The following is a 56,180-nucleotide window of genomic DNA, read 5'->3' on the forward strand; positions in this document are numbered from 1 at the left end:
TACTGCACCCTGCGGGGGGTCAGCGAGACAGAGTAACTCCCCCTCTACACTGTCCCTATTAATACTGCATCCTGCGGGGGGTCAGAGAGACAGAGTAACTCCCCCTCTCGCCATTAATATTCCACCCTGCGGGGGGGTCAGAGAGAGAGAGAGTAACTCCCCCTCTACACTGTCCCTATCAAACACTCCAACCTGCGGGGGTCAGATAGAGAGTAACTCCCCCTCTACACTGTCCCCATCAAACACTCCACCCTGCGGGGCTCAGAGAGAGAGAGTAACTCCCCCTCTACACTCTCCCCATCAAACACTCCACCCTGCGGGCGGCTCAGAGAGAGAGAGAGAGTAACTCCCCCTCTACACTGTCCCCATCAAACACTCCACCCTGCGGGGGTCAGATAGAGAGTAACTCCCCCTCTACACTGTCCCCATCAAACACTCCACCCTGCGGGGCTCAGAGAGAGAGAGTAACTCCCCCTCTACACTGTCCCCATCAAACACTCCACCCTGCGGGGCTCAGAGAGAGAGAGTAACTCCCCCTCTACACTGTCCCCATCAAACACTCCACCCTGCGGGGCTCAGAGATAGAGAGTAACTCCCCCTCTACACTGTCCCCATCAAACACTCCACCCTGCGGGGGGTCAGAGAGAGAGAGTAACTCCCCCTCTACACTCTCCCCATCAAACACTCCACCCTGCGGGGGGGTCAGGGAGAGAGAGTAACTCCCCCTCTACACTGTCCCCATCAAACACTCCACCCTGCGGGGGGGTCAGGGAGAGAGAGTAACTCCCCCTCTCCCCATCAAACACTCCACCCTGCGGGGGGTCTGAGAGAGAGAGTAACTCCCCCTCTGCACTGTCCGCATCAAATACTCCACCCTGCGGGGGGTCAGAGAGAGAGAGTAACTCCCCCTCTACACTGTCCCCATCAAACACTCCACCCTGCGGGGCTCAGAGAGAGAGAGTAACTCCCCCTCTACACTCTCCCCATCAAACACTCCACCCTGCGGGCGGCTCAGAGAGAGAGAGAGAGTAACTCCCCCTCTACACTGTCCCCATCAAACACTCCACCCTGCGGGGGTCAGATAGAGAGTAACTCCCCCTCTACACTGTCCCCATCAAACACTCCACCCTGCGGGGCTCAGAGAGAGAGAGTAACTCCCCCTCTACACTGTCCCCATCAAACACTCCACCCTGCGGGGCTCAGAGAGAGAGAGTAACTCCCCCTCTACACTGTCCCCATCAAACACTCCACCCTGCGGGGCTCAGAGATAGAGAGTAACTCCCCCTCTACACTGTCCCCATCAAACACTCCACCCTGCGGGGGGTCAGAGAGAGAGAGTAACTCCCCCTCTACACTCTCCCCATCAAACACTCCACCCTGCGGGGGGGTCAGGGAGAGAGAGTAACTCCCCCTCTACACTGTCCCCATCAAACACTCCACCCTGCGGGGGGGTCAGGGAGAGAGAGTAACTCCCCCTCTCCCCATCAAACACTCCACCCTGCGGGGGGTCGGAGAGAGAGAGTAACTCCCCCTCTGCACTGTCCGCATCAAATACTCCACCCTGCGGGGGGTCAGGGAGAGAGAGTAACTCCCCCTCTACACTGTCCCCATCAAACACTCCACCCTGCGGGGGGGTCAGGGAGAGAGAGTAACTCCCCCTCTCCCCATCAAACACTCCACCCTGCGGGGGGTCAGAGAGAGAGTAACTCCCGCACTACACTCTCCCCATCAAACACTCCAGCCTGCGGGGGGTCAGAGAGAGAGAGTAACTCCCCCTCTACACTGTCCCCATCAAACACTCCACCCTGCGGGGGGTCAGAGAGAGAGAGAGAGAGAGAGAGAGTAACGCCCTCCCCCTCCGCATTAATACTGCACCCTGCGGGGGGTCAGAGAGAGAGAGTAACTACACCTCTCCCCATTAATACTGCACTCTGCGGGGAGTCAGAGAGAGAGAGAGAGAGAGTAACTCCCCCTCTCCCCATTAATACTCCACCCTGCGGGGGTCAGAGAGAGAGAGAGTAACTCCCCCTCTCCCCATTAATACTGCACCCTGCGGGGGGACAGAGAGAGAGAGTAACTCCCCCTCTCCCCATTAATACTCCATCCTGCGGGGGGTCAGAGAGTGAGAGAGAGTAACTCCCCCTCTCCCCATTAATACTGCACCCTGCGGGGGGACAGAGAGAGAGAGTAACTCCCCCTCTCCCCATCAAACACTCCACCCTGCGGGGGGTCAGAGAGAGAGAGTAACTCCCCCTCTCCCCATTAATACTGCATCCTGCGGGGGGTCAGAGAGAGAGAGTAACTCCCCCTCTACACTGTCCCCATGAAACACTCCACCCTGCGGTGTGGTCAGGGAGAGAGAGAGTAACTCCCCCTCTACACTGTCCCCATCAAACATTCCACCCTGCGGGGGAGTCGGAGCGAGAGAGTAACTCCCCCTCTCCCCATTAATACTCCACCCTGCGGGGGGTCAGAGAGAGAGAGAGTAACTCCCCATCTCCCCATTAATACTGCACCCTGTGGGGGGTCAGAGAGAGAGAGAGTAACTCCCCCTCTCCCCATTAATACTCCACCCTGCGGGGGGTCAGAGAGAGAGTTACTCCCCCTCTACACTGTCCCCATCAAACACCCCACCCTGCAGGGGTCAGAGAGAGAGAGAGTAACTCCCCCTCTACACTGTCCCCATCAAACACCCCACCCTGCAGGGGTCAGAGAGAGAGTAACTCCCCCTCTACACTGTCCACATCAAACACTCCACCCTGCGGGGGGTCATAGAGAGAGAGTAACTCCCCCTCTACACTGTCCCCATCAAACACTCCACCCTGCGGGGGGTCTGAGAGAGAGAGTAACTCCCCCTCTCCCCATTAATACTCCACCCAGCGGGGGGTCAGAGAGAGAGAGTAACTCCCCCTCTCCCCAATTAATGCTGCATTCTGCGGGGGGTCAGAGAGAGAGAGAGTAACCCCACCTCTCCCCATTAATACTCCACCCTGCGGGGGGTCAGAGAGAGAGTAACTCCCCCTCTACACTGGCCCCATCAAACACTCCACCCTGCGGGGGGTCAGAGAGAGAGAGTAACTCCCCCTCTACACTGTTCCCATCAAACACTCCACCCTGCGGGGGGTCAGAGAGAGAGAGTAACGATCCCTCTACACTGTCCCCATCAAACACTCCACCCTGTGGGGTTCAGAGAGAGAGAGTAACTCCCCCTCTACACTGTCCCCATCAAACACCCCACCTTTGGGGGGGTTTAGGGAGAGAGAGTAACTCCCCCTCTCCTGATCAAACACTCCACCCTGCAGGGGGGTCAGGGAGGGAGAGTAACTCCCCCTCTGCGCTGTCCCCATCAAACACTCCACCCTGCAGGGGGTCAGAAAGAGAGAGTAACTCCCCCTCTACACTGTCCCCATTAATACTGCACCCTGCGGGGGGTCAGAGAGAGAGAGTAACTCCCCCTCTCCCCATTAATACTCCACCCTGCGGGGGGATCAGAGAGAGAGAGAGAGAGAGTAACTCCCCCTCCCCCCATTAATACTCCACCCTGTGGGGGGGTCAGAGAGAGAGAAGTAACTCCCCCTCTCCCCATTAACACTGCATCCTGCGGGGGGTCAGAGAGAGAGAGTAACTCCCCCTCTACACTGTCCCCATCAAACACTGCGCCCTGCAGGGGGTCAGAGAGAGAGTAACTCCCCCACTACACTGTCCCCATCAAACACTTCACCCTGCGGGGGGTCAGAGAGAGAGAGAGAGTAACTCCCCCTCTCCCCATTAATACTCCACCCTGTGGGGGGTCAGAGAGAGAGAGGTAACTCCCCCTCTCCCCATTAATACTGCACCCTGCAGGGGGTCAGAGAGAGACAGTAACTCCCCCTCTACACTGTCCCCATCAAACACTCCACCCTGCGGGGGGTCAGAGAGAGAGTAACTCCCCCTCTGCACTGTCCGCATCAAACACTCCACCCTGCGGGGAGGTCAGAGAGGGAGAGTAACTCCCCCTCTACACTGTCCCCATTAATACTGCACCCTGCGGGGGGTCAGAGCGAGAGAGGAACTCCCCCTCTCCCCATTAATACTCCACCCTGCGGGGGGTCAGAGAGAGAGAGAGAGAGAGAGAGTAACTCCCCCTCTACACTGTCCCCATCAAACACTCCACCCTGCGGGGGGTCAGAGAGAGAGAGAGAGAGAGAGAGTAACGCCCTCCCCCTCCGCATTAATACTGCACCCTGCGGGGGGTCAGAGAGAGAGAGTAACTACACCTCTCCCCATTAATACTGCACTCTGCGGGGAGTCAGAGAGAGAGAGAGAGAGAGTAACTCCCCCTCTCCCCATTAATACTCCACCCTGCGGGGGTCAGAGAGAGAGAGAGTAACTCCCCCTCTCCCCATTAATACTGCACCCTGCGGGGGGACAGAGAGAGAGAGTAACTCCCCCTCTCCCCATTAATACTCCATCCTGCGGGGGGTCAGAGAGTGAGAGAGAGTAACTCCCCCTCTCCCCATTAATACTGCACCCTGCGGGGGGACAGAGAGAGAGAGTAACTCCCCCTCTCCCCATCAAACACTCCACCCTGCGGGGGGTCAGAGAGAGAGAGTAACTCCCCCTCTGCGCTTTCCCCAATAATACTGCACCCTGCGGGGGGTCAGAGAGAGAGAGTAACTCCCCCTCTCCCCATTAATACTCCACCCTGCGGGGGGTCAGAGAGAGAGAGTAACTCCCCCTCTGCGCTGTCCCCATTAATACTGCACCCTGCGGGGGGTCAGAGAGAGAGAGTAACTCCCCCTCTCCCCATTAATACTCCACCCTGCGGGGGGTCAGAGAGAGAGAGAGAGAGAGTAACTCCCCCTCTCCCCATTAATACTCCACCCTGCGGGGGTCAGAGAGAGAGAGAGAGTAACTCCCCCTCTCCCCATTAATACTGCACCCTGCGGGGGGACAGAGAGAGAGAGTAACTCCCCCTCTCCCCATTAATACTCCATCCTGCGGGGGGTCAGAGAGTGAGAGAGAGTAACTCCCCCTCTCCCCATTAATACTCCACCCTGCGGGGGGTCAGAGAGAGAGAGTAACTCCCCCTCTGCGCTGTCCCCATTAATACTGCACCCTGCGGGGGGTCAGAGAGAGAGAGTAACTCCCCCTCTCCCCATTAATACTCCACCCTGCGGGGGGTCAGAGAGAGAGAGAGAGAGAGTAACTCCCCCTCTCCCCATTAATACTCCACCCTGTGGGAGGTCAGAGAGAGAGAGGTAACTCCCCCTCTCCCCATTAATACTGCATCCTGCGGGGGGTCAGAGAGAGAGAGTAACTCCCCCTCTACACTGTCCCCAATGATACTGCACCCTGCGGGGGGTCAGAGAGAGAGAGTAACTCCCCCTCTACACTGTCCCCATCAAACACTCCACCCTGCGGGGCTCAGAGAGAGAGTAACTCCCCCTCTACACTGCCCCAATCAAACACTCCACCCTGCGGGGGGTCGGAGAGAGAGAGTAACTCCCCCTCTGCACTGTCCGCATCAAATACTCCACCCTGCGGGGAGGTCAGAGAGAGAGAGTAACTCCCCCTCTACACTGTCCCCATTAATACTGCACCCTGCGGGGGGTCAGAGCGAGAGAGTAACTCCCCCTCTCCCCATTAATACTCCACCCTGCGGGGGGTCAGAGAGAGAGAGAGAGAGAGAGAGTAACTCCCCCTCTCCGCATTAATACTCCACCCTGCTGGGGTCAGAGATAGAGAGAGTAACTCCCCCTCTCCCCATTAATACTGCACCCTGCGGGGCGTCAGAGAGACAGAGTAACTCCCCCTCTACACTGTCCCTATTAATACTGCACCCTGCGGCGGGTCAGAGAGAGAGAGAGTAACTCCCCCTCTACACTGTCCCCATCAAACACTCCACCCTGCGGGCGGTCAGAGAGAGAGAGTAACTCCCCCTCTACACTGTCCCCATCAAACACTCCACCCTGCGGGCGGCTCAGAGAGAGAGTAACTCCCCCTCTACACCGTCCCCATCAAACACTCCACCCTGCGGGGGGTCAGAGAGAGAGTAACTCCCCCTCTACTCTGTCTCCATCAAACACTCCACCCTGTGGGAGGTCAGAGAGAGAGAGTAACTCCCCCTCTACACCGTCCCCATCAAACACTCCACCCTGCGGGGGGTCAGAGAGAGAGTAACTCCCCCTCTACACTGTCCCCATCAAGCACTCCACCCTGCAGGGGGTCAGAGAGAGAGTAACTCCCCCTCTACACTGTCCCCATCAAACACTCCACCCTACAGGGGGTCAGAGAGAGAGTTACTCCCCCTCTACACTGTCCCCATCAAATACTCCACCCTACGGGCGTCAGAGAGAGAGAGTAACTCCCCCTCTACACTCTCCCCATCAAACACTGCACCCTGCGGGGGGTCAGAGAGAGAGAGTATCTCTCCCTCTACACCCTCCCCATCAAACACTCCACCTTGCGGGGGTCAGAGAGAGAGAGGGTAACTCCCCCTCTGCACTGTCCCCTTCGAACACTCCACCCTATGGGGGTTCACAGAGAGAGTAACTCCCCCTCTACACTGTCCCCATCAAACACTGCACCCTGCGGGGTTCAGAGAGAGAGAGTATCTCTCCCTCTACACCCTCCCCATCAAACACTCTACCCTGCAGGTGGTCAGAGAGAGAGCAACTCCCCCTCTACACTGTCCCCATCAAACACTCCCAGGACAGGTACAGCACGGCATTCGGTACAGTGTAAAGCTCCCTCTACAATGTCCCACCAAACACTCGCAGGACATGTACAGCACGGGGTTAAATACCGAGTAATGCTCCCTCTAGACTGTCCCCATCAAACACTCACAGGACAGGTACAGCACGGGGTTAAATACAGAGTAAAGCTCCCTCGACACTGTCCCCATCAAACACTCCCAGGAGTGGGAGAGCACAGCGTTAGATACAGAGTTATGCTCGCTCTACACTGTCTCCATCAAACACTCCCAGGACAGGTACAGCACGGGGTTAGATACAGGGTAAAGCTCCCTCTACACTGTCCCCATCAAAGACTCCCAGGACAGGTACAGCACGGGGTTAGATACAGAGTGATGCTCCCTCTACACTGTCTTCAAACACTCGCAGGGCAGGTACAGCACGGTGTTAAATACAGAGTAAAGCTCCCTCTACACTGTCCCCATCAAACACTCCCAGGACAGGTACAGCACGGAGTTAGATACAGAGTAAAGCTCCCTCTACACTGTCCCCATCAAACACTCCCTGGACAGGTACAGCTCAGCGTTAGATACAGAGTAATGCTCGCTCTACACTGTCCCCATCAAACACTCCCAGGACAGGTACAGCGTGGGGTTAGTAACAGTAAGGTATGGTAAAGTTCTCTCTCCACTGCATGCCGCTGACTGGTAAATACTGCAATTGTCCCTTGTTTCTCCTGTGTCTGAGAGTTAAGCCGGAATATCCCAGTGTTGCAATGTACGTATCCAGAAGTTTCGATACCTGATGTTTTGTGTTGTAATTTTAGCAGACTCTCGATGACCTGTTCCTTGCCCTGTATGAGATGGGATTTGAGGAGAGGCATGTTCAAGCAGCACTTCAGGCTGGAATCTTCAATGTCCAGGATGCGACTGAGTGGTGAGTTACCGCGTTTGGAATCTGTATTGAGACTTTTGTCATATCTTACGGTAATGGCACCAACAACAATAACAATCAATTGCATTTGTGTAGCCCCACAGCCTTCTGACATCTCCGCACCGATCTAAGATAAAAGCAAAAAAACTGCGGATGCTGGAAATCGAAAACAAAAACAAAAATACCTGGAAAAACTCTTGAAGAGTCATGCGGACTCGAAACGTTAACTGTGCTCCCTTCCGCGGATGCTGCCAGACCTGCTGAGTTTTTCCAGGTATTTTTGTTTTTGTGTCCGCACTGATCTAATTCTGGCTGCTTAACCATCTCTAATTGTAACCACTCTACCATTGGTGGGCTTGCCTCCAGCTGCGTGGGCCTGAAGCTCTGGAATTCCCTCCCTGCTTCACTTCCACTCTCCTACTGCTCTCTCCTCATTTGAAAGAATCTTTGACCGAGCTTTGGCCGCCTGTCCCAGTATCTCCTCGTGGCTCAGTTTCAAATTCTGTCCACTAATCTCTCCTGTGAAGCACCTGGGAACATTTTACTGTGTTGAAGGTGCAACCCAAATGTACGTTGTGTGTACACACTGTGGGAAGACAAGACTGAACTGGTACAATGTCCTCACCCTCCATAGTCAGATGGCCTATGGACACTGAGTGTCTGGGCTCCTGTTACCAACTCGATATAATAAGCACTAGAATATAAAAGCAGGGATGTGCTGCTGAGGCTTTATAAGGCTCTGGTCAGACCACATTTAGAATATTGTGAGCAATTATGGGCCCCGTATCTCAGGAAGGATGTGCTGGCCCTGGAGAGGGTCCAGAGGAGGTTCACGAGAACGATCCCAGGAATGAAAGGTTAATATGAGGAACATTTGAGGACTCTGGGTCTATACTCGATGGAGTTTAGAAGGATGAGGGGGAATCTGATTGAAACTTACAGAATACTGAAAGGCCTGGATAGAGTGGATGTGGGGAAGATGTTTCCATTAGTAGGAGAGACTAGGACCTGAGGGCACAGCCTCAGAGTAAAGGGAAGACCTTTTAGAACAGAGATGAGGAGAAACTTCTTTAGCCAGAGAGTGGTGAATCTATGGAATTCATTGCCACAGAAGGCTGTGGAGGCCAGGTCATTGAGTGTATTTAAGACGGAGATAGATAGGTTCTTGATTGGTAAGGGGATCAAAGGTTATGGGGAGAAGGCGGGAGAATGGGATTGAGAAACTTATCAGCCATGATTGAATGGCGGGGCAGACTCGATGGGCCGAATGGCCTAATTTCTGCTCCTATGTCTTATGGTCTTATAACTCCCTTAGGCCTGTAAGCCCATTCTTGTTATGCGGTACATAGTGCCATTGTCACTAGATTGGTATTCCAGAGACCCAACGTAACCCAAGGAAATGAAAGGGAGGGAAGAACTTGTGAAAATGCTGGCATAGTGGTATTGCCGCTGGACTGGTAATCTGGTAATCCAGAGAGCCAGGGTAATGCTCTGGGGAGCCAGGTTCGAATCCCACCACAGCAGATGGTGGAATTTGAATTCAATAAAAATCAGGAATTAAAAGTCTAACGATGACCATGAAATCATTGCCGATTGTTGTAAAAACCCATCTGGTTCACTAATGCCCTTTAGGGAAGGAAATCTGCCATCCTTACCTGGTCTGGCCTACATGTGACTCCAGACCCACAGCAATGCGGTTGACTCTTAAATGCCCTCTGAACAAGGGCAATTAGGGATGGGCAATAAATGCTGGCCTAGCCAGTGACACCCACACCCCATGACCGAATAAATTAAATAAAAAAAGAATTCTGGATCATTGGAGAGAAAGCCCGGCTTTTTGGAAATGTATTTGTGATGTTGAACAATTGACCCCTCAGTCCCATCTCTCGATGGAGGAGATGCTGATGTCAGAGGTGCTGTCTCTTGGACGAGACATTAAATCGAGAGCCTGTCTGCCCTGTCAGGTGGATATAAAAGATCCCATGGTAAGTTGTTGAAGAGCAGGGGAGTTTATTCCTCGATAAACATCACTAAAACACATTATCTGATGCTTATATTGCTATTAGTGGGATCTTACTGTGTGCAAATTGACTGCCACAATTTCCTCCATTTCCCAAGTAATTCATTGGCTGTAAAGCCCTTTGGGATGTCCTGAGGTTGAGAACGAGCTGTAGAAATAGAATCTTCTAGCTGTATTATCCTATGTGTGGCTTCTAACTATTGTGGGATTGCTGATCGTGGGGGGGCTGCTGGGGTGTTACACTCGGGGATTATAAAATGATTAATAATTTGTTCCAGAGGCTTTTAGCACAAGTGATCCTGTTTTATTACCAGTCTATTATGTTCCACAGGTTGCTCCAAGGGGGAGATCATGCCAAGCGAGGGCAGGAATCGAGAGGCTCAGTCGCTGGGGCAATGTCAGCATTTAACCCGCCATTTGCACAGGGACTGGCTCCAAAACTGCCCTATAGTGTAGGCAGCCAGAGACACAGCCCGGCTGAGACAGGCAGTCCACCACAAGGTAAAGATCACAAAGACTTTTATTTTTCTCCACTCCGCCCCCTACTTGTGCCTTCTCTCTGGCCAGTTGCTGCTTTGGGTTGCTGTGCTGAATCCACTTGTTGCTTGTTACAAATTGTGATCTGTCCCAGGTGCTTACCTGAGATCGGTGGTGTCGCTTATGCTCTTGTGTAGTCAGTTTGCCTGCTTCTTTTGACAGCTCCCACTGCCCTGTATCAGCTGATGTGTAACAATTTGAGGGGGAGATGGTGGTGTAGTGGTAACGTCACTGGACCAGTGATCCAGAGGCAAGGGCTAATGCTCTGGGGAAATGGATTCAAATCCCACTTGTGGAATTTAAAATTCAGTGAATAAACTTGGAATATAAAGCTGGTGTCAGTAATGGTGACCATGAAACTATCATCGATTGTTGTAAAAACCCATCTGGTTCACTGATGCCCCTTTAGGGAAGGAAATCTGCCGTCCTTACCTGGTCTGGTCTACATGTGACTCCAGGCCCACAGCAATGTGGTTGACTCTTAACTGCTGTCGGCAATGGCCTAGCAAGCCACTCAGTTCAAGGGCAATTAGGGGTGGGCAACAAATGCTGGCCCTACCAGCAATGCCCACATCCCAAGAAAGAATTTTTAAAAATGGTTTGTAATAATGCAGCTCAGATCCCTGCGTTTTAAGACAGTTGTATACTCCTTTGAGTTATCACCGGGCAGGTGCTTGTGTAGTTTGGTTTGTGAGCTGCTTTATTACGCGTATTGGATACTCAGTGTGATAAAAGTTACAGGCAGTTCACTCCAGACAAATACAGGCTGTTCCATATTATCATTAGAACAGCAAGTGGCTATTCAACCTCTCGAGCCTGTTCCACCTGATCACAGCTGATCTGTACCTTAACTCCGTTTACCCATCTTGCTTCGCGAAACCCTATAGAAGACAAAAGTTTTCAAATTTCCAATTGACCTTCCAGCCTCATCCTTTTGGGGGAGAATGTTCCAGATTTCCACTCTTCCTTGTGTGATGAAGTGTTTCCTAATGTCATCCCTGTGTGACCTGCCTCCAATTTTCAGATTCTTTCCCCTTGTTCTGGACTCTCCCACCGTCCTCCCCACCAACACTGCCCCCCAGCCACCTGCCTCTGCCAGAGGAAATAGGGTTGACAGAGAGAAACTACCAAAACCTTAATAATTTTAAATGTCAATTAGATTTCCCTGTAATCTTCTAGAATTGAGGAAATACTACCTGTTGTATTTGCCTTACAAACCACCTGGAGACTCGGGTACAGGCTATAATCGTTAATTAATTCTTCAAGCGTACACAGGGAGAGACGGCCTTGGGCAGTCCAAGACCACACTCTACAGGTTACAGCGGAATCACCTTTGTTATGCACAGTTAGTCGCTTGTACATATTCTAATCTTGCCAACTCACAATCACGTGCTCAGCAGATGCCTCAGGTTTTGGTCACTTATTTCCCGTGTGTACAGACGCTAGACATTGTTCTCATCCTTGCAAGACCACCGTATCTTGCTGATTATGCAGGAATCTGGACTCCCTTGATTCCAATGCCCCACTCCCTGGACCTTGTTCTATCTTTTATCAGCTTGCCTATCTCATTTCTTATCCTGCCTGAAACACATCTGATACTCCCCAGTTCTGCTTTTCTGCTTTACAGTTCTATTTTTACTGAAAAAAACTTCTCACAAAATAAAATTATAACCTTTTCAGTTTACACCCTTTTGGCTCTTGGCCTTGCCCAAGGTAGCAAACTCAGTGGTGTTGCCCCCCTTCCTTATGCTCCGCCACCCATTGATACTGGCCAGGTATCAAGCTTAGGGTTATAAGGGTATCAGGCTACACCATCTATGCAGATTGGCCCTTTAATACGGGCGCTTGCCTCTCTTGTTTAGCCCCATACTGAAATCCCATACTCATTGCCATCTCTTGTGTGTCCTTCTGGTGCAGTGGACCAGCTATGCTAAGTGCAGAACCAATACCAACTGGACGATAACCAAAACATGGGAGATGATTCTAATCCATGGGTGTATCTGTGCATTCAGACCCCAATTCACAAGTGTTCCCACCACGTGGGTATCGTCTATCTGTTTAATCTCGTCTGTCAGCATTTTAACCTGTTGTTGCAACGTGTAATAGCTTCTATGCACCCACTGGGTCTCATTGTGGATATCTGCACTGTGTTCAGGTAACAGTGGAATTACATAGGAGAACTGGCTCAAATATTGTGTCAGGCCTGCATGTTAACTGTTTCCCCCTTGTAGATTTCCACCAGTTCTACCCTCCCCGCCTGCAGCCCGGTACCTGTGGGTGTGTGGACACACCACAGGGCTGGTTATAGGACAAGATTGATTGTTGCCATCTTGGTATTCTCGTTGTGAGGTAGTGTTGCAATACCTCCCTGTACCCAGGTATGCAATCTTGGTTCCATCGTAGCCCATATAGCTTCCATTGTGTTAAACCCACACCTCGCTTCTTTTGTCCCCTATATCGGATGTGGACACACTGCTGAAGAGACCTCTACACTGCATCTCTCTAAAGTGGTGCTCACTATATTACCCTCTATCTCTACTACATATGGCAATATACTATGATACTTTACATCATACTGCCTCCCTTTTTTTATTTATTCAAGGCTATGGGTGTCGCTGGCTGGGCCAGCATTTATTGCCCATCCCGAAGTGTCCTTGAGAAGGTGGTGGTGAGCTGCCTTCTTGAACCGCTGCAGTCCATGTGGTGTAGGTACACCCACAGTGCTGTTAGGAAGAGAGTTCCAGGATTTTGACCTAGCGACAGTGAAGGAACAGCGATATATTTCCAAGTCAGGATGGTGAGTGACTTGGAGGGAACTTGCAGGTGGTGGTGTTCCCATCTATCTGCTGCCCTTGTCCCCCTAGATGGTAGCGGGCGTGGGTTTGGAAAGTGCTGTCGAAGAAGCCTTGGGGAGCTACCCCAATATTCCCTACTCTATATAGTGTCTTAGTGGATGTTGATTCTGGTATAACTGGAATTGCCAAAACAATGCCAATTAACATATTTTTAATATCAGTTCTATATACACGTGTTAGACCTCTGAACTGGCAACCGGTCAAACCATAATTCATGTGTCGTGACCGTCTCAACAAGTGTGCATTTGTTATCCACAGGAGCACCTCACCCCCATGAATTTGTCCCAGGTTTTCCCGTGTCTGCTCGAACATCCATGATCCATAGGTCCTGCAGACATCATTCCTGATCTCATCATCTGAGAGGTTTCTCTCTACATTAATCAGTTTGTTCATGGTCCAAGCACGGCTCTCTAGTACAGTGGTCAAGCTCTGAGTTATCCTGTGTTAGGGCTTGGTCCGTACTGAGTTGCCCGTCCTGGACCTTTTCCAGAATTTTCTTAAGCTGAGAGCTTAAAGCCCAGATCTTTTGGTCCACTGTTGCCAAATCAGTTGAATTTACTACAGAGGTCCCCACGTTAAATGCTGCGGTGACGTCATTAACCAGACTACGTTTTAGCCGACCTTTTCCCTTAACAGGGGCTGCAGCCAGGGGCAGCCTGTGCTGTCACTCGTTTTATCAGAGCTGCACAGAGTGCTCGGGTATGATCCGAACACCATTGTAGCCAGTCGATATCAGAGATGTTTAGGACTCCGGGTACCAGCTCATGGTGTACATTATCAGACAGAGTTTCGTCCGCTTTTCTCAACATCAGTCCATTCCCTGGTCCAGGGCTCAATGCTGGACAAGGGGGTTCACTTAGTTGAGGTTGTGGCGCTTTGCCTCCACTTGTTAAGTCAGTTAGCGCTGCTGTTGTAACATCAATCCTGTAGATTCAAGTACAAGACCTCTCAGTCGTCACTGGTTGGTCGCAATCAGTTCTGTAAAATAAGATCAGTTAGTAACATACTTCAGTGGTTCCAGCGCCCCTTCCCTTTCATATCCACACAGGCACAAGTATCGCGAATCATTATTGTCTCACAAGGTCCCATCTACTTGGGTGAAAAGCCTTGTTTCTCAAGCGTTACCTTCACCTTTACCATATCCCTCACTTCTGGCATGTCCTGGGGGAGCCATACCCTCCCCTTGCTTCTTTCCTAGTCCGCTATCCCCTGCTACTGTCTCACCTCGGACCTGAATTCCTTAAGCAGTCTACACAACTCTACAATGCACCTTCTTATCCTATCTTTCAATGGCCCAGTATCTTCACTTCCAGTGGCAGTTCTCTCTCGGAGCCGCTTAACTCTGCCTGTGATCATAGTGTTAATCCTGTGGTCTTACTTTTTGTAGCTCGCAGGCACATTAATATAGTCAGTAATACATCTAATTAGCCTTTTCCCAGCTTTCCCTTTATCCATCTTGTGATAAATTGTTGTTAAGTATTATTTTTCCTTACCCTTCCATTGCCTCAACTACAGATTCCTTATACTTTAAGTTTTTTTTAAACTTCCTATGACCATGATCATCCTAAGATTCTCTTAAGGTCAGTTTCTCTACTGCCTTTATCGTTTAAAATGTTTCCTTACTCTTTAGGCCATATCAACCATTCCATGTCAACTGGGATCTTTGTCTCTAGATCTTTGCTTATCTCCCCCTGTGCGGTTCCAATGTCTCAGGTGATGGCCAGATTATCAAATTCAGTTTTCTTAGAACAGTTTGTATATTGTGTGTCCTCTCTCTCTAACTCTATCTTCTACCTTTAATCATTTCCTCGTACCATTTTACACATGCAATAGCGACCATCTTATGTCATTCAGGTTGTCTGGAGAGACTTTACAATCCAATAAAGCAGTCTCATAACTTTTTTTAAAACAGAAATCAGACATTTCTATTTAATTCCCAGCATTGACATGTTTTGCTTCCTTATCATCTTCTCCTCAAACAACATTTTATTTTCCCTAAAGTAACCCACTAGATTGTGTCTGACCTTTTCTTTCATTTTAAAATTATCCCAGATTCATTAACTCTGCCAAAAATTGGATTTCTGCCAAACTTTGTCAAGGTCTTGAGCTTAACTTTATATTTTTGGGAACAGACTTACAAATACAAAAAGCTTGCAATTTGAATTAGTGTCAATTGTTGTCAAACCCTTTTAAAATAAAAATTCCCTTTTGAGAACTTTATCGGGAACCAAACCTCAAATTTTTAAACTTTAAGAACTGTAATTTACACTATCAAAATTAAAACAACCTCTTTCTCATGTGTATAAATTTGTATCCAGATTAGAGTCCCACATGTTTATCAACACATTTTCTTTATCTTGGAATAGCATCCTAGTTATTCAATAGTAACCTGCTAAATTACACTGCACTTTTCACATCTCAAGATTGTCCCAAAAATTCAGATCACGGTGCTGTTGGGTTGCAGATATCCTTTTCCTATTTAATTCATCTATTCTTCAAAAGAAACCCCTTTTTTTTCCCCATAAAAACCACTTAGACTGTGTGTTTATGCCTTTTGGTTTTCCTAGAATCCTTTTGAATTCCAGGTAATTTTTTCCCTCAGAATTTTTAGAATACCAACTCGTATGAACTAAAATGAATTAATCAATCCCAATCAGCCTGGGAGCTGGTGGAAAGAATTACTCTGTGTGAGTCTGCAAGGCCGTGGTACAAAGGCTGGCTCATCTCAAACAAAGGAAAACCCTTTGAATTGGGATTTTGTTGGAAATCTCAACTCGAACCTTATACTCAAAACATTGGAATGTTTGAGTATACTTTTCCTTTAATCTTAATTGAGACTTTTGGCTCTAAAGTGCTGAACTCCACGCACAAATGACGATTCAGTGAAGAAAACACTTTAAAGCGCATATACAAATACTTCCTTGCAAACAAGCACTTTATTGCACACATATATAAAGGTATGTATTTCTTTATTTCTTTCTTTATTTAATTCTTAAAACACTTACCTTAACAACCTAAAGCTTTCATACGCTAGACGAAGCTTCAAGTAGCAGTGGGGGGAATAAAGGGATCTTCGAGGCTCTACCTACAGGGACAATCAAACCGACTGAAGCACACATTTCCTCTGCTCTGAAAAAGAGTCAAAACATTCACTGCTTTTCTCTCCACAGTTGCTGTCAGACCTGCTGAGTTTTTCCAGCATTTTCTGTTTTTGTTTCCTCTGCTCCTGCCTGTCACTGCTCATTAACCCCCCTAGGGCTACCCCTCGCCCCCTCTCTCTTGCTCCAGCACAAACAGCTCTTGTGACTTAGATCAATTCATTTTAAGTTATTTACCAAAAATTCAGCAGGGAACCTTTCGGGTCCCACTCACTGGTCCTTCAGCATTTTCTTAATAGGTTTTTTTATGATGTTCTGCTGTGTTGTGAGCCTCATAATGGAGCCTTCCGGTCCCCAGTCAAGGTCCATGGCATCCTCCTTCTCCGTCTTCTCTCCCGAAAACATTTTGTTTCCCTTCGCCCACCCTGCGCGGTCTCGGTTTCTCGGCCTGCGTGGCTTCGGCTGACTTATTCCTCCAGCGACTCTGGGAGTGGTCTGACCTACCTGCTTGGCTTTTAGCTTACTGAGCCCGCCAGCGGAGTTTCCCCCCTCCTTTCCCGGCACCTCCTGTCCTGAGTTCTCCTTCAGACTCTTTGGATACTTGGCCGGACCTTGACTCAGGTAGGCTCACTGCTCTAACTGTGGGGTGGTAAATAAAGGTACTCACCCGTTTGCCGTGCCACTCTGATCATCCAGTAAGGGTACCCTGCTCACAACGCTCACAATTGTTATCGCACCAGGAGACTCAGGTACAGGCTACGATCATTTATTAATTCTTCAAGCGTACGGAGGGAGAGATGGCCTTGGGCAGCCCAAGACTGCACTCTACGGATTACAGTGAAATCACCTTTGTTGTGCACAGTTAGTCACGTACACATATCTTGTCAACTCACAATCACGTGCTCAGCAGATGCCTCAGGTTTTGGTCACTTATTTCCCGTGTGTACAGACGCTAGACATTGTTCTCCTCCTTGCAAGACCACCGTATCTTGCTGACTGTCCAGGAGTCTGGACCTCCTTCATTCCAACACCCACTCCCTTGTTCTATCTTTTACCAGTTTGCCTATCTCATTTCTCATCCTGCCTGAAACACATCTGATACTCCCCAGCTCTGCTTTTCTGCTTTACAGTTCCATTTTTACTGAAACACACTCCTTACAAAATAAAATTATAACCCTTTCACTAGCCTCGTCCATTCAAGCTGTTTTAACACTTTTGGTTCTGGTGATCGCCTGTCAGTACTTAACCTGCCACGTGAAAGAAACACCATTCTCAAACACTTTCAAACCATTTTCCCCTCACACCTCTCTTCAATCTAATCTTAAAGATGACAGCTTCTGCCTCAAACACTAACTCTAAAAGTGAATCTCACAGCCTCACAACTCTCTAGGATGTTGTCGTTTGGTAGGACAGAACTTGAGTGTTGCTGAGAAAAGACGTTTGGTTGAAGCTTTTGGTCATGCACTCATCAGGACAATCGCATAAGAATAACAATGTCAGGGGAAAGTCTACCAGTCAGAGTCAAGCTGCCTGGTTTAAATCTCAAACAATGCTTGGCAGTTAACTGTCAGTCATCATTAACTTGTACATTCTCCATGGCAATGCCTCTACCAATCAGAGCCCACATGTCAACCAATCAGCACTCTCTTCTTATACAGTATGAAGTCGTTGCTTCCCCTGACATTGATATTCTTGCGAATTGTCCTGATGAGTGATGATGAAAAACTTTGACACAATGTCTTTTCTCTCCAATGTTTTTCCCAACCTCTGTTTTAAATCTCTCGCAGTTAGTCTTGGAACTATTTCTTCGCCTTCACTCTGGTTATCGCCCCTTCAGCCAGAGCCAACAGTTTCTCCCTATTTATTCTATCTAAACCCTTCAGGAATGCTGAAGCCCTCTGTTTATTGCCTGTCCTTGCCTGTAGTTATCCTGTGGTTTCTCTTTCTGTCCTTCCCTCCCCAACAGTGCTTGATTATTTCGGTTTGTACCTTTGGTTTAGCTGCATCTTCCCCAGCGTTGCCCCTCTCCAGGAGAAACCTCAACCTGAAGGAGTTTGAGGAGCAGCAGAGGGAACATGTTGCTCAGCAAATCAAAGCCGAAAGGAGAAAGAAACAGAAGGTAAATAATAACGCTGCACTGAACCCGTCTGCTTTTCCTCCCTCCTCGATGGTGAACAGCTGTTTCTCAGACTGGAGGAAGGTACATGGTGGGGTTTCCCAGGGGTCAGCATTGGGACCACTGCTTTTCTTAATCCTCATTAATGACTGAGGCTTGAGTGTGCCTGGCACAATTGCAGCATTTTTGGATGACACAAAACTTGGAAATATTGTGAACTGTGATGAGGTTCCTGGGATTTGTTAATAGGGGCACAGAGTACAAGAGCAAGGAGGTTATCTGTTGAATTTGTATAAGACACAAGCTTGACCTTAGCTGGAGTACTGTGTCCAGCTCTGGGCGCCACACTTTCGGAAGGATGTGAATGCATTAGAAAGAGTGCAGAAAAGATTGACAAGAATGGTTCCTGACTGCAGAAGTTGGGACTGCTTCCCTTGAGAGGAGATGTGATAGAGGTATTCAAAATCATGAGGGCTCTGGACAGAGTCGATGGGGAGAAAATGTTCCCACTGGCGGAAGGATCGAGAACACGAGGGCATAGATTTGAGGTGAATGAGAAAAGAAGCAAAGGTGACATGAGTGTGCTGGAGGCAGTTTCAATCGTGGTTTTCAAAAGAGAATTGGATAATTATGTGCAGATAATAAAAATTGCTGGGAATCGGGGGGGGACTAGCTGAGTTGCTCTTACAGAGAAGTGACACAGACACAATGGGCCGAATGGCCTCCTGTGCTGTAACCATTCAGTGATCCTACGACTGTGTTGGCTGCCAATGTGGTACAGTTCCTCAAATCCTTCACCAAAGGGGTCCTCCTTCGTGGGTGGGCTTAGCCAGTGAATGTCGGCAGCCACATTGATGGATTGGGGCATCAGAGCTGAGAGCGATCCCCCTCTATGGAGTACTGGATATACGGGCTCCCAGTGAGAGGCAGAGAAGGCAACTCCTTCAGAAAGCAGCTGGCCAAACACCTGGTTCAGAGCCCCATGTTAAAGGCCCTGTGCAGGGCAGAATTGAACCACCTGGATCCAAAAAGCCATTGCCTCGGCTGTTCATTTCTTTTACTCCACACAGCAATGAGTTTCAGACCCCGTGTTAAAGGTTCCTCGTCTCTGTATCTACACCCACCTGCCCGCCCCCCCCACACCATCCCATAGCGTGAATGATGTGCTCAGAGTCTAGAATGGGAATATGCTTTTAAACAAGGACAGAGTGGTAGACTTTAAAATGTGGACTGAGTATATTTGCCTGCCCTAGTCAAAACTTCTCCCACTCTTTAACCCCACTTCACCTAGGAGAGGTGGTGGCATAGTGATAACATCACTGGGCTAGCAACCCAGAGGCTCAGGCTAATGCTCTGGGGACATGGGTTCAAATCCTACCATGCCCGCTGGAAGAAATTAAACTCAATGAATAAATCTGGAATTGAAAACTAGTCTCACTAATGAAACTAACATCGATTGTATTAAAAACCCATCTGGTTCACTGAGTCCCTTTAGGGAAGGAAATCTGTCGTCCGTACCTGGTCTGGCCTACATGTGACTCCAGAATGTGGTTGACTCTTAACTGCAGTTTGAAATGGCCTAGCAAGTCACTCAGTTCTAGGGCAATTAAGGATGGGCAACAAATGCTGGCCTTGCCAGTGACACCCACATCCCTTGAAAGAATAAAGAAACCTGATGGCAGCTCCCTGTGTGCACTGCAACAATTGGGGTTATTACAGAAATAACTACTAGAAGTCAAGCATACAGAAGCTTAATAACCATGGGCCTTGCGAGATCTTGAAGGGAAAATATTTTACAGGGCTATGGGGAGAGCGCAGGGGGAGTTGGAGTAATTGGATGGCAGTTTCAGAGATCCAGCACAGATGCGATGGGCTGAATGGCCTCCTTCAATGCTGTTTCCTTCTGGAGATATCGTTCCAGTTTGATCCAGAGAATCTGTTCGCATCTAACACTCTTTTTTTTTGATTATAACAGTAAACTGACCTAGGGATGGGGTTGAGGGGTGAAGGGTCTTTGAGTGTGTTTTTTTGGATAACCAATGTGTTGTTTAATTTGCTGCCTCTAGGACCATGAACTAGCGTTGAAGAGAATAGCTGATGACCGTGAAAACCTGAAAGCAAAATCGGCTTCAGCTTGTCAGCCTGACCCCCCTCAGCAGGGTCAGAGGTTAGGGGGAAAAGTTCAAACTGCAGTGGGAAACCATTGTATACTTATGGTGAGTTTTCCTAAGCCTGGATTTGTTTAACACATGCAGCTCCTTCCTAAACTGGTTCATCCCCAGGATCTACAGCCCAGGATCCATCCAGGAATCACAGGTACCTCCGAGACCTATAACATTCCTCGGACTGCAGTTCCTGCTGCATCCTGAGATCCAGACTTAGTGCCGTGCGCTGCCATATGTACACACTCAACCTCTCTCTCTCCTGCAGCACTGACTCACCCTATCTCAAAGCTGTCCTTGTCCCTAGTTTCATTTCGTTCTTCATCTCATCCAAAGCCTTTTTCTTTTCCTTTCAGGTGTGAAGGAACGTAAGCTACGACATCACCCTTCTGGATCCTTTCTTCCCTTCTCTTGCCTTCCCTCAGACCCGATCCCTTCTAATTCCACTTCTCACCGTGTATTCATGATACACTCTGCCCTTCCCCTCTCTGGTGGTTCAGCAAAGGACTCAGTTTCATACCCTTACACCCTCACCTCAATGAATTCCGGGCTCGGCACGATGCTGAACTCTTCTTCCACCGCCTTCTTCCCGTGCTCACTGCTTTGGGCAGGAGTCCTCTTCCCGTTCAACGGATCCTTTCACCCACCTCCAGTATTCTTCCTCCACCTGGACCCCTCCCTCTGGATTCTTACCTTCTCTTGATCTTTTCATTGAGAACTGTCAGCGTGACATTGGCTGTCTCAATTTCTCTGCTCCTCTCACCCACTCTAACCTGTCTCTTTCTGAACTTGCTGCACTCCGTTCTCTCAGGCCCAAACCTGACTTTGTTATCAAACCTGTTGACAAGGGTGGTGCTGTTGTTGTCTGGCGCACTGACCTCTACCTCGCAGAGGCTGAGTGCCAAATCGCAGACACTTCCTCCTACCTCTCCCTGGACCATGACCCCACCACTGAACATCAAGCCATTGTTTCCAGGACTGTTACTGACCTCATCTCCTCTGGAGATCTTCCGTCTACAGCTTCCAACCTCATAGTCTTCCAACCCCAAACAGTCCGCTTCTACCTCCTTCCCAAAACCCACAAAGAGGACTGTCCCGGTAGACCCAGGTCAGCTTGTTCCTGCCCCATGGAACTCATTTCTTCCTATCTGAACTCTATTCTCTCTCCCCTTGTCCAGTGTCTTCTCATCTACATTCGTGATTCCTCTGCCCTACGTCACATCAACAATTTTCAGTTCCCTGGCCCTAACGGCCTCCTCTTCACCATGGACGTCCAATCCCTCTACACCTCCATCCCCCACCGGGATGGTCTGAGGGCTCTCCGCTTCTTCCTTGGACCGAGGCCCGAACAATCCCCATCCACCACTACTCTCCTCCGTCTGGCTGAACTTGTTCTCTCACTGAACAATTTCTCCTTAAATTTGACTCACTTCCTCCAAATAAAAGGTGTGGCTATGGGTACCTGCATGGGCCCCAGATATGCCTGTCTCTTTATGGGGTATGTGGAACATTCCTTGTTCCAGTCCTACTCAGGCCCCTCCCACAACTCTTTCTCCGGTACATCGACGATTACTTCGGTGCTGCTTCATGCTCTCGTCTGGACTTTGAAAAATTTATCAATTTTGCTTCCAATTTCCACCCCTCCATCACCTTCACATGGTCCATCTCTGACACTTCCCTTCCCCTCCTTGACCTCTCTGTCTCATTTTCTGGTATAAAACAGTATAAATTTCATCAAATTTCTACTTCTCTTTAGCTCTGAAGGAGGGTCATACGGACTCAAAACGTTAACTCTGTTTCTCTCTCCACAGATGCTGTCAGACCTGCTGAGCTTCTCCAGCATTTTCTGTTTTCATTGCAGATTTCCAGCATCCAAAGTATTTTGCTTTTGTCTTAGTGGTTTTACTGATTGCAGGTCTTTGTTTCCCAGATATTTTACACTGAATTCAGATTCTCAAATTGCCCTGGTGGGATTTAAACGCACATTCCCTAGATTACCAGTTCAGTAACACGACACACCACCACGTGTTGGGACAGTCCAAATGGGGCAAGTAACTTGTCCCCACTCAGGGACTGGCAGTGTAACCACCTCTGCAGCTTCTCAGGATTGCACTAGTCACAGTGACTTGTGCAGCATGTGTTTTGAGACTTGTGTAGCGCTGGTCACTGGATACCACTTAGTGACAGGCTGCTTATCCCACTCATGTAAAGCAGCCGTTCCATATTGAGACAATCTAACCATCGTCTCTTGAAATTCAGTGGCATTACTATTGCTGAATCTGCCACTGTCAACATCCTGGGGGGTTACCATTGACCAGAAACTGAACTGGACGAGCCATATAAATACTGTGGCTACAAGAGCAGGTCAGAGGCTAGGAATCCTGCGGCGAGTAACTCATCTCCTGACTCCCCAAAGCCTGTCCACCATCTACAAGGCACAAGTCAGGAGTGTGATGGAATATACTCCACTTGCCTGGATGAGTGAAGCTCCCACAACACTCAAGAAGCTCGACACCGTCCAGGACAAAGCAGCCCGCTTGATTGGCACCACATCCACAAACATTCACTCCCTCCACCACCGACGCACAGTAGCAGCAGTGTGTACCATCTACAAGATGCACTGTGGGAACTCACCAAGGCACCTTCGACAGTACCTTCCAAACCCACGACCACTACCATCTAGAAGGACAAGGGCAGCAGATAGATGGGAACACCGCCACCTGGAAGTTCCCCTCCAAGTCACTCACCATCCTGACTTGGAAATATATCACTGTTCCTTCACTGTCGCTGCGTCAAAATGCTGGAACTCCCTCCCTAACAGCACTGTGGGTGTACCTACACCACATGGACTGCAGCGGTTCAAGAAGGCAGCTCACCACCACCTTCTCAAGGGCAATTAGAGATGAGCAATAAATGCTGACCCAGCCAGCGAAGCCCACATCCCGTGAATGAATAAAGAAAAAAAGAGCAGGTTACGCAATACTGGCTCAAGGATCTTGGTCTAGTTATTATAAACTATTGTAAACTTATCTTATTGAAACATGTAAGATCCTGAGGGGACTTGACAGGGTCGATGCTGAAAGGATATTTCCCGTTGTGAGGGAATCTAGAACTCTGGGTTTAAAAATAAGGGGCGTCTCATTTAAAACTGAAATAAGGAGGAACTTTTCTCACAGACGGTTGTTGGCCTGAGGAATTCTCTTGCCCAGAGAGCAGTGGGGGCTGAGTCATTAAATTTATTCAAGGCTGAGTTAGACAGATTTTTAATAGACAAGGGAGTCGAGGGTCATGGGGCAGACAGGAAATTGGAGTCAAGATCACAGCCAGATCAGCGAATGGTGGAGCATGCTCGAGGGGCAGAATGGCCTACTCTGCTTGTAACTCTTGTGTTAGAGGTGACATGATAGAGGCCCATAAAATAATGAAAGGACTGGATAGAGTCCTGAACAATAGGTTATTCCGGCTCCCATTTCCACCGACAGGAGGGATCGTAGCCAGAGGGGACAGATTGATGGGAATTGTCCAGAGCCAGAGGGGACAGATTGATGGGAATTGTCCAGAGCCAGAGGGGACAGATTGATGGGAATTGTCCAGAGCCAGAGGGGACAGATTGATGGGAATTGTCCAGAGCCAGAGGGGACAGATTGATGGGAATTGTCCAGAGCCAGAGGGGACAGATTGATGGGAATTGGCCAGAGCCAGAGGGGACAGATTGATGGGAATTGGCCAGAGCCGGAGGGGGAGTTGAGGCATTTTTTTTTAACACAGTGAGTTCTTGTGATCTGGAAGGCGCTGCCTGTAAAGGCAGTGGAAGCAGATTCAACAGGAACTTTCAAAAGGGAATTGGATATATACTTGACACGGAGACATTTGCAGGGCCATGGGGAAAGAGCAGGGGAAGTGGGATTAATTGCACAGTTTATTTGAAAGAGCCAGCACAAGCACAATGGGCTGAATGGTCACTTTTTTTGCTGTAAGATTATGTGATCAGAAACAACAGTTTGTTTGGGGATGCCAGCGGTTCCACACCACCTTTGTTCATGGATCGTACTCTTGGACAGTGTCATCACAAACCCTTCCCTGTGCACACACAGACATGGCGTGCTACAGCAACTGTCAGCGTTACTGTTACAGCTTCCTACAAACCCTTCCCTGTGCGCACACAGACATGGCGTGCTACAGCAGCTGTCAGCGTTACTGTTACAGCTTCCTACGAGCTTTCCCAACCTTGGAGCCCTGGTCCTTTTTGGCACCTGTGTAATCCAGCAGTCGCTTGCTGCTTCTTTTTACCCAGAGAGTGATGAGAATGTAGAACTGTCTACCACAGGGAGTGGTTGAGGTGAGTGGTTTGGCGGCAAACTAAATGAACACACGAGGAAAAAAGGAATAGTTAAGAACATAAGGAATAGGAGCAGCAGTAGGCTGACTGAACCAGGCCTATAGGAAAAACTGCAAGTGCTGGAAATGCACAGCAGCTTGTCCCCACCCCACCTCTGCCTCCCCCCAGTGCTCCCCCAGCCCTTAACCCACCAGCATAGAAACAGGCCATTCAGCCCACTGGCCCCTGCTGCTGTTTATGGTCCACACATGTCTCCTGTCACCCTATCAACATTTCTCTCTGTTCCTTCCTCCCTCATATATTTATCCAGCTTTCCCTTAAGTGTATCGATACTATTCACCTCAACCTCTCCCTGTGACAGCGAGTTCCACGTCCTCATCACTCTCTGGATAAAGAAGTTTCTCCTGTTCGATTTATTAGTGCCGATTGCATGTCCATGTTGGCCTATCTTTGCTCCCTCCCAGCTGCAGTCTGACCTGTCTCCAGTTTAGTTTGCTCACTTTCCCGTTCCTTCTCTCAGATCAGGCTCCCGTCGGGAGACTGTCTCCGGGAGCGATTTCGACAGGACGACACGCTGCAGTGTGTGAAGGACTACATCTCACGGCAATGCCCCAAGCTTCAGACTGTTGCCCTCCTCCAGAGTTTCCCGAAGAGGCATTTCACCGACACCGACCTGGCCAGCACATTGGGAGCGTTGGGACTGAGCCCCAATGCCACACTGTGCGTACGGGATGAAGAACAGAGAGCTAGGTCCCAGCTGAGCCTGCCGTCGGGTGCCTACTCGCTCACAGCGACTAGTGTCCCCACCGTGGGAATCCCAGCGCACGAAGGAGTGCTGGCACAGCCCACCAGACCACCTGAGGCCGAGTACCACCTAGGATCGAGGCCACCTGGTCAGCGATCCTGGGGGCGAGGAGAAGCACTGGGGTGCAGGCCAACAGAGGACGTGGCAGCTCACAAGATGGAGGAACGACGAGCCGCACCCAGACGCATGCGGCAGCCAGAGCTCAAGAACGCTGGGATACCAGCACTAATGGAATATCCAGCCAGATCAACACACTTCTGGGGTAAGAGACTCTCGAGGCTCTGGGATCTGATGTTGTCTTTCTTACATCGGGGAAAGTGTCAATGCCCTTGTCTCATTGCAACAATAGAGACATCGTCAGCAAATTCTGCACACGGCATGGTTACTGTGAAGGAGTATAACCAAATATCAGTGTCAACTATGATATTAGATACAGAGTAAATCTCCCTCTACACCGTCCCCATCAAACACTCCCAGGACAGGTACAGCACGGGGTTAGATACAGAGTAAAGCTCCCTCTACACTGTCCCCATCAAACACTCCCAGGACAGGTACAGCACAGGGTTAGATACAGAGTAAAGCTCCCTCTACACTGTCCCCATCAAACACTCCCAGGACAGATACAGCACGGGGTTAGATACAGAGTAAAGCTCCCTCTACACTGTCCCCATCAAACACTCCCAGGACAGGTACAGCACGGGGTTAGATACAGAATAAAGCTCCCTCTACACTGTCCCCATCAAACACTCCCAGGACAGATACAGCACGGGGTTAGATACAGAATAAAGCTCCCTCTACACTGTCCCCACCACGTCAGACCCAATACCCTCTCTGCTGAAACATACCAGTGCCCCTGGCTCGACACCAGTCACCCCTGAGTGAGACTGGCAGCTTTTCATGCTGAGGCCCATGGCTCATTATGTGCCAGGCAATAGGTTGAGATTTTGGACTGAAGAGTATTTTGGTTCCATCGCCCGAGCTGGATTCCAAGCGAGCTCTGAGTTCGAATCGAGTGGCTGGTCTGTGAGGCACTGAGCTCCTTACCCTGACAGGCGCTAATCCTGTGGTGTTTGTGTCTTACCCTGACAGGCGCTAATCCTGTGGTGTTTGTGTTGCTGTGCAGGTCGTGGTCAGAAGCTGGTGACAGCTGAGCGTGGAGAGTTACCGATCGCCAGTGAGGGGGTACCTGATCCGAGCGTTAGAGAAGTGGAGAACCTCATCCCTGAGGATCAGCTCATTCCACCAGGTCAGTCAAACTGAGGGGAGATGGGGCAATACTGACCCGAAGGTCCCAACTAGCTGGGCAGATTACCAGAGTCAACAAATAGGAGGTGAATACAAGTTAGGGTGGAGAAGTATGACAACACATTGGGGGATAAAGAAAGACAGAAAGGTAGACACTTAGAGGCATAAATGTAGCTAGAGCAGGAAAAGAAGGAATGTTACATTCCAGATTTTATATAAAACTGAATAAAGTTAATTAATCTTTGGGATGTAGGCGTTTATTACCCATCCCCAGTTGCCCTGTGAAGGTGGTGGTGAGCCTTCTTTGACCAGGTGATATGATGCAACTGAATGTCTTGCTGGGCCACTTCACGGGGCTTTTAAGAGTGACCAGGCGGTGTGGGACTGGAGTCGCATACAGACCCCGACCAGTTAAGGATGGCAGGTATCCTTCCCTAAGTTAGTGAGCCCGTTGAGTTTTTACAACAATCTGACAGCTTCATTGTCACTTGCACTTGCCCCAGCTCTTTCATTTCCAGATGTTATTTTTAAACCGAATTCAAATTCTCAGACTTATCTCAGTGGGATTTAAACTCACATTCTCCGGATTATTAGTCCAGAGCTTTCCCTACTATATGACTAAAACTCAGAGAGATAAAAAGCAAGGGAAGCAAGCTCATCTCATTCTGGCTTCTTGAGCACCCTGGTTTTAATTGCTCTACCATTGGCGGCTGTACCTTCAGTTGTCTATGCCCCAAGCTCCAGAATTCCCTCCCTAAACCTCTTCCCTTCTCTCCTCCTCTAAGACACTCCTTAAAACCTACATCTTTGACCAAGCTTTTGGCCCTGTGACCTAATATCTCCTTATGTGACTCAATATCTAATTTTGCTTTATAATACTTCTATGAAGTGTCATGGGATGTTTTATTATGTTAAAGTGATGATATACGTTTAAGCTGTTGAAGTAATGTTGAATTTTTACAAGGCATCAACCATTTTCTAGGGGGTTGTGGCAAGTAATGTATGTAACCTCTGTGAGATTTTAGCCCCAGTGTTTCCGAATTTGAGTCTACAGCATAGAAACAGGCCATTTGGCCCAAAGGGCCTGTGCTGGTGATTATGCTCCACATGAGCCTCCTCCCACTTTCTTCATCTGACCCTGCCTCACCATATCCCTCAGTTCCTTTCTGCCTCATTTGTTCATCTAGCTTCCCCTTAAATACATCTATATTGTTACAACCGGGATGGGAGGAGTGTGTGAATTATCAAGTTCCACTGCTCTGCAGGCCGTACCATTAATTTACATGTTCAATTTTCTCATCGAAATGGCCAATCGCTTACCTATCCCTCTCGTACCCCGAAGAAAGACTCTGACCAGGCTTCTTTCAAAAACACTCGATAGTTAATATATTATGAAATAAAACTCCTTTTAAACAAGTTTCAAGAACTGGTTGACACACGATTGTAATCTGGAAGTGTAACCAACTAAGCCTTTTAAACTTATCCAGCATGCACACACACACACATGCACACACACACACATGCACACACACACACATGCACACACACACACATGCACACACACACACATGCACACACACACACGCACACACATGCACACACACACACGCACACACGCACACACACACACATGCACACACGCACACACACACACGCACATGCACACACACGCACACGCACACACACATAAACAAAAGACACACAAGTAGTCTCTGCAGTGTTGGGTGGATGGAAAAAAAAGCTCACTTAAAAAGGGGGAAAAGAAATTAAAGTTCGCGGAAGTTCGAGCATTTCAAAGTTCCCTCAGGTGATGACGTTGGGCCCAGTAGATTTCGGGAAGTTCACCAACGATGCTTCAGTGTGGCGGAGAGTATAGCTGGACCAATTCTTCCTGTCTCAGCTAGCAAGTCCAAAATTATCCAGACGAATTACACTCAGATGAGGATTATCTGGCTACAGGTCAAGAACCCCACACATTTCTCAAAGCTGAGAGGGGAGAGAGAGCCAGTCAGGGTAGCCTTCTGCTCTCAGCCTTTCCCCAACAAGACTGAAAGCAAAACCACAGGTTCAAACTTAAGGTTTGCCTCTGCCATGTGACTGCCTTTATGTCTTCCAGCTTTTCATTAATTTAAGTGCCTTGCAGTTCAAAACAAACAACTCCTCAAATATCATTGCAGGGAGGGGCCTGAGAGTCCCTTTCAGAGTCTCACTTAGGTTCAGAGCTGTACTCTGGATGTAACAGGAATGAGTGACTACGACAAGTAACGTGTTAAACAGCAATTCTATTGAATAATGATAATAATGATATAACAAATATAATATATTAAAAAAGTAAAAAGAAAGATAACTTTATTGAAAGGAGAAAGCACTTTATGTATAAAATATATATTAGAAGAAAAGAGGAAAGACAGATTTTTCTAAAGCACAAACAATAAATCCAATTTAGTCTACCCCACCACAGCTCCCCTAAATGGATAGCCTCAACTTAGTTTGTTCCACGATAGCACCCTAAATTTGTACAGACGTTACTATCTCCTTGGTGCATACATGACCGAGTTGCTGAGTAACCTATGGGTGGGCGCTGCGGTCAGTCACTCTGTTCCTGGCACTCCCTCCTGCCTTCAGTGGTGACTATTCCATTCTGGCTGCAGCAGCGACCCCTCAAAGCAGCGTCCCTTTAAGCCAGATTTTTGGCTCCATACCAGCCTTCCAAGGCCTGGCACAGGCGTTTCCTAAAACAAGTCTCGGTTCTCATCAATTCTCACAGGCACTGCAAGGCCACACAGACTTCGCAACATCCAAGTTGCTTACATATCTTTTGATGGCGTCTTCCCATCAGTCATCATGTGTGACGTCCATCAATCAAACTTCATCTTCTGATATAAAAGCAAAACGTTGCGAATGCTGGAAATCTGAAATAAAAACAGAAAATGCTAGGAAAACTCAGGTCTGGCAGCGTCTGTGGAGAGAGAGAGAGAGAGTCATATGGACTCGAAACGTTAACTCTGTTTCTCTCTCCACAGGTGCTGCTGAGTTGCTGCAGCATTTTCAGTTTTTATTTCATCTCCTGGTGACCATACTAGGTGATCACCATAAGGTTACTCACCGCCCTGGCCGGTAGTCCAAAGGCCACTGAATGCAGTAAGAAGAAGGGTTTCTGATAGACAAAGACAACTTATTTTAGTATTCTAGCTTGAAAAATGGAAAACAAAGATGTAGTCTAAATAACAACTGTGTGTGAAACATAGAAACTAGGAGCAGGAGTAGGCCATTCGGCCCTTCGAGCCTGCTCTGCCATTCATTATGATCATGGCTGATCATCCAACTCAATAGCCTGCTCCCGCTTTCTCCCCATACCCTTTGATCTCTTTCGCCCCAAGGGCCATATCTAACTCCTTCTTGAAAACATACAATGTTTTGGCCTCAACTACTTTCTGTGGTAACGAATTCCACAGGCTCACCACTCTCTGGGTGAAGAAATTTCTCCTCATCTCAGTCCTAAATGGTCTACCCCGTATCCTCAGACTGTGACCCCTGGTTCTGGACTCCCCCACCATTGGGAACATCCTTCCTACATCTACCCTGTCTAGTCCTGTTAGAATTTTATAGGTTTCTATGAGATCCCCCCTCATTCTTCTGAACTCCAGCGAATATAATCTTAACCGACTCAATTTCTCCTCATATGTCAGTCCCGCCATCCCAGGAATCAGTCTGGTAAACCTTCGCTGCACTCCCTCTATAGCAAGAACATCCTTCCTCAGATAAGGAGACCAAAACTGCACACAATATTCCAAGTGTGGTCTCACCAAGGCCCTGTATAATTTCAGCAAGACGTCCCTGCTTCTGTACTCGAATCCTCTGGCTATGAAGGCCAACATACCATTTGCCTTCTTTACCGCCTGCTGCACCTGCATGCTTACCTTCAGCGACTGGTGTACGAGGACACCCAGGTCTCGTTGCACAATCCCCCCTCTCAATTTATAGCCATTCAGATAGTCTGCTTTCCTGTTTTTGCGACCAAAGTGGATAACCTCACATTTATCCACATTATACTGCATCTGTCATGCATTTGCCCACTCACTCAGCTTGTCCAAATCACACTGAAGCATATCTGCATCCTCTTCACAGCTCACCCTCCCACCCAGCTTTGTGTCATCTGCAAATTTGGAGATATTACTTTTAGTTCCCTCATCTGAATCATTAATATATATTGTGAATAGCTGGGGTCCCAGCACTGATCCCTGCGGTACCCCACTAGTTACTGCCTGCCATTCGGAAAAAGACCCATTTATTCCTACTCTTTGTTTCCTGTCTGCCAACCAGTTTTCTATCCATCTCAATACACTACCCCCAATCCCATGCGCTTTAATTTTACACGCCAATCTCTTATGTGGGACTTTGTCGAAAGCCTTCTGAAAGTCCAAATAAACCACATCCACTGGCTCCCTCACATCAACTCTACTAGTTACATCCTCGAAAAATTCCAGTAGATTTGTCAAGCATGATTTCCCTTTCATAAATCCATGCTGACTCTGTCCGATTCTGCCACTGTTTTCCTCGTGCTCAGCTATTAAATCTTTTATAATGGACTCTAGAATTTTCCCCACTGCCGACGCCAGGCTGACTGGTCTATAATTCCCTGTTTTCTCTCTACCTTCCTGTGGTGACCAGTATGAAAAAAACAAGGTCTGGGAAAACAGGTCACGACTGATTATTATTGATTAATTAATCAAAGCACAATCATTGCTGCGTTAAGATCAATGTCAACCAAGTAAGACTCAATACAAAATAACTTTAAATATTCGCTATAGGTTTAAAATCAAGAACAAAGCAGAAATAAAATGCAAAAATACAAAATTGCAAAAATTAGTAGCTGCAGGCCTCAGGCCTACACCATCTCGCTCAGGTGATTTCTTGGAAGAGGCCTGCATGTTAACAGTTCCAAGGTGAACTTATGACCCTTTTTTAAAAAAAAACTCCCGGGCAGCCTTCAAATGTCCAAATACTGCCGTGTCCTTCCATATTTTTGAAAAGAAAAGTCCGGTTTACAGAAATATGATTCTAACCTGATAATCTACATCCCAGAGTACCTGAGGAAGTGGCCCTAGAAATAGTGGATGCGTTGGTGGCCATCTTCCGCGATTCTATAGACTCTGGAACAGTTCCTACAGATTGGAGGGTAGCTAATGTAACCCCACTATTTAAAAAGGGAGGTTGAGAGAAAACAGGGAATTATAGACCAGTCAGCCTGACGTCGGTAGTGGGGAAAATTCTAGAGTCCATTGTAAAAGATTTAATAGCTGAGCACGAGGAAAACAGTGACAGAATCGGACAGAGTCAGCATGGATTTATGAAAGGGAAATCATGCTTGACAAATCTACTGGAATTTTTCGAGGATGTAACTAGTAGAGTTGATGTGAGGGAGCCAGTGCATGTGGTTTATTTGGACTTTCAGAAGGCTTTCAACAAAGTCCCACATAAGAGATTGGCATGTAAAATTAAAGCGCATGGGATTGGGGTGTAGTGCATTGAGATGGATAGAAAACTGGTTGGCAGACAGGAAACAAAGAGTAGGAATAAATGGGTCTTTTTCCAAATGGCAGGCAGTGACTAGTGGGGTACCGCAGGGATCAGTGCTGGGACCCCAGCTATTCACAATATATATTAATGATTTAGATGAGGGAACTAAATGTAATATCTCCAAATTTGCAGATGACACAAAGCTGGGTGGAAGGGTGAGCTGTGAAGAGGATGCAGAGATGCTTCAGTGTGATTTGGACAAGCTGAGTGAGTGGGCAAATGCATGGCAGATGCAGTATAATGTGGATAAATGTGAGGTTATCCATTTTGGTAGCAAAAACAGGAGGGCAGATTATTATCTGAATGGCTATAAATTGAGAGGGGGGAATGTGCAACGAGACCTGGGTGTCCTTGTACACCAGTCTCTGAAGGTAAGCATGCAGGTGCAGCAGGCGGTAAAGAAGGCAAATGGTATGTTGGCCATCATAGCCAGAAGATTCGAGTACAGGAGCAGGGATGTCTTGCTGCAATTGTACAGGGCCTTGGTGAGACCACACCTGGAATATTGTGTGCAGTTTTGGTCTCCTTATCTGAAGAAGGATGTTCTTGCTATAGAGGGAGTGCAGCGAAGGTTTACCCGACTGATTCCTGGGGTGGTGGGACTGACATATGGGGAGAGATTGAGTCGATTAGGATTATATTTGCTGGAGTTCAGAAGAATGAGGGAGGATCTCATAGAAACCTATAAAATTCTAACAGGACTAGACAGGGTAGATGCAGGAAGGATGTTCTTGATGGTGGGGGAGTCCAGAACCAGGGGTCACAGTCTGAGGATATGGGGTAGACCATTTAGGACTGAGATGAGGAGAAATTTCTTCACCCAGAGAGTGGTGAGCCTGTGAAATTCGTTACCACAGAAAGTAGTTGAGACCAAAACATTGTATGTTTTCAAGAAGGAGTTAAATATAGCTCTTGGGGCGAAAGGGATCAAAGGATATGGGGAGAAAGCGGGAGCAGGCTATTGAGTTGGGTGATCAGCCATGATCATAATGAATGGCAGAGCAGGCTCGAAGGGCCGAATGGCCTACTCCTGCTCCTAGTTCCTATGTTACAATGTGACACTATTCACCTCAACCACACCCTGTGATCGTGAGTTCTACATTCTCACCACTTTCTGGGTAAAGATGTTTCCCCTGAATTCCCGATTGGATTTATTAGTTACTGTCTGATATTTATCGTCCTTAGTTCTGATCTACCCTATTAAGCCCTGCCATGATTTTAAAGACCTTGATCAGGTCAGCCCTCAACCTTCTCTTTTCTGGAGGTAAGAGCCCCAGCCTGATCAGTCCTTATGACAGTTATACCCTCTCAGTTCTGGTATCTTCCATGTAAATGTTTATTGCTCCCACAGCAAGTAACTAGGGAGGCCAATAAAATGTTGGCCTTTATTGTAAGGGAGATGGAGTATAAAAGTAGGGAAGTCTTGCTACAACTGTACAGAACCTTAGTGAGACTGCACTTGGAGTACTGCGGAGAGTTTTTGGTTTAGGAGGGATATACCTGCAGTGGAAGCAGTTCAGAGAAAGTTCACTCGATGAGGGGTTTTGTCTTATGAGGAAAGATTGAGCAGGTTGGGTCTATACTAATTGGGGTTCAGAAGAATGAAAGGTGATCATATCGAAACGTATAAGATCCCGAGAAGGGTTTGAGGGAGCAGGTGCTGAGAGGATGTTTCCCCTCATGGGAAATCTAGAATTAGAGACCACAGTTTCAAAATAAGGAGTCTCCCGTTTAAGACGGAGATGAAGAGAAATTTCTTCTCTCAGGGTTGTTAGTCTTTGGAATTCTCTTCCCCAGAGAGCAGTGGAGGCTGGGTCATTGACTATATTCAAGGCTGAGTTAGACAGATTTTTGCTCTGCAAGGGAGTCGAGGGTTATGGTAGGCCGACAGTAAAGTGGAGTTAAGGCCACAGTCAGATCAGCCATGATCTTATGTAATGGTGGAACAGGCTCGAGGGCCCGAATGGCCGACTCTTGCTTCTAGTTCTTAAGACCTTATGTTCCTCAGTGCCTCTATATCTGTTTTTTTTTATAAAACGGGAGCTAGATTAGTGGACAGAAGTCAAAGCGTAATCTGATGAGACCAGAACTAAAATGTTTTGAACTTGTTTCCTAGCCTTTGACCCAGAAGTGATCTTCCGTCAAAATGGAAACCGAATCAGAAGTGGGTTTGAACCCCGCTACCAGTGGCCCAATCAGGGCAACCGTCTCAGGTGGGTGCAAACAGCCAATCAGTGAGTTCCTCTTTAATCAACTCACCTTGCATTGATATAGTGCCTTTAATGCAGAAAAAGTATCACAAGGTGCTTTATAGCACCTGCCAAAGTGTTTCAGGTAAAAGACTTAACCAGCAGCAGAGTGAAGAAACCTTCACTCCATCCGATTGCATGGGCTAAAGTTGGACATGATCACTATTGGCTGACTAACCACCTAGTCTTCAATTTTGGTGTCGGTGACCTTTTCCGTTGTGGGATAGGATACCTGCCCTGGAGTGCTTGGTCCGATATTGAGCGCCCGAAATGTGCTGTTCCATTTCCCAGCACAAAGCTTGATGTGTGGGTAAGTCAGAATTTTCACTACTCCTGCTGCTGGTTGGAACGACTCGATCTAAAACCAACCACCCCCTCTGCTCCCCTCAAATTGGCTGCAGTTGTGAGATGAGTGCAGGCCCCTCTCAAGCTGGCCCTATTCCCAGGACCCAGCGCAGCCAAACCCACCGCCTTCCTGGGACTTAACTGTTGTCGCTTGCCTTTGTGCCGCAGGGAGGCCAGGGAGGATGCAGCCAATCAGGATGGCCCTCGGCAGCAGGACCTTCCCACCGTGGCTGCCCAGGCTGCCATGGAGCGCCTGAACAGAGCGGCAGAGATGGAGGCCAGCCACTTGACACCATCCTTGCAGAAGAAGCCATGTCGGGCCACGTTGGTGCCTTCGCTCTTCAAGATGGCAACTGGAGGAGCAGTTGCACTGATGACAGGTGTGTGCAGGCACAGTCCGAATGTATTGCTGCTTCAGGAAGGGTGGCACCGTGGGGTTACCGCAGGGTGGTATCTGATGCCCTGCTCAAAGTGAGTCCTGCTTTGTGTTTTAACTGTTTGTTACTGTGCCTGCTGTTTATTTTACTCTGGTATCTTGTGTTTGTGTAGCTCCCAGTATGCAGTACAGTCGGAGCCTGGCCTGTCTGACCCCTGAACTTGCTGAGCACCTTCTGCTACACATGACCAATGAACGACTGCTCCGGCCCAAATCCTTCGAACTCTTCTTCGGATGTCAGATTCAGAAACTTGTCCTCAACTGCTACCCCTATGCCACCAACGAGCTCCTCCGGCAGCTCCGAGCCTTTCAGTCCCTCAAACACCTCAGCCTCACGTCCTGCTCCCTCATCACAGGTACTGCTGTGTGCAAATCCCCGTTCTTCCACATGTCCCTCTGCCTTCTCCACTGCCTGCCTCCAAATCCTCTTCCCTGGTTGATAGTAACTTCATTTTGTTCTAGGGGTGGGGGTCATCATTGGCAAGAGCTGTAATTATTACCCATTCCCAGTAGTTGCGCTGCTAACGTGGTGATGAAGCTTCTCTTTGAAGCAGCTTTGATACAATTCAGTGTCTTGCTCGGCCATTTCAGAGGGCAGTTCAGAGTCAGCCACGTTGCTGTGGGTCTGGAGTTGCATGTAGGCCAGACCAGGTTAGAATGGCAGATTTCCTTCCTTCCTTAGAGGGGGCATCTTAACATAGCGGTAATGTTACTGGACTAGTAATTCAGAGGCCTGGACTAATGCCCTGGAGACATGCGCCCTAGGACACAGGTTCAAATCCCACCATGGCAAATTTAATTAATTTTTAAAAATCGTAATTAAAAGCTAGCCTCAGTAATGGTGACCATGAAACTATCATCGATTGTTGCAAAACCCCACCTGGTTCACTAATGTCCTTTAGGGAAGGAAATCTGCCATCCTTACCCTGGTCTGGCCTACATGTGGCTCCAGACCCACAGCGATGGGGTTGACTCTTACTCCCTTGGAAATTGTCCAGCAAACAACTCTTGTTATATTCGAGAAGGTAGCTCAATGCCACCTTCTCAGGGGAGAGGCACTAAGTGCCAGCCTTTCCAGTGACACCCACGTCCCGTGAATGAATTAAGACGGACCATTAGTGAGCAAGTTGGGTTTTCCTGACAATCGGACAGTTTCATGGTCACTGGTACTTTATCCCAGCTTTTAATTCCCAGATTTTGTTCAATTGTATTCAAACTTTCAGACTGCAGTGGTGGAATTTGAACCCACAAAATTTGCGAGTTCCTGGTCCGTGCTTCCTGCTTTATGAACAATACCATCGCACTGCAGCACTGTCAGCTCCTACACTGACCTACAGTGGATCCATTGGGAACAGTTATCCCACACATGATGGTCAGGTGCACGGTGGGATCCCCCAGGGGGTCGCTATTCACATCACTGCTCTTCACAATCTTTACTAATGACCTAAACTTGGGGACGCAGGGCAGAATTTCAACATATATGTAGATGATACAAAACTTGGAAATGTTGTGAACTGTGAGGAGGATGGTGATAGACGACAAGAGGAACTTTGACTGGCTGGTGGAACGGGCTGGCAAGTGGCAGGTGAAATCTAATGCAGGGAGGTGTGAAGTGGCTCATTTGTTAGGAAGGACATGGAGCAACAGTATAAAATAAAGGGTACAACTCTAAAGGCCCTGCAGGAGCAGAGAGACCTGGATGTATAGGTGTATAACTCATTGAAGGTGGCAGGTCAGGTTGAGAGAGTGGTTAATAAAACATACAGCATCCTGGACTTTATTAATAGGGTCATAGAGTACAAGAACAAGGAGGTTATGTTGTATAAGACAGCAGTTCATCCTCAGCTGGAGTATTGCGTCCAGTTCCGGGCACCACATTTTAGGAAGTATGTGAAGGCATTGGACAGGACGCAGAATAGATTCACGGAGAATGGTTCTAGTGATGAGAAACTCCAGTTATGAAGTAAGGTTGGAGAAGGCGGGACTCGTTTCCTTGGAGAAGAGAAGGATGAGAGGAGATTTGATAGAGGGATTCAAAATCACGGGGGGCCTGGACAGAGTAGATAGAGAGAAACTGTTCCCATTGGTGGAAGGATCGAGAACCAGAGGGTACAGAAATAAAGCGATTGGTAAAAGTAGCAAAAGTGATACAAGAGATAACTTTTTCACACATTGAGTGGTTAGGGTCTGGAATGCACTGCCTGAGAGTCTGTTGGAGGCAGATTCAATCGAGGCTTTCAAAAGGGAATTAGATGATTATTTGCATCCTCTTAAGAGTTGTACCCTTATATCCGTCCATGCTTGTCCTGCGAAAATGTATCACCTCTCATTTTTCTGCATTGAGCTTCATCTGCCACCTATCCCCCCATTCTACCAACTTGTCTATGTCCTTTTGAAGTTCAGCTATGTCCACCTTACAGTTCCCAATGCCTCCATGTCTTGTATCCTCGGCAAATTTTGAAATTGTTCCCTGTACTCCAAGGTCTGGATATATACGCCTACTGGAAGTAAGTGTGTAAGATTACACATGTATCTCGTGGGCATGGATCAGACAGCAGGAGCCAATGTCAAGGAATAAGGTGTAGAGTAGTGTAGTACTTCATATTACTAGGGAAGTAACACATGAGTTAGATGCAGAGTAAAGTTCCATCTATATTGTCCCTATCAAACACTCCCAGGGCAGGTACAGCACGAGGTTAGATATCTTACAATAAATTCTAATAACAACACTATATCTTCCTGACAGTTAGATACAGATTAAAGCTCCCTCGATCACATCAAACACTCCCAGGGCAGGTGCAGCCCGGGGTTAGATACAGAGTAAAGCTCCCTCTACACTGTCCCCATCAAACACTCCCAGATCATGTACAGCACGGGGTTAGATACAGAGTAAAGCTCCCTCTACACTGTCCCCATCAAACACTCCCAGGACAGGTACAGCCCGGGGTTAGATACAGAGTAAAGCTCCCTCTACACTGCCCCCATCAAACACTCCCAGGACAGGTATAGCACGGGGTTAGATGCAGAGTAAAACTCCCTCTACACTGCCCCTGTCAAACACTCCCAGGGTAGGTATAGCACGATTAAAAGTAAAGCGCTCTCACTATCATTCCTTCAGACTAAGGTGTAATATTGCAGATATTAAAGCCCTCTCCCTGGAGGTCAGCTTCCCCTGCTGTTGTGACACCGATTCTCTTGCCCAAGAAGTCCCTGCAATTGCCTGGGTTTGCCATATTGAAGAGTGACTCTGTGTTTGCTGCTGCCACCTATCCACTGGTAGAGATGTTACAGCCTGCACATTGCCAGGCAGGTCAGGTTCTGCGCTTCCCCAACGATTCCTATTCTGATACAGTGCATGAGATTCTCTGATTGCTTCACTGAATCAACTCACTGCTGGGTCATTGATGGAGGGGAGGAGGCTATAATAGGCAGCGCGTGTCTCTGGATGTGGGAGAGGTCCCAGGTATGTGAGGGCACCAGTGAGCTGGCCTGTGATACTCTGTGGCTCCACAGCCTGACACTATCAGGGCAAACATGGACTTGTGTGTGGGAACGAGAAGTTGGGGCAGATGGAAATATACAGCAGCAGGAAGCGGAATTTAAGATTGGGAAAGGAGGAAGACAGAAAGATTAGTATTTGTGCACATCATTCTCCCACAAACAGCAATGTGATAATGTCCTGTTTTCAGTGATGTTAACTGAGGGATAAACATTGACCAGGACCCCGGGGAGAATCCCAGTACCAAAATGGGACCATTTACAGCCAACTGAGAGGCCCTTGGTTTACTATTTTGTCTGAAGGTCAGAACCATCAACCATGTAGCACTCCCTCAGTACTGACCCTCTGACAGTGCTGCACACCCCCAGTACTGACCCTCTGACAGTGCTGCACACTCCCAGTACTGATCCTCTGACAGTGCTGCACACCCTCAGTACTGACGCTCCAACAGTGCAGCACTCCCTCAGTATTGACCCTCCGACAGTGCAGCACTCCCTCAGTACTGACGCTCCAACAGTGTAGCACTCTCTCAGTACTGACTCTCCAACAGTGCAGCACTCCCTCAGTATTGACCCTCCGACAGTGCAGCACTCCCTCAGTACTGACGCTCCAACAGTGTAGCACTCTCTCAGTACTGACTCTCCGACAGTGCAGCACTCCCTCAGTATTGACCCTCCGACAGTGCAGCACTCCCTCAGTACTGACGCTCCAACAGTGCAGCACTCCCTCAGTACTGACGCTCCAACAGTGCAGCACTCCCTCAGTACTGACGCTCCAACAGTGCAGCACTCCCTCAGTACTGACGCTCCAACAGTGCAGCACTCCCTCAGTACTGACGCTCCAACAGTGCAGCACTCCCTCAGTACTGATCCTGTGACAGTGTAGCACTCCCTCAGTACTGACGCTCCCCCCCCTCGCTCCCCCCTTGCCTCTCACCCCCTCGTCTGCCCCCTCCCTCCCTCCCTCCCTCGTCTCCCCCCTCCCTCCCTCCTTCCCTCTCTCACTCTGTCTCTTTCTCCTGCTGTAGATTCTGGGCTGGAAGTTGTGTCTAACCTGCAGAGGCTGCAACACCTGAACCTTGCGGCCTGTGTGAAACTCACCGATCACTGTCTGCGCAGCGTCAAAGGTCAGTCTTGAATTCTCACCAACCCTGAAGGAATGTGCTTTATCAGCTAATAGTTACACTCCGGGTTTCAGTTCTATGGGTTGTGGGGGGTGGGGGGGGGGGGGGGGTGGGGGAGTTGTCGGGATGTCAACACCCAGTGGAGGTTCGGGAATGTGAACGAGATGGGGGTGGGGGGGGTCGCTGAGTGTGTTGTGACATTGGTGTGGGATGGGGGAGGAGATGCAGTAAGTGATGAGCAAACGGGTTGTCCAGGGAGGCTGAGGGAGTGATGTGGGGAAGGATACCATCTGGGGGCACGCACAGTGTTGGAATGGTTCCAGTTTAACCATGGAAAAGTTAAAATGCAGAACCGAAAAGGGAACAAAGAAACTAGCCGCTCGTTTTAATCCCACTTTCCAGTGCCTGGTCTGTGGCCTTGCCGGTTACAGCGCCTCAGATGCAGATCTGGCTACTTTTTAAATGAGTTGAGTGTTTCAGTCTCAGCCTCGTCCCCTCTAATTCTTCTGCCAATCACCTTAAATCTGTGCCCCTTGGTAATGGACCCCTCAGCTAGGGGAAACAGGTCTTTCCTGTCTACCCTATCTAGGTCCCTCATAATTTTGTATACCTCAATGAGGTCACCCCTTAGTCTCCCCTGTTCTAAGGAAAACAACACCAGCCTATCCAATCTCTCCTCATAGCTGCGGTTTTACAGCCCTGGCAACATTCTTGTCAATCTCCTCTGTCTCTCTCCAGAGTAATTCTGTCCTTCCTGTAATGTGGTGACCAGAACTGTACACAAAATTCCAGCTGTGGCCTAACCAGCATTTTATACAGTTCCATCATTACATCCCTGCTTTTGTATTCAATACCATGCCCAATAAAGGAAAGAATTCCATTTGCTTTCTTCACCACCTTATCCACCTGTCCTGCTACCTTCAGGGACCTGTGGACATTCACTCCAAGGTTTCTCACTTCCTCAACCCCTCTCAATAACTTTGCGTTTATTGAGCATTCCTTTGCTCTCCCCAAATGCATCACCTCCCACTTTTCCAGGTTAAATTTCATTTGCTACTTCTCCGCCCACTCAACCAAACCTTTGATATTGTTCTGGAATCGATAGCTATCCTCTTCACTATCAACTACGCGGCCAATTTTTGTGTCATATGCATATTTCCCAATCATGCCTCCCACATTTAAGTCTAAATCATTAATATATACAACAAACAGCAAGGGCCCCAACACTGAGCCCTGTGGATCACCATTGGAAACCGCTTTCCATTCGCAAATCCATCCATCGACCATTACCCTTTGTTTCCTGTCGCTGAGCCAATTTTAGATCCTTCCCCTGTATCCCATGGGATCTCACTTTCCTGACCAGTCTGCCATGTGGGACCCTGTCAGATGCCTTACTGAAATCCATGTAGATAACATCCACTGCACTACCCTCATCAATCCTCCTTGTTACTTCCTCAAAATATTCTATTAAGTTACTAAGACACGATCTTCCCCTAACAAAACCATGCTGACTGTCCCTGATCAACCCCTGTTTTTCTGAGTGACGGCTTATCCTGCCTCTCAGAATTGTTCCCAGTAATTTTCCCACCACTCAAGTCGGACTGACCAGCCTCTTTCTGGCCTATTCCTAGCATTCTTTTAAAATAATGGTACAATGCTCGCAGACCTCCCATCCTCTGGGACCTCGCCTATGTCTTTTGTGACTGTCCTAAGCTTTCTTTTTCTGCTTTATCTTTCCCTGTATATTTCTGGATAACCGGGGGCTCTAGATTTGGCAGTACAAGCCTTTTTCTTTGTGGGGACATGTCTACACTGTCCCTGTAGAATCTCACCTTTGAATGCCTCTCACTGAAAGGACAGTTTCTCCTTCTAATCGCTGTATCCAATCCACTCTCGCCAGCTCACCTCTCAGCTTCGTAACATTTATCTTCCCTCAATGTAGAACTTTCACTCCTGTTCTATCTTTATCCTTTTCCATAATGATGCTTCATGTCTCTGCTCTGGGTAACTCTCCCTATGGACACTGGTCCTCTGTCTCTGCTCTGGGTAACTCTGTCTCTCTACACTCATCCTCTGTCTGCTCTGGGTAACTCTCCCTCTCGACACTGGTCCTCTGTCTCTGCTCTGGGTAACTCTGTCACTCTACACTCATCCTCTGTCTGCTCTGGGTAACTCTCCCTCTCGACACTGGTCCTCTGCCTCTGCTCTGGGTAACTCTCCCTTTGATAGACTGGATGTACTGAGTATGTAGCAGGGGATTGGATGAGTGGTTGGATGTACTGAGTGTTTAGTAAGGGATTGAATGAGTGGTTGGATGTACTGAGTGTGTAGCAGGGGATTGAATGAGTGGTTGGATGTACTGAGTGTGTAGCAGGGGATTGGATGAGGTTGAAGAAAGCTTTAGAAACTGATGTAAGGTTTAAAAGAGCAGGTTAGTTAATGGTGGAGTTTGGAATTGATGTCACTTCCTTGGTTCATGAGATATTCACACAATCCACAGTGTTTGAGTGTCTGTTTCATTGAGATATTCACACAATCCACAGTGTTTGAGTGTCTGTTTCATTGAGATATTCACACAATCCACAGTGTTTGAGTGTCTATTTCATTGAGATATTCACACAATCCACAGTGTTTGAGTGTCTGTTTCATTGAGATATTCACACAATCCACAGTGTTTGAGTGTCTATTTCATTGAGATATTCACACGGTCCATAGTGTTTGAGTGTCTGTTTCATTGAAATATTCACACAATCCACAGTGTTTGAGTGTCTGTTTCATTGAGATATTCACACGGTCCACAGTGTTTGAGTGTCTGTTTCATTGAGATATTCACACGATCCACAGTGTTTGAGTGTCTGTTTCATTCCCCAAAGTTTGTTCTGGATTTGTCTCTCTTTAAGGTTTGAATTCTCTTTCTCACCTGATCTTGGACCAGACCAAAGTAAGCGACTCAGGAATGACAGATTACCTGGCGTGTGCTCCGACATCACTTGTTCACCTCAGCCTGAACCAGACAGGCATCACTGAGGGAATGCTGACAGTCTTACCCGGAACTGTTCCCCAGCTCCGGCTTCTGAGCATCAAACAAACCAAGGTCAGTGAGTCATCGGAAACGATCCTGAACTGTGACGACACTCACCAGAGGATGATTATCGCAACAAGACGAGTTTGTTCTGACCTGTGTCTTAACTTCCATTTACCCTCCATTTCTCCGTAACCCTTAATCCCCTTACCTAACAAAAATCTATCAACCTCAGTCTTGACATTTTCAGTTGACCCCCAGCCTCAACAGCTTTTTGGGGGAGTGAGTTCCAGATTTCCACTCCCCTTTGTGTGAAGAAGTGCTTCACTGATGTCCACGTTTCACAGACCCTTCATGGGGCCTCAGTTCAGAAGTGGGTGAGCAGATACTATTCACTCCTGATCGTTATCCTGTGCTGTCTGCTGGATAAGTGAGTGAGGAGAGTCTGGGTTCCCCGACTCCTAACACAGTCTCCTGGCTCTGTCTGTCTGTCTGTCTCACTGGGGAATAGGCAGGATTATGATCAGTAAACTGGCACCCAGAGAGGCAGCAGGGAGCACCATCAGGAGCTTGGCATGGGGGTTGGAGGTGAAACTTGTGTGAGTGGGTTTAAGCCTCACTCACCCCTCCCTATCACTGTAACCTCCAGGATCTCTGCACTGTACCAATTCTGACATCTTGAGCATTCCAGATTTTAACCGCTCCACCATTGGTGCCGTGCCTTCAGCTGCCTGGGCCCCAAGCTCTAGAATCCTCTCCTTGAACCTTTACATCCCTCTCTCCTCCTTTAAGACACTGTTTAAAACTGACCTGGTTGACCAAGCTTTTGGCCGCCTGTCCTAACATCACCTTATATAGTCTGGTCTCATTTTGTTTTATAATGTTCCTGTGAAGCACCTTAGGATATTTTTCTATGTTAAAGGTGCTACATGAATGCAAGTGTGTGTGTGGAAGTGTTGAAGATTCCATGTAATATGTATACAATGTTTGTGCAAACACACGGACATGTTAAATAATGTAGATATGTGTGTGGGTGAACTGTTAAATACTGCATGTTAAAATTGTGTGTGTGTTGGGGGCAGTGTGTGTATTGTATTGGGGGGTGAGCATTAACGTGTGTGTCTGGGGGTGTGTGTGTGTGTTGGGGCAGCGTTAATGCACGTGTGTATTGTATTGGGGGGTGAGCATTAACGTGTGTGTCTGGGTGTGTGTGTGTGTTGGGGCAGTGTTAATGCGTGAGTTTGTCTTACTGAGTGTATGTGTTGTATTGGGAGGGAGCATTAACGTGTGTGTGTGTTTGGGGGCTGGGGGGGAGTGTTAATATGTGTGTGTTCAGTCTTGGTTGCTCCTGTTTTCATTCTCTCTCTCTCTCCACCTCCAGGTGTGTGATGTCTCGGCGCTGAAGGACCTGCCAGCTCTACAGACCCTCCACTTGGACAACAACAATATCACAGAGAGCTCACTTCAGACACTGAGCTCCCATCCCACTCTGTCCTCACTCAGTGTGTACGGACTGCACTCACTCAGCGGAGATGTTACACTGAAGATTATCTCAGGTCTGGTAGTGATACACTCAACCGAGATCCAAATGAGCAGTGGCAGGCCCTGCACTCTCCTCTGGCTTTACACATTCCAACATCAGGACATTCTCAACCCACTTAGAACTGGCCCATTCACACAACCTTACTCTGTATTTAACCCCGTGCTGTACCTGTCCTGGGAGTGTTTGATGGGGACAGTGTAGAGGGAGCTTTACTCTGTATCTAACCCCGTGCTGTACCTGTCCTGGGAGTGTTTGATGGGGACAGTGTAGAAGGAGCTTTACTCTGTATTTAACCCCGTGCTGTACCTGTCCTGGGAGTGTTTGATGGGGACAGTGTAGAGGGAGCTTTACTCTGTATCTAACCCCGTGCTGTACCTGTCCTGGGAGTGTTTGATGGGGACAGTGTAGAGGGAGATTCACTCTGTATCTAACTTTGTGCTGTACCTGCCCTGGGAGTGTTTGATGGGGACAGTGTAGAGGGAGCTTTACTCTGTATCTAACCCCGTGCTGTACCTGTCCTGGGAGTGTTTGATGGGGATAGCGTAGAAAGAGCTTTACTCTGTATTTTATAGTATGTCTACATGCAGGCTGAGCATAGATGTGTTTCTAACTGTTGTGCTGGGTGTTTCTTGAACTAAATTAAATTTTCACACCCATGCTGCACTGTTACCATGTTTATTAATGAAGCGAGTGGATTATGTAGAGAGGACACTCACGCCGTTTCCATCTCCTGCTGCAGGTCTCAATCTCACTCACCTCAAGCTCCCGGACAGGCACACAGTGAGCGATTCTGGACTCCACTTCTTGTCTCGCCTGGAGAGACTGATCGAGCTTGACCTCACCGACTATACACAGGTCACAGACCAAGGCATCAGCCACCTTGCCAGATTGCTACGGTAACTCTTTATCTGCTTATTCTTCAACCCTCCCTCAAACCAGCTGCACGAACTAAGCTGTGAATGTGGCGCCCGATCAGAACAGTGCATGTGTGGGCCAGAAGGTTTTGAACCTTGGGACAGGTGCTGAGCGATGCTAGCACATTCTACCTTGAGACGCTGGGCTAGGTCAAGTGGAGAAATCCATGGCTCAGGGTTGTACTGAGGCACACAGTATGGTGTGGATGAACCAGGACCCATACTGAGAGAGCTGAACTGACCGGCCATGGGTTTGTCCTGTATCAAGGAACTGACCAATCATGCGTCTGTCTTGACAGTGTCGAGGAATTGATTGGTCACAGTGTAGGACCTTGCCTCTGATCACCATCAAGTGACCCCTCGACCTTAATCCTAACAGTGTACCACCTTGACCATTCTGATCACTAGGTTATGTTGGCTGCTGGAATAGGGGCAGTGTCAACACGCATGTTGCGCTTGTGCACAATTGTGCGCGGGGAGTGTGTGTTTGTGCGCAGGGAGTTTGCACGTTGTCATGCTGTGCGTGCGTCCACACCACCTGTCTATACAGCATGTGTGTGTTTGTGTAACTTGTGTATACTCGTGTGTGTGTGTGTGATATTTGTATGTGGCGAGTATGCACGTCCGAGTATATAAGTGTGTGTGGCGGGTCTGTGTGCGGTGAGTCTACAGTTCTGTGTGTGTATGTGTTCCTTCCTTTTTTTTAAATGTTTGCTGCTTTGTGTTCCGGTCAGACAGCTCGGTAATGGCTGCCTCTGTTTGTATAGGCTGACCAAGCTTTCCCTGAGCAACACCCTCATGACAGACGCTGGGTTAGTTCACCTGCAGCACCTGAAGAATCTCGAGGAGCTTTGCCTGGACCGCACCAACGTCAGCAGCAAGGGAGTGGCTCAGTGTATCAGGAATCTGCCTCATTTACAGGTCTGGGACAGAGCTGACACATAGACACTGTCGCTGGGTGAGGAAATAGTGAGGAAACTGGCCAGGCTGATGTTACCCAACTCAGTTACTCTGACGCAACTGTGTGGTTTGTTAGGCCAATCAGAGGATAGTTCACAGGCAACTGCATTACCGTGGGCCTGGAGTCACGTGTAGTGAACCTGATGGGTTTTGCAACAAGCAGTGACAATCTCATGGTCGCAGTTACAGATGTGATATGCAGCGGGGAGGGAATGCAGTGGGATTGAGGAGTGGCTATGCAAGGGTAAGGGGAGAGGGTGGGAGTTGGGGGCAGAGGTAGGTTGGGGGATGGGGAGGCAGTGGGGGAGGTGAGGGAAGGGGGAGTGGAGGAAGGAAAAGCTGGGCAAGGAAAAGGGAGGGGATGTGGGGAAGGGAGGAGGAGGGAAGGGAGGAAGTTTAGCTGGGGAGATGTGGGGGAGGGTATGGTGAGGGGATAGCTGGGGGTATGGAGAGGGGATAGTTAGGGGTAAGGGGGAGTAAATAGCTGGGGGCTGTGTGGTATGGGGGCGGGGATAGCTGGGGGTTGTGAGGGGAGGGGATGTGGGGAAGGGGATGGCTGAAGCTTGTGGGGGGAGAGGGTGTGGGGGAGGGGATGGCTGGGGGTTGTGGGGGGAGGGGATGTGGGGCAGGGGATGGCTGGGGGTTGTGGGGGGAGAGGGTGTGGGGAAGGGGATAGCTGGGGGTTGTGGGGGGAGAGGGTGTGGGGGAGGGGATGGCTGGGGGTTGTGGGGGGAGAGGGTGTTGGGGAGGGGATAGCTGGGGGTTGTGGGGGAGAGGGTGTGGGGGAGGGGATAGCTGGGAGGATTTGGACTGAGGAGGAGGAGGGGGTACCACTGGATCCTGTTGCTCTCTTGCAACCTCTGGTGGTCATTTTGAGGGCATTTCCTGAGAGATTTTGTGCAAGATGGGGCAAGGGGAGTGAATGGGGGATGAATATTTTTCAAGGATATTGCCATAACTGAGAGGGTTTAACAATCAGGAAAGACTAACAGGCTAAGGGATCTTTTCTCTAGAATCAGGAAGACTGAGGGGGTGACCTGATAGAGGGGTTTAAATTTATGAAAGGGTGTGAGAGGGTAAACGTAGAGAAGATGTATCCACTTGTGGGGGAGACCAGAACTAGGGGTCAACAATGTAAGATAGTCACAAATAAATTTGTTCGGGAATTCAGGAGAAACACTCAGCAGAGAGTGGTGAGAATGTGGAACTCACTACCATAGGGGAGTGTTTGAGGTGAATTGCATAGATACATTTAAGGGGGAAGCTGGATAAACACGGGAGGGAGAAAGGAATAGAAGATGATATTGATAGGCGATGTAAAGTTAGAGGAGGTTTGTGTGGAGCACGGAGCAGGTGGCCCTATTGACCTGTCTGTGCCGCTGTACAGTCAATGTAATCGCAAACTGCTCCTGTTCCATTACTGACCTCACGTGACCCATGGACCAGAATCTGGTCAACTTTAAGCGTCTGTACCTCCTCCCGGGGGTTGGGGGACTTGACTCTGGTCTAGCAGGGGGAGGGGAGGGGGCAGGGTGCTCAGGTTCTTTTATTGCTGGGACCGGGTGACTAACGCTGCCGCTTTTTAACACCTTCAATGGCAGGTCTTGAGCCTTGCATCGACGCGTGTCGGTGACACTGTGGTGACACAGGGACTGCTGCACTGCAAACAACTGGTCAAATTGAACTTGAGTCGGACTCGCATCACCGATCGAGGTACTTCACCCTAACCTGACCCCCCTCCCCCCTCCCCCACACCCCCCTCCCCCGCTCCCCCCGCCCACTGCAAAGGCTGCTGCTGCTGGATAACTGAAACCTTCTTCTAGCGCCTGGCCTCATCAGCTGACCAGTGACTTTTGCATTCAGGCCACGCCAGGGCTTGCCCAGAACAGGAGAACGAGAGGAGACAGCCTGAGCTTGAACAGGGCCAATCCAAAACTAACTTGTAGGAACTCGATTTCAGTGAGTGAGTTGCCAATCTATGGAAAAGGATTCCCAGGGAGAGGGTGGAAGGAGCTATTATCGATTCACTCCAAACCAAATTAAATAGATTTGCCTTCGAAAATACCATGAGAGTGATTGGAAAGGTGGCTTTTGCTGGGTATGGAGTGTGCTCAGGAGGAACAGGTAACTTTGACCCTACTCCCCCACTGGGAGTTTTCCTCCCCTCGTGTCTGGGTCTGTTGTAGATTCATCGATAGAGATTGATCATTGTGGTTGGTCAATAACTCCATTATTGTATCACGTGACTGTCAGGGTGATAGAAGGTGAACTAGATTGACGTTGGTCCACTTCATCCAGTCATTCCTACATCTGAACATATGGATTGGGAGCAGGAGCAGGCCTCTCGAGCCTGCTCCGCTGTTCAATAAGATCATGGCTGGTTTGATTGTAACCTCAACCCTGCATTCCCGCCTACCCACGATAACCTACCACCCCTCCCTTGTTTACCAAGAATCTGTCTAGCCCTGCCTTAAAAATAGTCAAAGACTTTGCTTCCGTTGCCTTCTGAGGAAGAGAGTTTGAAAGACGACCCTCAGAGAAAAAACGTTCTCATCATCCCCATCTTAAAATGGGAGACCTCTTATTTTTAAACAGTGACCCCTAGTTCTGGATTTTCCCACAAGAGGAAACACCCTCTAGTCCTCTAAGTTCCTATTCCATGTGATTTGAAGTTTCTTCTAGGCTACCTTTTCACATGCTTTTTAGAAATCCAAATAAATTATCCACACCATATTCCCTCACTGTTAATTCCTCTAATAATTCCATGGTTTATCAAGTAAGACTTGCCTTTTATAAATCTACGCTGATCAACTCGTATTTCTCCAATTTCATCCTGTATTGTCTATTCTAATTGTTCACCAACGCATAAATAAATCTGACAGATGTTTTTAGCCTGAATGTGGCTGTCTCTTTGAATAGGTGCGTTTGTGTGGTGGGGATCCCATGTTGTCCCTGTATCTTTCCTCTGTAAGGAGACTCTCTCTCTCTCCCGGTGCGAAGCCAGAAGTAGCTTTGGTTGATGGAATTTTGGCCGACTCCTGGAGTCGGATTATCCCCAGTGAGCCTGAGTGCTGGGAAGGAGCCTGAATGGGGATTGGGGTGAGCAGTTTGGGGCACTGGGTGCAGGTTTGAGTTCCGCACTCCAGAAATAACATTGAGACCAGGATGCTGTCTGCTCTGAGAAAATCAAAAGACTTGAAAAATATTGAGGGTGGCAATGGGAGGGGCGGTGGTTTTATTGGAACAAAGGGAGGTTAAGGAATAACGTGATAGAGATATTTAAAACGACAAGGGGATAGGAACAGGGTTGACAGAACCCGACTTTCCAGTGACTGACTGATTGGGAACAAGATTAGATGAAAGAGATTTAGAATGAGGAGTAGGTGGAATTTTTTTTTCCATAAAGGATTATGAGGGGTTCATTGCCAGAGTTAGCGATGGAGGCAGAGATCATTGAAGAGCAGGTTACAATGGTGATTGAAGATAAAGAGATGCAGGAACAAGGCAGACACATGGGTTTAGCATCCTGCCCGTGTGGAGAGCTGATGGTGTTATGCAGCCTGTTTCTTATGGCCATTTCTATGTAATGCTGCACAAGTTGCACCTTATGCAACTCAACTTAGAGTGACCTGAAGGTGGGGTTTGTGAATCTTCGGAGACCGAGCTGACCCCTGACTTTGTGTGTGCTCTGCTTTCCAGGCCTGAGGCAACTCAGCCAGACCAAGGTGAACCAGCTGAACCTGGATGGGACAGGGGTGACACTGACCGAGATCAGCACCCTGATGGTGACCTGCCCTGGTATAACCAGCATCCGTGTCAACAACCTGCACACGCTCTCCCCTGAACAGGTCTCTGACGAGGAGATGGCGGCTGAGGATTGAACGGCAGGTTGGAGGAAGGGATTGAAAATTCCTCGGCCCACTACCCCACCCCCATAGTCAGATGAAAATGGATATCAGGAGGGAGGGGATTCAGTTCTGAACGCTTGTAGATTGTAAATGGAAAAGAACTCGTCCGACATTCAGCCTGATCTTCATCCAGACACACTGATTGCTGCACTTCCCCTTTTGCTGTTTCCCCCCTCCTCTCTCTTCCTTCCTCCCTCCCCACCTATCATTTCAGACCCAGACAGTATCTGCGATCAAAAACAAAAACAGAAATACCTGGAAAAACTCAGCAGGTCTGGCAGCATCGGTGGAGAAGAGCACAGTTGACGTTTCGAGTCCTCATGACCCTTCAACAGAACTAAATAAGTTTTTTTTTTAACTTAGTTCTGTTGAAGGGTCATGAGGACTCGAAACGTCAACTGTGCTCTTCTCCACCGATGCTGCCAGACCTGCTGAGTTTTTCCAGGTATTTCTGTTTTTGGTTTTGTTTTGGATTTCCAGCATCTGCAGTTCTTTGCTTTTATATTAATATCTGCGATCAGCCCTAACCGCTGACTGACCACTTGAATACAGAGTCTATACCCAACCCTGTGCTGTACCTGTCCTGGGAGTGTTTGATGGGGACAGTGTAGAGGGAGCTTTACTCTGTATCTAACCCCATGCTGTACCAGTCCTGGGAGTGTTTGGTGGGGACAGTGTGGAGGGAGCTTTACTCTGTATCTAACCCCGTGCTGTACCTGTCCTGGGAGTGTTTGATGGGGACAGTGCAGAGGGAGCTTTACTCTGTATCTAACCCCATGCTGTACCTGCCCTGGGAGTGTTTGATGGGGACGGTGTAGAGGGAGCTTTACTCTGTATCTAACCCCGTGCTGTACCTGTCCTATGAGTGTTTGATGGGGACGGTGTAGAGGGAGCTTTACTCTGTATCTAACCCCATGCTGTACCTGTCCTATGAGTGTTTGATGGGGACAGTGTAGAGGGAGCTTTACTCTGTATCTAACCCCGTGCTGTACCTGTCCTGGGAGTGTTTGATGGGGACAGTGTAGAGGCAGCTTTACTCTGTATCTAACCCTGTGCTGTACCTGTCCTGGGAGTGTTTGATGGGGACAGTGTAGAGGGAGCTTTACTCTGTATCTAACCCCGTGCTGTACCTGTCCTGGGAGTGTTTGATGGGGACAGTGTAGAGGGAGCTTTACTCTGTATCTAACTTCGTGCTGTACCTGTCCTGGGAGTGTTTGATGGGGACAGTGTAGAGGGAGCTTTACTCTGTATCTAACCCCGGGCTGTACCTGTCCTGGGAGTGTTTGATGGGGACAGTGTAGAGGGAGCTTTACTCTGTATCTAACCCCGTGCTGTACCTGTCCTGGGAGTGTTTGATGGGGACAGTGTAGAGGGAGCTTTACTCTGTATCTAACCCCGTGCTGTACCTGCCCTGGGAGTGTTTGATGGGGACAGTGTGGAGGGAGCTTTACTCTGTATCTAACCCTGAGCTGTACCTGTCCTGGGATAATTGGACACTGATCCTCTCTATTTCCGATCAGGTATTCTTGGCTTCACCAACACCCGTCTCAGATACCCACCATCTCTGAATTTTTATTCTCCACCTGGTTTCTGGGCATGTGTTAAGTTCAGGATCACAGGGTTGATTCCCATTGTTGAGGAAGTCCCTGTGACTGGGTCTGTTTCCCCACCTCCTTCCTCCCCCAGCACAGTTAAAATTGGGCCAGATGTGGAGGGAGAGGCTGCTTGATATTTGTACAACGGTTACTTCACTGATCTGCCTCGAACTGTGATCCCATTGATTTGGACAGTGAGTGTTTTTGAAAGAGAAATGTTTCATTACTAAAGGCTGACTGGAACCTGCTGAGTGTGATTATTTATTGTATTTGATCTTAGGACAGGGAGAATCTCCTATCTCAGCCAGACTGCAGTTCATGGTCTTTCTGTACAATGTATGTAGAATATGGCAGAGGCTCAGTATTATGTTCATCTGACACTCTCTGTCCCATGCACTCAGTCTCACTCTCTCTTTCTCTGGGTCTCGGGCTCTCGCTCTCCCTCGGTCTCACATGTTCTCTCTCTTTTGGTCTCGTTCCCCCTCTATCTCTCTCTCTCTTTCTTACAGTCTTGCGCACAGTCTCGGTCTCTTACCCACATGCACGTGAGTGCTTCTCTCTCTGCCTCTCCCCTTTATGGCTCTCAGTCTCGTGTGCTTTCTCTCTCTCCCGCGTGCTCTCTCTCTCCCCCGCGTGCTCTCTCTCTCCCCCGCGTGCTCTCTCTCTCCCCCGCGTGCTCTCTCTCTCCCCCGCGTGCTCTCTCTCTCCCCCGCGTGCTCTCTCTCTCCCCCGCGTGCTCTCTCTCTCCCCCGCGTGCTCTCTCTCTCCCCCGCGTGCTCTCTCTCTCCCCCGCGTGCTCTCTCTCTCCCCCGCGTGCTCTCTCTCTCCCCCGCGTGCTCTCTCTCTCCCCCGCGTGCTCTCTCTCTCCCCCGCGTGCTCTCTCTCTCCCCCGCGTGCTCTCTCTCTCCCCCGCGTGCTCTCTCTCTCCCCCGCGTGCTCTCTCTCTCCCCCGCGTGCTCTCTCTCTCCCCCGCGTGCTCTCTCTCCCCCCGCCTGCTCTCTCTCCCCCCGCCTGCTCTCTCTCTCCCCCGCCTGCTCTCTCTCTCCCCCGCCTGCTCTCTCTCTCCCCCGCCTGCTCTCTCTCTCCCCCTTCGCCTGCTCTCTCTCTCCCCCTTCGCCTGCTCTCTCTCTCCCCCTTCGCCTGCTCTCTCTCTCCCCCTTCGCCTGCTCTCGCTCTCCCCCTTCGCCTGCTCTCGCTCTCCCCCTTCGCCTGCTCTCGCTCTCCCCCGTTCGCCTGCTCTCGCTCTCCCCCTTTCGCCTGCTCTCGCTCTCCCCCTTTCGCCTGCCCTCGCTCTCCCCCTTTCGCCTGCCCTCGCTCTCCCCCTTTCGCCTGCCCTCGCTCTCCCCCTTTCGCCTGCCCTCGCTCTCCCCCTTTCGCCTGCCCTCGCTCTCCCCCTTTCGCCTGCCCTCGCTCTCCCCCTTTCGCCTGCCCTCGCTCTCCCCCTTTCGCCTGCCCTCGCTCTCCCCCTTTCGCCTGCCCTCGCTCTCCCCCTTTCGCCTGCCCTCGCTCTCCCCCTTTCGCCTGCCCTCGCTCTCCCCCTTTCGCCTGCCCTCGCTCTCCCCCTTTCGCCTGCCCTCGCTCTCCCCCTTTCGCCTGCCCTCGCTCTCCCCCTTTCGCCTGCCCTCGCTCTCCCCCTTTCGCCTGCCCTCGCTCTCCCCCTTTCGCCTGCCCTCGCTCTCCCCCTTTCGCCTGCCCTCGCTCTCCCCCTTTCGCCTGCCCTCGCTCTCCCCCTTTCGCCTGCCCTCGCTCTCCCCCTTTCGCCTGCCCTCGCTCTCCCCCTTTCGCCTGCCCTCGCTCTCCCCCTTTCGCCTGCCCTCGCTCTCCCCCTTTCGCCTGCCCTCGCTCTCCCCCTTTCGCCTGCCCTCGCTCTCCCCCTTTCGCCTGCCCTCGCTCTCCCCCTTTCGCCTGCCCTCGCTCTCCCCCTTTCGCCTGCCCTCGCTCTCCCCCTTTCGCCTGCCCTCGCTCTCCCCCTTTCGCCTGCCCTCGCTCTCCCCCTTTCGCCTGCCCTCGCTCTCCCCCTTTCGCCTGCCCTCGCTCTCCCCCTTTCGCCTGCCCTCGCTCTCCCCCTTTCGCCTGCCCTCGCTCTCCCCCTTTCGCCTGCCCTCGCTCTCCCCCTTTCGCCTGCCCTCGCTCTCCCCCTTTCGCCTGCCCTCGCTCTCCCCCTTTCGCCTGCCCTCGCTCTCCCCCTTTCGCCTGCCCTCGCTCTCCCCCTTTCGCCTGCCCTCGCTCTCCCCCTTTCGCCTGCCCTCGCTCTCCCCCTTTCGCCTGCCCTCGCTCTCCCCCTTTCGCCTGCCCTCGCTCTCCCCCTTTCGCCTGCCCTCGCTCTCCCCCTTTCGCCTGCCCTCGCTCTCCCCCTTTCGCCTGCCCTCGCTCTCCCCCTTTCGCCTGCCCTCGCTCTCCCCCTTTCGCCTGCCCTCGCTCTCCCCCTTTCGCCTGCCCTCGCTCTCCCCCTTTCGCCTGCCCTCGCTCTCCCCCTTTCGCCTGCCCTCGCTCTCCCCCTTTCGCCTGCCCTCGCTCTCCCCCTTTCGCCTGCCCTCGCTCTCCCCCTTTCGCCTGCCCTCGCTCTCCCCCTTTCGCCTGCCCTCGCTCTCCCCCTTTCGCCTGCCCTCGCTCTCCCCCTTTCGCCTGCCCTCGCTCTCCCCCTTTCGCCTGCCCTCGCTCTCCCCCTTTCGCCTGCCCTCGCTCTCCCCCTTTCGCCTGCCCTCGCTCTCCCCCTTTCGCCTGCCCTCGCTCTCCCCCTTTCGCCTGCCCTCGCTCTCCCCCTTTCGCCTGCCCTCGCTCTCCCCCTTTCGCCTGCCCTCGCTCTCCCCCTTTCGCCTGCCCTCGCTCTCCCCCTTTCGCCTGCCCTCGCTCTCCCCCTTTCGCCTGCCCTCGCTCTCCCCCTTTCGCCTGCCCTCGCTCTCCCCCTTTCGCCTGCCCTCGCTCTCCCCCTTTCGCCTGCCCTCGCTCTCCCCCTTTCGCCTGCCCTCGCTCTCCCCCTTTCGCCTGCCCTCGCTCTCCCCCTTTCGCCTGCCCTCGCTCTCCCCCTTTCGCCTGCCCTCGCTCTCCCCCTTTCGCCTGCCCTCGCTCTCCCCCTTTCGCCTGCCCTCGCTCTCCCCCTTTCGCCTGCCCTCGCTCTCCCCCTTTCGCCTGCCCTCGCTCTCCCCCTTTCGCCTGCCCTCGCTCTCCCCCTTTCGCCTGCCCTCGCTCTCCCCCTTTCGCCTGCCCTCGCTCTCCCCCTTTCGCCTGCCCTCGCTCTCCCCCTTTCGCCTGCCCTCGCTCTCCCCCTTTCGCCTGCCCTCGCTCTCCCCCTTTCGCCTGCCCTCGCTCTCCCCCTTTCGCCTGCCCTCGCTCTCCCCCTTTCGCCTGCCCTCGCTCTCCCCCTTTCGCCTGCCCTCGCTCTCCCCCTTTCGCCTGCCCTCGCTCTCCCCCTTTCGCCTGCCCTCGCTCTCCCCCTTTCGCCTGCCCTCGCTCTCCCCCTTTCGCCTGCCCTCGCTCTCCCCCTTTCGCCTGCCCTCGCTCTCCCCCTTTCGCCTGCCCTCGCTCTCCCCCTTTCGCCTGCCCTCGCTCTCCCCCTTTCGCCTGCCCTCGCTCTCCCCCTTTCGCCTGCCCTCGCTCTCCCCCTTTCGCCTGCCCTCGCTCTCCCCCTTTCGCCTGCCCTCGCTCTCCCCCTTTCGCCTGCCCTCGCTCTCCCCCTTTCGCCTGCCCTCGCTCTCCCCCTTTCGCCTGCCCTCGCTCTCCCCCTTTCGCCTGCCCTCGCTCTCCCCCTTTCGCCTGCCCTCGCTCTCCCCCTTTCGCCTGCCCTCGCTCTCCCCCTTTCGCCTGCCCTCGCTCTCCCCCTTTCGCCTGCCCTCGCTCTCCCCCTTTCGCCTGCCCTCGCTCTCCCCCTTTCGCCTGCCCTCGCTCTCCCCCTTTCGCCTGCCCTCGCTCTCCCCCTTTCGCCTGCCCTCGCTCTCCCCCTTTCGCCTGCCCTCGCTCTCCCCCTTTCGCCTGCCCTCGCTCTCCCCCTTTCGCCTGCCCTCGCTCTCCCCCTTTCGCCTGCCCTCGCTCTCCCCCTTTCGCCTGCCCTCGCTCTCCCCCTTTCGCCTGCCCTCGCTCTCCCCCTTTCGCCTGCCCTCGCTCTCCCCCTTTCGCCTGCCCTCGCTCTCCCCCTTTCGCCTGCCCTCGCTCTCCCCCTTTCGCCTGCCCTCGCTCTCCCCCTTTCGCCTGCCCTCGCTCTCCCCCTTTCGCCTGCCCTCGCTCT

At 49.9% G+C, this 56,180-nt stretch overlaps 1 protein-coding gene across 2 annotated transcripts; it reads left to right on the forward strand.

Moving 5' to 3' along the window:
- The first annotated feature begins 7,508 nt into the window (after window positions 1–7,508).
- On the forward strand, window positions 7,509–52,205 carry LOC144676983 (uncharacterized). 2 transcript variants are annotated; one of them, XM_078537248.1, is made up of 17 exons: window positions 7,509–7,610; window positions 9,959–10,128; window positions 18,118–18,236; window positions 20,300–20,449; window positions 25,255–25,801; window positions 26,663–26,785; window positions 34,481–34,577; window positions 35,127–35,338; window positions 35,508–35,750; window positions 39,921–40,019; window positions 42,917–43,110; window positions 44,420–44,594; window positions 45,321–45,477; window positions 46,263–46,416; window positions 48,057–48,168; window positions 48,319–48,397; window positions 50,155–52,205. In XM_078537248.1, the coding sequence occupies exons 1-17, from the start codon at window positions 7,537–7,539 to the stop codon at window positions 50,297–50,299; spliced, it is 2,850 nt and encodes a 949-aa protein (XP_078393374.1). In that variant the 5' UTR covers window positions 7,509–7,536; the 3' UTR covers window positions 50,300–52,205. The 2 variants fall into 2 exon arrangements, with proteins under 2 accessions (XP_078393374.1, XP_078393375.1); XM_078537249.1 differs by lacking the exon at window positions 48,319–48,397.
- The last annotated feature ends 3,975 nt before the right edge of the window (window positions 52,206–56,180 follow it).

The sequence above is a fragment of the Cetorhinus maximus genome, unplaced genomic scaffold (assembly GCF_964194155.1).
Source record: "Cetorhinus maximus unplaced genomic scaffold, sCetMax3.hap1.1 HAP1_SCAFFOLD_2100, whole genome shotgun sequence".
Classification (NCBI taxonomy): Eukaryota; Metazoa; Chordata; class Chondrichthyes; order Lamniformes; family Cetorhinidae; genus Cetorhinus; species Cetorhinus maximus.

Bases quoted from the DNA above. Each gene is read 5' to 3' on its own strand.
- LOC144676983 (XM_078537248.1), top strand. From the start codon at position 7,537: ATGGGATTTGAGGAGAGGCATGTTCAAGCAGCACTTCAGGCTGGAATC. The intron at 25,802-26,662 runs GTAAGAGACTCT...GTTGCTGTGCAG, and splicing joins CAGATCAACACACTTCTGGG to GTCGTGGTCAGAAGCTGGTG. The intron at 35,339-35,507 runs GTGTGTGCAGGC...GTGTTTGTGTAG, and splicing joins AGCAGTTGCACTGATGACAG to CTCCCAGTATGCAGTACAGT.